The sequence below is a fragment of the Impatiens glandulifera genome, unplaced genomic scaffold (assembly GCF_907164915.1).
Source record: "Impatiens glandulifera unplaced genomic scaffold, dImpGla2.1, whole genome shotgun sequence".
Lineage (NCBI taxonomy): Eukaryota > Viridiplantae > Streptophyta > Magnoliopsida > Ericales > Balsaminaceae > Impatiens > Impatiens glandulifera.
The window spans coordinates 210,087-282,175 of record NW_025919139.1 but is presented as its reverse complement, the minus strand read 5'-3'; the positions used below and the strand labels follow the sequence as shown (position 1 = coordinate 282,175).

Genomic DNA, 72,089 nt, shown 5'->3' with positions numbered 1-72,089 from the left:
TGCATGAGATCGTCAACCGGTCGATCCTCAACCAGACCCCCAATCAAAACTACTCCAGAAAATCCTTCGACGTGATGACCTATATCGTCAGATCAACCCCAATCAATTGGGCATCGGTCATCTTTAATAACCTGAAGACTATGGTCGAGACGAAGAAACGGTTCGGCTATGCTCCTCATTTGATCCGGGTCGTTCGAGCCTTTGTTCCAAACCTTGGACTGGGTACACCGGTGAATCCTTCAAATGTCCTCACCAAGGAAGCGGTGGAAGACAAAATCTATAGGATGTCTTAGGTTCTAAGTCAGTTAATTTTTTATTTTAACCTTGTGTGTGTACTTCAAACCGATCTTCATATCGGTTCTATATCATATTTTAATCAAATATCGGTTTAAATTCTCCACCGGTTAAAATGTTTACCGCTTCATTTATTATCGGTTAAATGGTTTACCGCTTTAATCACTTCCCGCCAAAAAGGACTGCCGCCCAAAGTTTGTCGCCAACTCGTTTTGGTGGGAAAACTTGGCGCCTTTTCTTGATGTGACGGCTCGCGTCGGTATACATTCCAGGCCACTGCCTATAAATAATCTCATTCGTCTTCTTATTTTCCTCTTCCGCGAATCTGCTTTCTCTCTCTAGCAATTACTTTATCTTCCAAACTTTCAATCTTTCCAACTCCAATCTCTCTAATCGAAATGGGTCGTGATTCTGCACTCTTCAACCACATTTTCTAAGTAGACTTCGAAGAAATTCGAACCAACGGTTCGATGGAGGCTAAACAAGTGCTGGAACTCATAACTGCCTCGGGGCTGGAGCATTTTCTAAATGGACCGTTCGTCATGTATCAAGACGCGGTCACGGAGTTCTTCCAAACTGTCGTACTCAATGAAGAAATCATATCCGCAACGGTTGGTGTAAAACAGTTTCAGGTTACCAAGGAGTCAATTGTTGAAGCTCTATGCCTACCGACAGAAGGGTGTGACTTCACCGAGGACATGGACGCCGATGAACTTCTTGCGGTTCGCTGTGCTGTATCGGACTCTAACCAACCGTTAGTGGTGTCCGGTAAGAAAACAGACCTGAAACTATCTCAAAGTCGGTCCAAGGAAGTGGAGGAAATTACGACAGCCTAACAAGTTCGAAGATTGAGATGGTGGCCGGTATAATTAGAGATATTCAAATCAACTGGGTCGAGGTCATCTTCTCCAACCTCTATGAGATGGTGGATCCGACCTCAAAACGGTCTCAAGGATATGTCGTTCCGCTCTGCAAGCTGATGTGCCACTTCAATATCGAAACTGGCCCAGGTGTCCTTATCCCTCACAGCAAAATAATAAAATCTACCCACTTCTTGAGAACAGCGGTTCGACCGAGCAGAGCGAAGGCCTCAACCGCTAAACAACCATCCACTCAATCTAAGAAATCACAGCCTAGGAAGAAGAAGGCTCCGACAGAACAATCCGGAAGCAAAGCGGTTCCCCATACATCTGGATCGGCCAACATTCAAGCCGACATTCCGAATCCGGAGGACTCCGCATCCAGCTCTAGTCGCACCAACACCAACGATACCGAGCAAAATCGGTCAAACAAGGGAAAAGGGAATGTCGTCGATGAGGAAAATCCGGCCACAAATCTTAATGATGAATCCGGTTCAGTCAGACAACCGGAGGCACACGAAACCGCAGACAACGAAATTCAACAATTAGGAGAGGGACTTGTCTCCCAAATAATAGAGCATCTCTTCAAGAAGGCTCATGCTGTGAGCAATGTTTACTATCAGTGGGCTCTTCAACGAGAGGAAGTCGGTTATGCCGACATGTTACCAGAGTGTCCCGCTCATCAGAAATGGGAAAAACTAGTGGTAATGGAGAGGACGGTGTTCAAATTTACAAAGACAAAGAGCGTTGTCACCACTCTTAGAAGAGGAATGATGGTTGAAACGCACGCCCGGTTAAAAGAACTCACCGGCCACATCCTTCACCTTCATGAACAGAATGTTCCTTTAGAGGACAAAAATCAGCTTGATGTGATAGTGCTGTAAATGTTAAAGGCTAAGGAACAAGAGTTAACCGATGAGATGACGCGGTTGGAATCGGAAGCCGGTCATCAAGAAGCCTCGCATTTTTCAAGATCTCATCCTGAAGATGATGACGGATCCAAATCCAATGGAGGTCCTAATCTAGAAGAGGCCGAGAATGCCCCTCCTCCACCGGAATCCACGGTCAACAGAATTGAAACCGAAACGGGTAATCCACTCACCGATCGGCCCGGGTCTCAAAAACTGATAAATCGCCGGCGCCTGTATTGACCGAGGACCACGTCAAGGGATACATTGAGGAATTTTGTCGAGATGCCATCATCCCGTGGCAGACTAAAATGAAAGAAATGGCGAAGAAATCACACCGGTTGGTTTAGTCTACCGGTGAAATGCTCAACTCTACGATCTAACGGCTTACAGCCGTTGAAGAGAATTACGCCATAACCGACCAACTAATCAGCTCAACGACACACAGAACTACAACTCTTGAGGACGGTCTTGCTCAAACCGACCAGCGGCTCGGTTCAACGGATCAAAGGTTGGCATTTCTTGAAGAGGGTCATTATCAATCCGGTATCCAGGCCGGTTCGATACTCCAAAGAATGGTAGCGCTTGAAGAAAAGCATGCCCAGACCGAAGTCGCGCTACAAGCGATATCCGAACAGCTCGCGGAAACGGTTGCGGCCAAGCTAGCGGCCGACGAGGCACTTGAGAAAGCGAATGAGATCGTGTCTTAAAAGATCCAAGAAGCTGAGAACGAGAACATGCGGCAACTGAAGGAAAGGGAACAGGCGGATGCGAGTCTGGCCCAACATGTTCAGGTAGTAGAAAATGCTACACCGAAACAAGCGATACGAGCAAATGAGGACGCGGCTCGGCTAATCCAACAACAGTTGATAGAGGAGGAAATAGAAGAAAGAAATAAACTTACTAGTCCGGCTGCTCCCTCAACCAGACCGGTTACCAAGAAGAGAAAGGCCACCAAGAAGACAGCGGCTAAACGGACTCAACAGATATTGGATGTCATTGCTGAACCGACCAATGCTCGTCCAATCAACCCGGTTTCACCAGAAGTTGTAGATGTTGAGGTCGAGGCTATACCGCTAATAAAGAGAGCTTGGTGCGCTAATGTACTTCCACTCAGATCGGTCCCTTCACAAGCACAGGCTTAACCAACCACTAGCACCTCGGGCGGTCAAGCATCTTCCTCCGGACTTGGCGACGATCCGTGCAATCCGGGAAAAGGGATAATGGATCAATATCTCAAGAGATATATGCCAAAAGACGACAAGAATAGGAAATAGACTTTCAATTATCTGTTCTTTATGTCAACTTTATTATATTTCCTATTTTTATATATATAAAGTATTTTTGGAAACCGGCCTACATTTTATTCCTTACATGGTTTTGAATATTTTAAATAAAATAATCAAAAAAGGAGAAATTGATAAGATAAATTTTTTCTTTAAAGACAAAAACTTTCTCAAAATTTTTATAAAATTTTTCAAAACCTTTTTGGAAAATCCGGCCAAACAAACTTTTAAAACAACCGGCTTACTTCTTACTTCTTACATGATTTTGAATATTTTAAATAAAATAATCAAAAAGGAAGAAATTGTTAGATTAATTAGACCGGTTAAAATAAGAACTTAATAAAAACAAATTTCCTGTGTAGGAACGGTCAAAAATCTGACCAGTTAAGAATCTAACCGATCAAGTAATCAAACCGGTTAGAAGAAGAAGCATAAGATGTATCCAAAACCGGAAGTTATCCGATTAACCTAAAGCTATGAATAACCGGTAGAAACTCTAAACCGTAATGCAGTATCCAACCGAAAAAACGACGAAGAGACTACTTAAAGAAAGAAGCCAAAATTATCAAACTAAGTACAATCTACAAATTGGTGCAAACAAATACTTTGAGTATCTGCGGAAGATGATATTGAAGGATCAGACTATGACATTGCCATATCCATACAAGTCTGATGATACTCTGAAGGCTGCAGAAGATTGTCTAAAGAAACAGTTACCATTTTGGTACAAGTCAAAGGTGCAAATCTCCAGATGCAGGTAACTGGCCAACCGGCAGTTGCCATATTAAGTAAAGGACAAATGAAGTCGGTCTGCTCCATACCTTGGAAGCTTAAACCGCAATTAATGCAATGATGAACATCAGATTCAAGGATTACCCTGAAGGTATCCGTTGAAGAAATGTGACCGTTGGTACATTTCACCTATAAAAGAAGGAGCTGAAGAGGAGTAAATGCAGTCACGATAATTCAGAGCTAACAACCCAATTTACAAGTTGTGTTTATCTCTATATAACGTTAAAATCTTAAGTGTGCATTTGAAGTGTGATTACAATTTCTGTGAGAATTGTAAGAGTGTTTATCGAGTAGTAAATAAGTCTCGATTGTGTAGTGTGGTTGAGTATTCCTTAGTGAATATCCTTCTCGCGGTTTGAGAAGAAGGGGTGACGTAGGAGTTTTATCTCTGAACATCCATAAAAACTTGTGTCTTGTTCTTTACTTTCTGACGGTTCTACTTTCTAACCGACTCGTACTGTCCTAACCGACTTACATCACTCTAACTGATTCACTAAACCTCAAACCAACCTCCTAATTTCCAAACCGATATTCTCCAAATCATATCTCTATGCATCCTATGTGTGTGTTGCTTCAACCTGAAAAAACCACTTCCGCACTTGAACTCGGTTCAAGGGTTTGTGACAGTTTGTGCAGTATTGAAACACGGTGTTAATCTCTAACCGGACTAGCGCCAACCGTTGAGTGTTGTCAGAAAGAGTAAACCGGCCAGACCCCGGTCCGCCGTCCGCGATCTAGATCCTAACAGTTTGTTTCAACTTAAAGCAACACACACAGATTGGACAACAATAAAGATGTATGAGGTAGAGAAGGAACACAATACGAGATTTATGGATGTTCGGAGATAAAGCTCCTACGTCAACCCTTCTTCTCAAACGTTTAGAATAATATTCACTAAGAATATTCAACACACTTTACAATACGTCGAATAACCGATGCTTATTTATTGTTCGTTATCGATTTACAACACTCACTTCTTACACAGAATGAATGAGATTGTAATACACTTAACACTTTGGACAATATGTAAACATGATAGTTTGAAGCTTATTAGATTCGGTTGTATCTTGCTATATATTGTTGTTCTTTGTATGTTGTATATTAGTTGTTATGAGTCTTGTTCTTCAAGCTTCTTAAATAGTGAGATATGACAACGGTCATATTTCTCATTCAACGGATACTTGCATGGTAGCCTTTTGATCCTTGATTCTGATTGGTTGGCCAAGAAGGTACAACATGGCATTTATTGCGTTTGATGCTTCTTAAGTAGCATATCAGTAGGCAGGTTTGTCTTCTATTGATTTGATCATTTGGAGCGGTTTGACAAATATTTGCTCCTTTGGACTGATGTTGGACTTATACCGAAATAAGTATCTGATCAGTTTTAACAGTCTTCTGCTTTCCAAGGTCTATCATCAGACTTGTATCAAAATGGCAATGATACAGTATGTATATTTAAAAGTTTCCTTCTGCATATTCCCAAAGTATTCTGAATTGCACCAAAATGGAAACTTCCATCCGTTCCCAGTTTAAATCTGTCTTAGCACAAAACTGGTTCCATATCTTGAATCTAATCGGTCAACATACCGGTCGTTTATGGATTCTCTAAATAGAATCTTACAATTATACCGGTTGCACCATCTTTTCAATATTGCTCGACCGGTCACACTGAGGAAGAATATGAACCGATTTCTCTTCGAGGTATGGATGATAGGTTTACTGATTATACAGCTGAGCGGTAATACCAATTTTCACTACCGAGCCGATCCTCTACTTGCTTTTTATAAAGATTGCCTAATAGAGAGCTTGATCAAACGATCCTGGTTTGCGCCGCCTTCTTAATGTCAATCGACTGGGCTAGAGTGATGCAGCTTATTTGAAGATATGACCGATCCCTACATTCTCCTGCATAAATGGTGGATTTGGTTATGTTCTTTAGATAGTTAATTACTTATAATTAACTATCTATTTTATCTAACATATTTTAATAATATTTTTTTCTTTCAAATAATTCTTTTGATGTTCTTATTATCTTCGGAAATTATATTCTCTAAGTTTTGTTTTCAATTGTTGATTTATCCTAGAAGTCAATGCCCATATTTGTATTGGTTTTAATCTAATAATATGTGGTTATTTATTGGTTATTTAGTCAACACACTGTCATTCTTTTGTTAGGATGAGTTTTTCAAGTGTTGTTTCACCCCAGCATTCTATGCCCGTGGGATTTTATCTTATTCACTGGTTTCTTTTATGCAACACACTTCCATTCCATCGTTGGATGCATCTCGAGACTCACGAGTAACTTCAGAGTTCATTTGGTTGTTGTTTCACCCCAGCATTCAATGCCCATGGGATTCTATCTCTTCTCTAATTTATAAGTCAACACACTGTCATCTTATAACTGGATGGAGTTCATGAGAATTTGAAGCCTAAAAAATACATCATCAACATTTCAACATCTCGTCTTTAACCTTAAGTTGTTCAACAATTTTCCATCTTGAGTTTTAGGAGGGATGTTAAACTTTACATATATCATTCTAATACAATATTCTCGTTTTATTCTAACACCAAAGATGTGGTGGCATCAAACCGTTTTGAGAATGGTGGTCCCTTCCAATTTTTAGATTTTATGAAATAATCCTCTAACGACATGAATGGCTTGTTCGTTTATGTTGAAGAAGAAAGATGATGGAGGTGAGCCCGCATGATCCCTCCCTTCTCTTTTCATCCATCCTTCTTCAACCCTTATTAAATGCCAACATCAATAATTACATATTGTTGTCCTTGGGTGGGGCCTTCCAATCCCTTAGGTCTCATTTAATTGTAGTTTTCTGCTTGGTTGACTATGTCAAAGACCTGGTTCACTAGGTGCTTTAATATTTTTTTTAAGTTCTTGAAAAATAAATAAACCAAATATTATTACCAAAATATATATTTTTAAATCTATTTATTTGGTTTGTTTATTTAATTTTTTCATTTATTTATCTCTTTTATATTTTATTTAAATAGTTCGTAAATTAATAATTTTATAATTCGGTTCATACGACACCGTTTTCTAAATTAATTATTTATTTTAATCTTGTTCAATGAGCCCGTATAGAAATTTAGAAAATAATTTCAATGACTTGGGATTATTTAAAATTATAAATCGAGCATAAAAAATGAGTATCTACATTGGTATATATGGGTGCACATTTTAATGAAGTACATGTGTTTGAGTAGAAAATGTGATGATGGTACATGTAGGGTGTTGGTGCAAATTTGAGGGTGTTATTTGAGAAAAATATAAAGACTTAAATTTCTAGTTTTGTTGGTTTATATTTGACAAAACTTTTAACATATTAATAAAGAGAGAAATGTTAACGGTCAATTTTATAATTTTTTATTATATTTTATTAGCTTATAATATATATATATATAATAGTATAAATAAAATTAACAATCACAAGTGGGCTAATAATTAAAGTGACATCTTTTACACTCAAAATTAGAGTTTGAATCTTTGTAAATTCAAATTTGAGTTAATTATATGTTTGAGGGGATAGTATAATGGTTGTATATGTGTGTGCAAATTTGAATGAATTGTATGTGTTTGAGTAGATAATGTGATGATGGTATGTGTGGGTAAAAATTTGAATAAATTATTTGTGTTTGAGAGTTATGATTATAATACATGTAGGTGTAAATTTGAATTAATTATATGTGTTTGAGAGAATAGTGTGATGGTCGTATATGTAAGGTGTGGGTGCAAATTTGATGTGTTTATTTGAGAAATTAAAAAAATTTAAATTAGTACTGATGTTGGTTCACATTTTGATTGAACGTTTTTAATAAAGAAAAAAATGTTGTCTATTAATTTTATGAAAAAATCAAAATTTTGATATTTTATTAGTTTACAAAATATATATGCATACATAGAATTATAAATAAAATTTAACAATCACTAGTCTAATATTTAGAGTGATCATCTACTATATTCGAGACTAGACTTCGAATTATTGCATGTAAATTTGAATAAATTATATGTTTAAAGAGGCAGTGTGATAGTGGTATATTAATTATATGTGTTTGAGAGAATAGTGTGATGGTCGTATATGTAAGGTGTGGGTGCAAATTTGATGTGTTATTTGAGAAATTAAAAAAATTTAAATTAGTACTAATGTTGGTTCAGATTTTGAGTGAACGTTTTTAATAAAGAGAAAAATGTTATCTATTAATTTTATAAAAAAAATCAAAATTTTGATATTTTATTAGTTTACAAAATATATATGCATATATAGAATTATAAATAAAATTTAACAATCACTAGTCTATTATTTAGAGTGATCATCTACTATATTCGAGACTAGAGTTCGAATTATTGCATGCAAATTTGAATGAATTATATGTTTAACGAGACAGTGTGATAGTGGTATATTTGTGTACAGATTTGAATGAAATTTATGTATTATGAGATAGTGGATGGTGGTATATGCGTATATAAATTTGAATAAATTATATGTAATTAAAGGAATAATGTGGTAGTGAATATGTGGGTGCAAATTTGAATGAATTATATATATATATATATATATATATATATATATATATATATATATATATATATATATATTTAAGGGATAGTGTGATGGATACAGGTAGGGTGTGAGCGCAAATTTTAGGGTGTTTGAGAAATTATAAAGTTTTACATTATTAGTGATGTTTATGCAAATTTGAGTGAACTTGTAACAAATATTATCTATAATTTTATAAAAACAAATTTTAAATTTTGATATTTCATTAGCTTGCAAATTTTAAAGAATTATATGTGTTTGAGTAGATATTGCAATGGTGGTATATGTGGATGCAAATTTGAAGTGTGATAGGGGTATATATGTGAGTCAACATTTGAATGAATTATATGTGTTTAAGAGGATAGTGTGACAAAGGTATATGTAGTGTGTGTGCAAATTTCAGAGTGTTGGTGTTCATTTTAAATCACACACGTTTTGTATGAATTAAATCAAGTGTTCTATTATTGTTTCAACGTTTGAAAATGATGATCTCGCCAATTTTGCTTCAACACAAATTTCACATTTGTTTTTCTTATTTATTTCGAATGTAAGTGTAGTCTTCAGTTTTATTAATCGATGCATCGAATCATAATTAAAATGGAAGACTTTAACAAATAAATATAAAATTTATTCTTTTCATTCATACTTGACTTAATTGCCATTACATGAAGCTTAAAAATCCCACCATTAGCATAAGGACCTACAAACCATGCTTACTTAAAAGAGAACTGAATATCAATTTTTTTCCGATCTCTAGAATATACAACATATTAGTCAAAGTTAAATACTTATTTGAAGACAACCTTAACACCACTTTTCTTTCACCTTGTATGTCGGAGGTGGCATAATTTCCCATGAACACCTTTTCACCATTCATCACTTCTTTGAGTCTTGAAAATACTTTTTTGTTGGAGAAAACATGTATTGTAGCTCATGTGTCAATCCACCATTCTCGTGGATTAGACCCCACTATGTTAACCTCATATCTCATCGCACATAGATCCATGTCCAGCAATCCTTAAGTTAAGTTAGTCTCTCGAACGCTTTTTGGCTTCTTGCAATCGGAAGATCTATGGCCCATGCCATTATAATTCAAACACTTTCCCATAAACTTCTTAGAAATTTCACTTTTAGGATTAAGATTCCTGTTTTTGACAATAGAATAGTGTTTCTTGTTGTCTTTACCGTGTTCCACTATATTAACTTTAGTCACATGTTGACTAAAGTACTTCTTTGAGGCAATTTTATTTCCCTCTTTAATGTGTTGATGGATCACCAATTCTTATATGTTCATATCCTTTCGCTTGTGCTTAAGGTAGTTCTTGAAATCGTCCAAGACGGTGACAACTTCCCAATAATAGTTGCCACTTGGAATGTTTCTCCCAAATTCATTCCCTCAGCATTAATTTCATGCAAAATAAATTGGATCTCTTAAACTTGTTTAATGACCGGTCATGAATCTACCATTTTGTAGTCCAAAAATTGACCAGCCATAAACTTTTTTGTACCCACATCTTCAGTTTTATATTTATGTTCAAGAGATTGGCATAGTTCTTTGAGCATATTCTTTTCACTATATACATTGTACAATGAATCTTACTTTTAGAATCTTACCATGTCATTGAGTGCAGTAATCAAATCTTCTCGAGTGAACTCCTCAAAGGTAAAGTCGAATACTTCTTCCTCATTTGTCATAAGACATCTGATTCCTTCATCATCACTGTCTGAGTCGCTATGTGCCCACTAGCTTCCACCATCATCAGCTTATAATGCCTTTTGGATCTCCTTGCCTTGACTATTTGACTGGTGATCTTCCCTTTGATTATGTTCGGTTGGCTTTCGGTCGTCCCTTTTTGGCTTTTGACATTCCGACCTGTAGTGACCCAAGGCATCACAATTAAAACAACGAACATTAACTTTTTTACCGTTAGAGTAGTTGTAGTTATATGAGTTAGTGGGTTGGTTCTTCTTCATGAACTTTCTGAACTTCCTAGAAAGCATAGCCATCGCATCATCGCTGAACTGTTCAACCGATTTGACAGGTATAGGAGCTGCTGGTTCCACTGAGTTTACTAAAGCTCTTGTAGTTGTTGATGCTGAGGCTTCATTTTCATTTCTTGAGTTCATCTCAAACTCATAAGCTTTCAGATCCTTAAATACATCATGCAACTTCATCTTATGAAGACCTCTTGATTCCCTTATCACCATGGTTTTGACATCCCAGGCGCTAGGAAGCGATCTTAGAACTTTGACAATTGTTTCTTTGTTGTCGTATTTTTTTCCAAGAAGCGAGAGTTCATTCACAACACTTGTGAAACGGTCACCAAATTCCTTTATCGTTTCTTCAAAGCGCATCTTGATGTTTTCAAAATTTTGAGTAGCCACTATGATCTTGTTTTCCTTGGTTCATTCATTTCCTTCATGAAGCTGGATGAATATCTCCCATAATTCTTTTGCAGTAGTGCATCCTATGATTTTTGCGAACGTATTATTGTCCAGTGTCTTGTGGATGGCATCTCTACCAAGACTGTCTAGGTTGTTCCGTCTTCTATCCTCAGCTGTCTATTCACTCCTTTCTTTGTCAATCGTTATTGAACCATCAGAGACAACAAACATCATTTCATCATCTATAGTGGTAATGTGAACTTGCATGCGTAGCTTCTAGTGAATGAAGTCTTCGCTTTCAAGGAGTGGGGCCTTGCTGATGTTAAACATGCTTACGTCTAGTTGCTTGAGTATAAAGACTAGCTGCTCTGATATCACTTGTTAGGATCGGGATCGCCGAAGGAGACTGTGGTCTCGCTAGGGTGAACGCTTACATACACGCCGATTAATACTAACCCTATTAGAGATTAATATCGGTCTTTATTCTATGCAAGTTGTCACAAACTCTTGAACCGAGTTTTAAACGTGGAAATGTTTGTTTCAACTTGAAGCAACACAAACACGGTTTAGATAGTAATAAGAAGACACAAAGTGGAAGAGAAACACAACACATGGTTTATGGATGTTCGGAGATAAAGCTCCTACGTCACCTCTTCTTCTCAAACTTTGATAAGAATATTCACTCATAATATTCAAAACAGTTTACAGTGTTTACGTCGAACACCTAAGGCTTATTTACTGATCGTTTTCGACTTCTTACTAAGCTCACTCTGTTGAACATAAATAGAATCTGTCAACTTACAACACTCACCCGTCACACATAATAGATGAACTTGTAATACACGTGAAATTCTAACACACACTGATTTGAAAGCTTGAACAAAAATTATTGCGAAGGTGGTTCGAAAGTTCTGGCAAAGTAGTCAGTTCAGAAGGTGTTCAAAGGTTTAGATAGGTAGTTCATCCGGTAGAGCATTCATCTATTAAATAGAAAATATGACAACAGTCATATTCTTCTTCTTCAACAGATATATTTCCTTGATAGTACTTCGTTCCTTGAATCTAATTGGTTGAGGATCGTTGAGGTACAACTTTGGGATATCCTCTAATCTTGTTTGATAATAAGTCAACATGACATTAATTGGATTAATGTTTTCCAAGTAGAAAATCATCATGCGGATTAGTCTTCTAATGATTTGGCTATTTGGAATAGAGTGACAAATATCTGCTCCAAGTAGACTGTATTAGACTTATACCAATCTGGTAATCTGATCTTCTTTAGCAGGCTTCTACTTCCTAAAAGGTTTCATCAGACTTGTATTAAAATGACAATAATACAGTCTGATCATGTGAAGGCTCCCTTCTGTAATTACCAAAATTGTTCTATATTCCACTAAAAGGGAAACTGCCGGCTGCTCACAGTGTAAAATTATCTTAGCATAAAACCGGTTTTGCTTATTAAATCTCACCAGTCAAACTATCGATCATATTACAGAATTCTCCCTTTGTAAATAATCGGTCAGGTTACCATTGCATGGATACTACCGGTTCTGCTTCTTGGGAAAAGTCAAACAAATTACCGATTCTGTGTCATGTGTAAGAACCGAAGATTTTACCGAAAAACTACCGGAGAGACTACCAGTTGCGCGTCTTTATAAAGCCAAAGATATTACCGATCATACTACTGGTCGGTTTACCGATTCTACTTCTTGACACATAACTGATAAGTTTACCGACCATGTTGTTGAGCGATAAAGCTATTTTCTACTACCAAACCGATTCGCTACTGGTTCCGATTCTTTGACATATTACCGAATATTTTACCGAACTACTTGCTGAGCGGTAAAGCCGATTTCATTACCGAAAATAAAACTGATCAGATAATATCGATTTACGTCGTCTTTATAACACCAGTCAATCAGGCTTAGCGGTAAAACCGATTTGCAATGTCGTATCGAACATATAACCGGTTGCTCCTCTTTGGCAAATAACCGAACATAATGTTGATTTGTATAACCGAAAGAGTAAAGAACCGAAGGGGTAAGCTACTTGTTGTGTTTTTACCGATTTCTGTATTTCCGATTTTGATAGAGACCGAACTTCTTGGCATTTCCGGTTTATTTTTATCCTACACAAATGATGAATTTGGTTGAGTTTGTTGGGTCAAATTATTTCGACTAAGTGTTGAAATAATTTAACCACTGATATTTTGATGATAAAATAACTTATGTGTTTTGATACAGGTGTATTGAGACAATATGTTATAAGACTTGGATCTAATGAGGGTCATTAGACCGATTTTGATTTTCATTCGCATAAAATTACACGCACAGTCTAACTCATCGGAGTTAGATGTGTAGTCTAATAGATGTGTAATTAGACGGACGGTCTAATAGTTACACGGAATTAGACGCAAGTCTAATGGAATTAGACGTACAGTCTAACTCGTCGGAGTTAGACGTGTAGTCTAATAGATGTAAAAAATTAGACGCAAGTCTAATGAATACACGGAATTAGACGTGAGTCTAATGGAATTAGACGTAAGTCTAATATATTCGGAATTAGACGTACAGTCTAACTCATCGGAGTTAGACGTGTAGTCTAACATATTTGTAATTAGACGGGGAGTCTAATTGATGCGGAATTAGACGTGTGGTCTAATTAGTGAAAGTTAGACGTGAGTCTAACTCCTTTAGACAAGTCTAAGGTAGAACCGGAATTAGACGTGCAGTCTAACTTAGTGGAGTTAGACGTGTCGGTCTAATGGTTATTGAATAATTAGACGTGTGGTCTAATTAGTGAAAGTTAGACGTGCGTCTAACTCCTTCAGACAAGTCTGAGGTAGAACCGGAATTAGACGTGTAGTCTGACTCAGTGGAGTTAGATGTGTCGGTCTAATGGTTATTGAATCATTGGACGTGTGGTCTAATTAGTGAAAGTTAGACGTGAGTCTAACTCCTTCAGACAAGTCTAAGGTAGAACCGGAATTAGACGTGCAGTCTAACTCAGTAGAGTTAGACGTGCCAGTCTAATGGTTATTGAATAATTAGACGTGTGGTCTAATTAGTGAAAGTTATATGTGCGTCTAACTCCTTCAGACAAGTCTGAGGTAGAACCGGAATTAGACGTGCCAGTCTAACTCAGTGGAGTTAAACGTGCCAGTCTAATGGTTATTGTAATTAGACGCGAGTTTAATTCTAATAGACCAGGCGGTCTAATAGTCGTTTTTCTGTTAGAAGGAGATGATCTATTTCATTAGACTGATTTTCACAATCCGTCTAACTGAAATACGTCTAATGCTCAGTTTAAGCAGTACGCTTGAATCTAGCATTTCTCCTACCCACGTGCTATAGATGTACCCTACTTCTGCTCTACTTTCTTGTGAAGATTAGTACAGCAGCTATATGCATCCAATCAAGGAATGCCACGTAAGAGAATTCTCCTCACATTACCCGTTTTGCAGGTACATCCCTGATGGAATATTCGGCGCACTACCAGTAATGTATGGCCACGATCCTTGTGCTCAGAACCTGTTGTGTACAATGGAGGTTTTCCAATGGAAGAGTGCCACGTATCATTCTTGAAGATTCGACCGTTAGTTCATGCTCAGTATTTAATCAATCCTAAGGACAACGGACAATCTGCCTTACGAACAAGCGAATACGAACGAACAAGCAATCTGATTTTGCAGAGAGAGAAACTACTCAATCATCTTGCTTACTGAACTTTTTCTGTGAAGCTTCTTTCTGATTGTACTATGTGTGAATCGAGAGAGAGAGCTAGAATCAAAGTACCTTTAGCTGAGTGATATTCTTTATCTTGTAATTGAATAGAAAGTATTTTGTTCAATAGTGAGCTAAGTGTGTGTGTATACTGTATTTGATTCTTATCATCTTATAGTGAATCCTTCCGGTGGTTGGAAGATGGGTGACGTAGGAGAGTTTCTCCGAACATCCATAAACAAACTATTGTGTTCTTCATTTTTGTCATCTTCTCATATTTCATCTTGTGCTTCAAACCCAAGTAAACAATTCCGCCTTGAATCCGTTTCAAGAGTTTACACAAGTTTGCGTAGAATAGAAAGCGAATAAAATCCCTAACAGGATTTCTTTCAAACTGTTTTTCATAAGACTTCATCCTTAGCCAGACCCCCGTCTCTATCGATAAAGCCGATCCTATCAATTGGTATCAGAGCCCTGTTTCTATTCTCAAGCCTTTCCTGAAATATTTCGAACATACCCAAAGATGCCAGTGCTACAACTATTCTAACCTTCTCTCATGAAAACTACATTTTTTGGTAGAAAAGAGTTCGTGCTCATCTCTCTTCTTTTCATGATGACATGTGGAGCGTTGTCATAGAAGGCCCTATCAAGATTGATAAGGAGAAGGCCGACTGGACCGCTGATGAAAAGAGGCAGAACAACCTCAACAACATGGCTTTTGATGTTCTGTACAGATCTCTCGATGACAGTATGTTCAACTATATCATCGAATGTGACACTGCCAAAGAGGTCTGGGACAGACTCACTCAACTGTGTGAGGGCAACGAGCAAACCAAGGAAAACAAGATTATGGTTGCTACTCAACAGTTCGACAACTTCAAAATGCGTCATGGTGAAACAATGAACGATTTCGACACCAGATTCAGCAAGATCGTCTCATCTTTGTCCATCCTAGGCAAGACTTATAGCAACCGGGAGCTTGCTATCAAGTTCATGCGTGTTCTTCCAAGAGAATGGGACATAAAGACTATGGCTATGAGAGAATCCAAAGATATGAACAAAATCTCTCTCTTTGATCTCTTCGCTGATCTCAAGGCCTATGAGTTCGAGCTGAACTGTAGGATGGAAGAAGATCAACCCTCGTCTGTTATTATTGCTAAAGCGCCGGTGACTTCTGAAGAGCCACCAACCGCTCCGGACATGAAGATGGCAGCTCAGCAGCTGAGCAGCGATGCCATGTCTCTCTTTGTGAAGAAGTTTGGCGACTTCATAAAGAAGATCAACTCTAACTCAAACTCTTCAAATTCTAATAATAATAGAAAATCTAAAGCTAATGTTACTTGTTTTAACTGTGGTATTAAAGGTCATTGTGCATCGGAATGCCGGAAGCCAAAGCGTGAAGATGCCAAGGATGATAGAAAAGAGCTGAAGGCTCTTATGGCTGGTGACGGAAAGAACAAAGGAAGCAGCCGTGGCTCGTACTTCTCTTCCAGTGAAAGTGATGAAGAAGACGTGGCCCGCTTCATGGCCAGAGAAGATGAAGAAGGAACTCATGAGACTTAGGTATTTTATTTCTCTTCCGAAAGGTTTTCAAGGGAACAACTTGTAGCTGCACTAGATGACATGGTCATCGAGTACAGAAAGCTAGCAGAATCTCTAAATGAAACTAAATCTTCATCAGATTTAAATGAACCAAATCTTTCTAAAGAGGAAGAGTCACATGTTTTTGAAAAGAAGATTGAAGAGATCTCATCTGAGAATGAGATGCTCAAGGAACAAATTCAAACTCTTTCATCTAAAAACAAAAGGCTTAACTATGTTGTCTGTGCATGGACAAGGTCTGGTGATGCTGTCAAATATCATAACAGCATGTTGAAACCTGCTGGATCTAGATCCGGATTGGGATTTGATAGTAATGATCCAAACATGTCCTGCAAAAAGTCAAAGCCAAATGACAAACTTAAGCCAATAAGTTTTGTCAAAGGAAGCATGACTGACATTGAATCTGATCCTATTCATGAAGAAGTTGCTTTCAAAAATGAAATAGATTATGTTCCACCAACTGTTAGCTGGCTCAAGAATAAGTTAGAAAAAGCTAATAAGTCTGGTAATTTAAAACCTGACTTTAAGTCAAGGAGTTTTAAAAGAAAATCTTCTTCAAAAGTCAAAGCATCAGTGGCTAGCAAGAAGTCATCTGCTAAGTCAAAATCTTATGCATTAATTACAACACAAAATGGAAAATCCATCAGAATAACTCAAATATGGATTCCTAAGGGACTAATTGATCGAGGACCCAATTGAGTGTGGGTACCAAGATTTGTAAATAGTTTATTTTGTAGGTGATGCAGGAGGATACAAGGAAGGAAGCTAGAAGAGTACTCCTCTGAGTACACAGCTTGGAAGATCAACAATGGCACTTGCCATTTTAGAAGAATAAATGTTTTTATTTGTTAAAAATGATTTTGGTCTTTAGACCACAAAAATTGTTTATAAAACTCTAATGTTCATATTCATTATGAGAAGAAAAATTTCTTTGCAATTAAAGATATTCTCTGGACGAATATCCTTAATCGGTCTAACTAGACAAGGGTGTCTAAAAGAAACAGTATGTACTTAGACGTATTTTTGCTCACAATCCATACATCTAAGTCTATATGTTGAAGTGTTATACCTACGCTATTAGACGGACACGTCTAATAGACGTTAGACATTTTTACGTCTTGAGTAAAAGGATGCTCACGTCTAATAAACACATGTCTAACACGTGGTGTTTATGCAGAATTAGACGTACACGTCTAATAAATATTAGACGGATTTATTATAAACACAGAATTAGATGTATGTGTCTAATACACTCATCCGTCTAATAGACGCTGTGTTATATGGATTTATGATGTAAGAAAAACGTCTAACTACGTGCCGATTAGACTAATCAAGGACAGTTGTCCCACGTTGAGAGCTATCTGTTTTTCCCGCTCAAAATATCAAACAGTCATCTCTTAATAACATGAAGACACGTGTCTATCAAGTTAGAGAAAATGACTGATATACCCTCATTTTTTAATGATGATTTCTTGAAAAGGACGTCTAACATTTATTAATGGGCCATACCCTTAGAATAGACGGTTATTCTGTATTTCTCTCTTTCATCTATATAAGGACATTTCTGCATGATTTTGAAAAACTTCCAATCTCTCGAAATCCCTAAGAACCCTAGTTTTCTTGCATTTCCCTCACTAAATCTCTTTGAAATATCGTGTCGATTCACATTCTCTCAAAAATGGTGAAGAAAATCACTCTCGGTCACTGTACTTTGCAGGTGGACTTTCCATCGGTGTACTCTTTTGATCAACCGGAGGGGGTGAAGATGTTCCAAACCCTAGAATATTCTGGGTTAATGAAGTATCTTGGAGGACCGTTCATCTTCTATGAAGACGAAGTTCGCGAGTTCTTCAAGACGGCAGTTATGGTGGATGATTCCATCGTAGCAACCGTCAACGGAACGGAGATTTCTTTCGACGAAGCAGTCTATGCGGAGTTCTTTAAACTTCTAACGGAGGGTCATCTATTCGACTTGGTGCTCTCTTCAGAAATCATGGAGGAAATGAAGACAACTTTCTCTGCAGACGGTTCAAAGATCCATGTGAATGGATACAAGAAGGTATTCAAATCACAATTCATTCTTCTAAATGACGTGGTGGCAAAGGCGCTGCAAGGGAAGGCTGGTTCCTTCCATCTCTATAGTCAAGACCGTTTTGACTATATGTGTGCCATTTCGAAAGGGATCCAGGTAAACTGGGCTCATACCCTTTTTCAGAATCTGTGTTACTCTATCAGCCAAACGAACAAGGAGAGTATAACGTATGCGGCTCAACTGAGTCACTTGTTGAAGCATTTGGGGGTTCCCGTTGGTGAACCTACGCAGATCAACTCTCCAAGAGTATTTACTACTCTTACGGTGGCTAGCACTCTAACGAGGTTGAAGAATAACCTTGAGTCTGCATCTGGTGCTTCCAGCTTCCAGACCAGTGGAAAGCCTTCCACTCGATCAAATCCCTTTACTTCTGTTTTTTCAACATGGGCAAAGAGAACCAAAACTGTGAACGAATCGGAGGCCAATTCCTCTAGTAAGAAAAGTCATAATTAGAAGGACTCAGAATCTGTTGATTCAAGGTTGAAGCAAGGTCCAGGCGTACTTGCTGCAACTCCAATGACATCGTTATCCACACCCTCAACCTATTTGAGGAAACCTTCGAGGTCTTGTGCCTCAAAGGAGAAGAAGACAAAGGCGCCCCGCGCGTCTAAATCTACTAAGGTAAAGTCTTCTAAATCTTTGGCTGTTGTGCCAAAATTTGATGTTCCCGAAGTGGAACAAGCTGAATCTGTATTCTCTCCTTTGAGAGAATCTGCTGAAGGGCCTGCTGTTGAGTCAGCCGGTCCAAATGATGAAACTGTTGACAGGGTTGAGTCTCTTGTTACTCAATCTGATCATGTAGCCAGCGATGCCAAAGAGTCTTCACAACCAGAACAAGGTGCTGCTCTTACCCTTGTTGTTGGTGAACCCAATATTCCTGCTCCCAAAGATTCCCTGGTGGTCGGGAAAATTGTTTGTAAAGACCTTCCTGTTGAGCCCTGTATGAAACCTCCATCTGCATTCGAACTGTTGCGGTCCAGAAAAGGAATAAGAGGAATTGTTATTGGTGAACCTAGACCAGCTCCAAAACCCGTAGAGGTTGTTGGAAAAGGAAAATCTATTGCAACTCAAGCTCCTGATAAGGTATCTGAAGCAAGAGGCATCGTTGACCTTATCTTGGATCAAGTTAAAGCTCTCGCTGCTGAGAAATTGGAAATCTATGAGTCCTGGTCCATGGAGAGGCTGTCCTCCAAGTACAACGACTCTCTATCTAACGCTGCCATAGCGAAATAATGGAAGAAGAGGGTGGCAAACGAAAAGAAAGTCTTGAAATGGGCAAGAACTTCAGATGTGGGTGAAGCTCTGAATAAAAGAGAACTGGTGGAAGCTTGTATTCTTGGAAAAGCTCTCTTTCCAATTTATGAAGCCAGGAAAGCTAACTTCAACCCTGATGCAAAATGAGCTGATGTTGAAGCAAAAGTATTGAAAAAGTTGAATTATATCCTGGAAAGCTTTGTCAATACTGCTTCTAGACACATTCATGGCGCCGATTGCTCTGGCGCAGAACCTCTCAACGAAAAAGAAGCTATGGACATTCAAGATGCTGATAATGATGAGCTAGATGCTGCTCTACTGATTGAATTCTGGAATCTTTCTGCCGAAGAGAGACGCATTCTAGATCATCCTGTCCAAGGACTTCCGAATGAAGAAGAAGGAGATGTGAATGTTCAAGAGCATGAACAAGCTATTGAGATAAATAATGAAGAAGTTATCATAGAAGATGTGACTGAGGAGGCTTTGAAAGCTCATATTGAAGAAAACGTGTTAATAACCTCTGTTGCGAGAACAGAGGTTGTTCAAGAAAAATTGGCCGAGGACACTCAGCCAGAAACTGCAAGAACTGAGGGAGAACCCTCAAAAGAGAAAGTCGATGAAGAAGAAAGTTCCTCATCTGAGGAGGAACAGGAACAACAACCAACGTTTGTGAAGCCCCGCTTATTTCCCGATGGCGTTGTGGGAAGTGTTCACGAAAACATCAACATTCCCCGTCACTACTCTGGAAATCTGCTTGAAAGATTTGAGAGGGCAGAAAAAGAAATTGAAGAAAAAGAACTAGAGAAAGCTGCTAAGAATGCTGAAATAAATCAGTCGGAGCAATCCTTGTAGGTTCATACAAACTTTGAGCCTATTCAAAGTATGGCAGCAGAGTCTGAAGAAGTGTCGTCTCACGAAGAGTCATCTGCTGGAGGAAATAAAGTGTTAAGATATATGAGGTCTATGCTCTCCTCAATTAAGAAGACTATGTGTCAGACAATGAATTTAAGGGAAGAGGAAAGAGTGAATTTTGGCAATATCCTCAAGATCCTCTCTAAACTGGATAAAACTTTGAAGAAGAACACTTGCGAATGTAAACTTTTCAAAGTTTGAAAAGGATCTCTTCAACCGTCAAAGTGAATTATTTGATATTGAAAGGAATATCAACGATGAACGCCACAATAAAACTATGGAGGAATTATGTCTGGTGAAGAATCAAATGGTAGAAATGCAGGGTTGCATGAGAAGGAACGACAATGAACGTCAGGAATTTGCTGACTCCATTGCTAGGAAGTTTCAAGCAAAGGAGGATGCAATGGCCAATGCTGAAGGGGCTCAACCTAGACCAATTCAAGGTGAGTCAAGCAGAAGAAATGATGGCGTGTCAACCGGAACAAGATCCAGGCGAGCTCCAAGTACTGATGACAATCCTAGGCAAACCAAGAGAGGTGGTGGTCGAAGCGGTGCTGAGCGTGGAGGAAGAAGTGGTGGTGGCCGGAGTAGGCTATCAAATGTTGATCAAGGTGAACGTGCCAGTGTTGCTGAGCGTGGAGGAAGATCAAGTGCATGCGGTCGTGGTGGTCGCGGCTATCCTCATTTCATGAACATGCTTCCCGGGCAAGAGATGAGTCCAACCGATCCTCGAGTTAAAAGGGAAGAACAATAATCTCTCTTCTTTTACTCTACTTAACTTTATTGAACATGGTTTCTTGATGGTTTCTCGAATACTAGTTTTTGGATGAATGATGTAAGTGCACAAGGTGTTTGTTTATTTATTTGATGAATGCATGTTTTGATATAGGTATGCATGTCTGCAATTTCTTCATCAAAAAGGGGGAAATTGTTGGGTCAAATTATTTCGACTAAGTGTTGAAATAATTTAACCACTGATATTTTGATGATGAAATAACTTATGTGTTTTGATACAGGTGTATTGAGACAATATGTTATAAGACTTGGATCTAATGAGGGTCATTAGACCAATTTTGATTTTCATTCGCATAAAATTAGATGCACAGTCTAACTCATCGGAGTTAGATGTGTAGTCTAATAGATGTGTAATTAGACGGACGGTCTAATAGTTACACGGAATTAGACGCAAGTCTAATAGAATTAGACGTACAGTCTAACTCATCGGAGTTAGACGTGTAGTCTAATAGATGTAAAGAATTAGACGCAAGTCTAATGAATACACGGAATTAGACCTAAGTCTAATAGAATTAGACGTACAGTCTAACTCATCGGAGTTAGACGTGTAGTCTAATAGATGTAAAGAATTAGATGCAAGTCTAATGAATACGCGGAATTAGACGTGAATCTAATGGAATTAGACGTAATTCTAATATATTCGGAATGAGACGTACAGTCTAACTCATCGGAGTTAGACGTGTAGTCTAACTCCTTCAGACAAGTCTGAGGTAGAACCGGAATTAGACGTGCAGTCTAACTCATTGGAGTTAGACGTGCCGATCTAATGGTTATTAAATAATTAGACGTGTGGTCTAATTAGTGAAAATTAGATGTGCGTCTAAGACCTTCAAACAAGTATGAGGTAAAACCAAAATTAGACGTGCAGTCTAACTCAGTGGAGTTAGACGTGCCGGTCTAATGGTTATTGAATAATTAGACGTGTGGTCTAATTAGTGAAAGTTAGACGTGCGTCTAACTCCTTTAGACAAGTCTGAGGTAGAACCGGAATTAGACGTGTAGTCTAACTCAGTAGAGTTAGACGTGCCGGTCTAATGGTTATTTAATAATTAGACGTGTGGTCTAATTAGTGAAAGTTAGACGTGCGTCTAACTCCTTCAGACAAGTCTGAGGTAGAACCGGAATTAGACGTGCCAGTCTAACTCAGTGGAGTTAGACGTGCCAGTCTAATGGTTATTGTAATTAGACGCGAGTCTAATTCTATTAGACTAGGCGGTCTAATAGACGTTTTTCTGTTAGAAGGAGATGACCTATTTAATTAGACAGATTTTCACAATCCGTCTAACTGAAATACGTCTAATGCTCAGTTTAAGTAGTACGCTTGAATCTAGCATTTCTCCTACCCAAGTGCTATAGCTGTACCCTACTTTTGTTCCACTTTCTTGTAAAGATTAGTATAACAACTATATGCATCCAATCAAGGAATGCCACGTAAGAGAATTTTCCTCACATTACCCGTTTTGTAGGTACATCCCTGATGGAATATTCGGCGCACTACCAGTAATGTACGGCCACGATCCTTGTGCTCAGAACCTGCTGTGTACAATGGAGGCTTTCCAATGGAAGAGTTCCACGTATCATTCTTGAAGATTCGACCGTTAGCTCCTGCTCAGTATTTAATCAATCCTAAGGACAACGGACAATCTGCCTTACGATCAAGCGAATACGAACGAACAAGCAATCTGATTTTGCAGAGAGAGAAACAACTCAATCATCTTGCTTACTGAACTTATTCTGTGAAGCTTCTTTTTGATTGTACTGTGTGTGAATCGAGAGAGAGAGCTAGAATCAAAGCACCTTTAGCTGAGTGATATTCTTCATCTTATAATTGAACAGAAAGTGTTATGTTCAATAGTGAGCTAAGTGTGTGTGTAAACTGTATTTGATTCTTATCATCTTATAGTGAATCCTTCCGGTGGTTGGAAGAAGGGGTGACGTAGGAGAGTTTCTCCGAACATCCATAAACAAACTGTTGTGTTCTTCATTTCTGTCGTCTTCTCATATTTCATCTTGTGCTTCAAACCCAAGTAAACAATTCCGCCTTGAATCCGTTTCAAGTGTTTACACAAGTTTGCGTAGAATAGAAAGCGAATTAAATCCCTAACAGGATTTCTTTCAAACTGTTTTTCATAAGCCTTCATCCTTAGCCAGACCCCCGTCTCTATCGATAAAGCCGTTCCTATTAGAGTTCTTCAAATAATTAATTATTTACTAATTAATTATCTAATTTATCTAACACTTACAAACCATTCAATACATAATTTCTACACAATAAATCTGAATGGTGCAAATCATTAACGGTCGAAGTCGCTTGCACATCAACTTTTAGATGCACGTTTGTGTCCAATGATGAAGTCACTTTTGGCTCATCAATCTTAGAAGTGTGAGGATCCTCCGTGAGGAATCGTACGAGACTCAAGGTCGTGAGATAGAAGAAAATTTGTTGTTGACATCTTTTAAAGTTTAAGCCATATAACTTTACTGATTTATCCAAATGGTTAACGGGAATAGGCATCCTCATGTTGGAAATAGGTGTTTCCGTAGTCATTTTTGAAACAAAACCAAAAATGTGCAAAAATCCGAGATAAGTAATATAACGATTGTTTTAAGATTGTTGGAAATCTTATGTCGTAACAATTACACATACCTAGTATATGAATACATCAAAATGATAATAAAATATATACAATAGATTGTTAAATAAAATAAAGAGAAATCTTCGTGTTTCCTTTATGGCCTATGAAAATCACAATTCCCTTAAAACAATTTCACCGACTCCCATTTGTATTTTAAAGTTTCGTTGGTGGCTACTTCCCAGTGTACAACGAAACTTGCAATGATTTAGCGCAGAAAACTCACTACAACAACGAATTAGACAAAAATATATGAATCACAATATTCGGGTTTCAAGAGAATTAGTAGAGTCAAGAACTCAAAGAACGCTCACAAAGAACACTCACACAGATTAAGAAGAACTTTTTAAATTCTAGAGTGAGAAATAATAAGATGATGTGTTGAAAGGAATACAAGGTGAAGGGATATATACAGTTGAAAATTAAACCCTAAAACTATTAATCAATTCTTTAATCCAACAACCACTAATCCATCATCCATCCATCCAATAGTTATCCCGCTTGTTTTTTCATTATCAATGCAAATTATATCCATTATAAGAATTTTGTAGTTACAATAACAATTAACAACATTTGTTAATTACGTCATTCAAAACATTAATGTTAATTGTAACAATTAAAAAATTCATTTTCATCTTGATTAAATTTTACCTTAATTCACATTGAATTTGGTGTGAATTTCATTTGGATTAATTTTTACCTTAATTCATATTTGAATTTGGTGTGAATTTCATTTGGATTAATTTCACCTTAATTCCAATTTGAATTTGGTGCATTTCATTTGAATTAAATTTTACTATTAATTCACATTTGAATTTGGTGTGAATTTCATTTAGATTAAATTTCACCACTAATTCACATTTGATTTTTTTGTAAATTTCATTTGCCCAAATATCATTTCTATTTAAATAATGAAATTCGTTTAATTCCAACAAACTTGACATTGACCGAATCATGGCATGAATGTATTTTTGTAGTAATATATATTGTTCCAAATCTTATTGAAAGAATTCATTTAGGGTTGCCATTAAACTCCCAACTATCAACAAACTATTGTATATTATTAAGAACAACATTGTTTATTACAAAGATGGAATATGGATATCGTGTATCGATTCCTTACGATAAGAGTTATTGATTGAGGCTCATATAGTTCCATACTCCATTCATCTAGGGAGTACCAAGATGTTTAAGGATCTCCATATGTTGTACTGGTGACCAAGAATTAAGAAGGATATTATTAAATTTATTGGCGAGTATATAGTAACAAGTGAAGATTTAACACCAAAATCATTCTGGACTTTTGTGTTCGCTACCCATACCCGCATAGAAATGGGAGGATATTACTATGGATTTTGTAGTTGGTTATCCTTGACACATCGAAAGAATAATGTTGTTTGGGTCATTGTGGATCGACTAACTAAAACCGTTCATTTTCTACTATGTGAACAACATTTTCAATGATATAATATGCTGAACTCTATATTCAGGATATTGTGAGATGACATGGCATACCAACAAGGATTGTGTCAAATAGATGCCCCTATTTAATATAACATTTTTGGGAAAGCGTATATCACTAATTGAGCACAAAATTATCATTTAGCATTACATCTCATCCGCATACTAATGGACAGTCAGAGCATGTGATACAGATTCTTGAAGATCTTCTTAGAGCATGAATGATTGATTCATTAGGATGGATACATTCAAGCCTTATATAGAAGAAAATGTTGAATGCCATTAAAATGGGATGAGGTAGGCGAGCGAGTTATCATTGGGCCAGAATTGGTGACAAAGATGATGGATATTGTTGCAAAAATAAAAGAAAGATTATAAACAACTTAGAGTAGACCGAAATATTATGCTGATAAAATACGTCGAGAGCTAGAGTTCGAAAGAAGTGACCACATGTTCCTCAAAGTGTCAGCATGGAAAGGTATAATGCGATCTGACAAGAAAGGCAAGTTGATCCTTTGATATATTAGACTTTCGAGATCTTATAAAAAATTGGAGATAGAGCTTATAAAGTGGTATTACCATTAAATTTCTCTATAGTCCACAATGTCTTTCATGTATTAATGCTACTGAAGTATACACCACAAACCCGACTCATATTTTTTTTATCATGAACTAGTTGAGTTAACACCAAATCTATCAAATAAAGAGACATTTGTTCAAATGCTAGACAAACCCGAAAGTTGAGGAATAAGGAGATCAAGATGGTTAAAGTCTTGTATCGTAATGAATCAAATGAAGAAGCGACATGGGAAATCGAACAAGACATGTACAAGAATCATCTAGAACTCTTTGGTACATCAAATTTCGAGGACCAATCCACTAATTGGCAGGTATGATTGTAAGGCCTTTATATTTATATATATATATATATATATATATATATATATATATATATATATATATATATATATATATATTCCCTTAGGAAAACCTAAATCATATTATAAGTTTCTATGCTAGGTCAGTACATTTCATTATTATTATTTATTTATTTTCTTCTCTTCCACTTGTTTTCATTTAGTTATTTAGTTAACCTAATGGGATGCATTTAATTTAAAGTCATGTATTAAATACATATTGAGCAAAAAAAAATATTTTTAATAAAGGTGGGTAACATCCTTATACTTTTTCTAATGGATATGTAATTGCATGTCTTGTTAGCCACTTGAGCTATATAGTTTATATATGACACTAAACAAGATTTTAAACTGCCACCACGCTAAGACAATAATCGATCTCCTAGCCCATCTTCACATTTAATACTAAACATTGGTTCATTAATTCTTCATTCCATATTCCTTACCTCAAACAACCAAAAGCATCTATATTTTCAAAGTAAGAAGGTCAATCATATATCATCAATTAGGAGCATACTAAGACAAATATTTTAAAAATCCTATTTTTAAACCAACAAAAGCTATATATTTTCATGCATGTTTATTTCAAATATTATGTTATGTTATTTCTTTAAATCGCGAGTTTCATTATTTAGTTACTTGAGATTTCTGTAAATCCTCTTATAAACTATTTACACAAAAAAGTTATGGGTACTATATTATATACAAAACTATGAGTATAATATGTAGTCATGGTGATAAATAACGGTTACAAATAGAATTGACGGATGAAGAGGGCATATGACATTTAGAGTTTAGATTAGATAGTTTGACATTTAGAGTTTAGATTAGATAGTTTGATCCCAAAATATGTGCTTGATTATGTTATTCGATTAAGCTTTTAGAGTTAAGCTTCAGAAATATTTATCCAATGAATTAGGTGTCCAAACAGGTTGTGGACTTTAGGTTGAACTCCGAAAAGTGTCCAACCAAATATATGATCAAAACGTTCCTAGGATTTAGGGATAAGCTCCGAAGAGTTATTGATCATTATATGCTCAACATTATTACTATACCATCACCACGAGATCATAATTTTATTATATAAAAATAAATTTTTATCTTTTATTTTTTTTAAAGTCAAGCATCATCTTTGTGCATAATTTCACTCTATACTATTATAACAAATAGTTTTGAGAATAAATATTTACTTGCTGAGTTATTTAGTTACTCAAAAGTATGACTACAATAAAAATCAGGTTAATGCCAAACAATGAGATGGCAGTATAGGAAGACATGAGTGTAGAAAATGGACTAAATGGTATTTTGAAAATGTTTTTGGGATGACAAAATATGTTTTTGGGTTTGTATAAATTATATGTGTCCTACTTTAAATTAAATTAAATTAAATCATAAATTTTATACTAGTTTAAATATTTTTAAGTATGGATCTAAGTTTACGTTCCCCAGACTCGAAATGTGAGATCGAGGAATGTCATGGTATATATAGGTGAAAATTTGAATGAATTGTGTGTTTGAAGGGAAAGTGTGATAGTGCATATGTGGATGTACATTTAAATGCATTATATGTGTTTGAGAGGATAATGTGATGGTGATATATATGTAGGATGTGCGTAGAAATTTGAATTAATTATATATGTTTGAAGGGATAATGTGATGGTGCTATGTGTAGGTGAAAATTTGAATGAGTTATGTGTTTGAAGTGATACTGTAATGTGTATATATGAGTGCACATTTAAATGAATTATATGTGTTTGAGGGGATAGTGTGATGGTGGTATATGTATGATGTGGGTAAAAATTTGAATTAATTATGTGTTTGAAGGGATAATGTGATGGTGGTGTATGTGGTGAAAATTTGAATAAATTATGAGTTTGAAGGGATAGAGTGATAGTGTATATGTGGAAGCATATTTGAATGAATTATATATGTTTGAGGGAAAATATGATGGTGGTATATGTAGAGTGAATTTTATGATGTTATTTGAGAAATTATAAAGACTTAAATTGGTAGTGATGTTGTAGAAAGTTTGAGTGAATTATATGTGAGGAATTTATTTTTAATTGTTATATATATATTAATGTGAATTTAATACGAAAGGAATAAATACTATAAAAGTGAAAAATAATTTTAGCATATTAATAAAGAACTCAATATTATTTGTTAATTTTATAAAAAAAAAATCAAAATTTGAATATTTTATTAGAAAAAAACATGGATTGAATTGAAAAATCATGTTATCCGAATTTGAACTGTTTTTAAGTTGATCTAAAGAAAATATAAAGTATGGCAAACTATTTTAGAGAAGTGGAGGAATTATTAATAAGTAGTTGGTCACAAAAAAAGGTAAAATTGTAGTTGTTAAAAAAATAACTAGGTGAATTTTGATTGTAAACATATTTTACACCCCTAGATTTCATAATTTTAGTTTCTAAAATAATTAAAATCGGTATTATTTAAAAAAAAACTAAATATATAGATAAACAATTAAATAAACTAGATTGAAAATAATATTTAAAATTTATCTTAAATGTTATTGTTAAATTATAAAATTTATCTTAATTGTTATTGTTACATATATTATAAAAATTATCTTGATTTTATTTTCTACCTTATAATATTTAAAAAGAATCTGGTTAAGATTTGAGAAAAAAAAAAAGCAGCAATGATGACATAAACGATACATATCCTTTCGCTAAAGAATTTTACCTAATGGGCCTATAGAAACTCCTTTAAGCTGTTGTTGTTATAAATAGGACATTAGGTCAAAAGAAAAAGGACACGGAAAGGACAAACAAAAAACACAGAAAAAGAAGGTGGAGAGAGAAACAATCGATTAGAAGGAGAGACTGTTTTGGGCGATTGAAGATTATGAACTAGGTTAACAATTTTTACCTTTTATGAGCTTTGTTCAAATGCTCGTAAGTAGTTCTAGAAACTACTTTTAAGATATCTTAGTCGGAACCGCAGTAAATCTTGAGTTTATTTGTAACTCAGTATTGGTATGAAATTGTAAGTCCTTTATTTTTATTTTCTCTAAATTTTAGTCATTAACTATCGGTTAACTTTTGAATGGTCATTAATATTTTTTTTTATCTCATTTTATCAGTGGTTGTAAACCCTAAACATTAAAAATTTACACACAATTTATAAAATCAAAACTCCAAGTGAAAACCTAATTAAAAAAAATAATTAGATTAATTATTGTGATAATTAAAATCTAGTTAACTAAGAAAGATTGCCAAAATAAAAAATAAAATTAATTGAGATAAATGTTGTACTAATTTATCTTAAAATAATTTTAGAAAAAATAAATGGATTAAAATAAATAATTTAGGACGAGTACCCATTTCATCCCTAACAATTATTTATTTAACCATAAAATATGTCCGAACTAAGGAGTCCTAATTATTCTCAATACAAAAAATAAAGGAGAGAAGATATTAGGCAACCTGCATATTTGCAGGCCCGATCTCACATAAATAAATAACATTCTTAGCCCGATCTCACATAAATAAATAACATTCTTAGTACCTTTCTCAAGAGAAAGATAAATTTTTTTGAGAAAGTAAGAAAACATTGATCTCATCCTAAAGCTGATGTGACGGATTTTAGGAAACAAGTAGGGGCAAAGCTAAGAACATCACTTCCATTCGACTAATATTTTCCAATATAAAACCAAAGATTTCACAACGACCACAATTCAAGAGATATCGGTCATAAGCTCTTTTTCTTTTGTATGCAATTATCATGAGAGTAACCCTCGATAGAAAGTTTTTGAAGGAAAAAACTTGAATAAACCTCATAAAAGCGAGGCCCAAAATTGAGAAAGAACACATCTTCGTTACATTTGTTAAAAAAGAGAGGTTTGAAACTTGATGCTTTGGGAAGGAAAAAACCCAAAAAAAATAAAATTCCATAAAGAGAACCGGAATAAACCCGAAAATCTCTAAAAAAAATTGAAAAATATTTTTGTGTTGGCTGAGGTATTGAAATCACAATTAGTGCTCACTTAGACTCTAGTCATGATTGTTACGGTAAGAGTATAATGTACCGATTCTACCAGATATACCTCGGAAAATAAAAAAAAAATGACTCAAGTGTTTGAGGTATTGAAATCACCATCTATTACTCACTCAGACTATAGTCTTGATTTCTACGGCAAGGGCAAGGATGTATCGATTTTACCAGATATATCTGCGAGTCAACAAAAGAAAAAATAGAAGAATGACAAATGAAAACCCAAAGAAGAAAGTTGATAGACCTCTATAAAAGATGTTTTTACGATGAGTTGGACTTTCAAGAAATGTGGTTCAGGGCCGAGCAACCAAAATAAGTTGCACACTTTTATCAAAACATCGAAGTTTTGACTATCTTCTTCGAGGGTTATAATTATGGATAATCGTTTATACAAGAGATCGAATTTAGAGCTGATATCTCCAAAGTAGGGTGAAAAGAAATCACATTCCTTGATGAAAGAAAAATCATCCAAAAAAAGATGGAATAGATGTTAAAAGCTTAGACCCGAATACGTCATGATTCATTTAGAAGGATAAGGTCTATTCCAATCTCATAAATAAAAGTGAAACAAGGATATGAACTGGGGGAACAAAAAATGCTTCTTTATCCAAAAACATGAGTCATATGTCCATAAATGAAGCTTGTAACCGCTAACTAAAAAATTTCAACTAGTTTTGAAGGGAACTTTGAAAAAGAAAGGGAAACAATGATTCTGTTGAAATATTCTTTTAATAGGCATGGAGACAAGACTAATACTGCAAAAAATTTTTTTTATCAAATCAAGTCTCCTAAACTCTATATGTCGATAGGTACATGCTATCGTTCATACACAATCTCGTTTAAACCCTAATTGTAGTTAGGTATCTAAACCATATCTATCGATAAGTGCGAGAAATCATTCGTACAAGATTCCACTATAAACCATAATTATAGTTAGGTATATATAAACCCTATCTATTGATAGGTGTGAGAAATCGTTCGTACACGATTCCTCTATAAAACCTAATAATAGTTATGTATCCTAAACCCTATCTGTTGATAGGTTCACTAATTGTTCATATACGATTTCGTTTGAAAACCCCATCTATCGATAAGTTGAGACATAATTTGTATTTGGTTCTATTAGAAACTCTATCTTGATAGGTGCGCTATCTTGATAGGTGCGCTATCTATTGATATGTGCATTAATCATTCGTACACGATTTTGTCTAAACACCGTACATGTCTATAGGTCGAGACAATATTAGTATATGCTTCCGTAAGAAATACTATTTGTTGATAAGTGTGTTAATCGTTTGTACATGATTTCGTTTGAAAACCCTATATGTCGATAGGTCGAGACTTCATTTATATATGGTTCCGTTAAAAAAACTTTATTTGTTTATAGGTGCGCTAATCGTTCGTACACGTTTCCATTAAAAACCCTATTTATTCATAGGTTGAGATATCGTTTATATACGATTCCGTTAAAACCCTATCTCTCGATAGGTATCCCTCTCTCAACATCACTAAGGCCAAATATCTCAAAAATAAAACCCTATCTGTAAATAGGTCGAGACATCGTTTATATATGATTATGATAAAACCCTTTCTTTTAATAGGTACCTAACCCTTGTTTATCAACAAGAACAATAATCATTTGTACATGATCTTAGCAAAACCCTCTTGTCCAAAAAACTATCCAAACTCCATCTCCCGAATAGGTAATCCAAACTCTATCATTTGAATAGGTATGTCTCCAAAACCCTATCTCTCAATAGGTACTCCAATGAGAAAACCTATTTTTTTCAATATGTACTTCCTTCAAATTTACGAACATGAAATTATATCTATTGATAGAATCACAATCATTTATACATGATCGTTTTCAATCTCACTTGTGACATGCACGACAAGATTATTAGCTCATACGATAAGTCTTTCTATGGATAGTACCATGATAATATGTATATGATCATTCAATGCATTACTTGTTAGTAGTAAGCCCTATAAGTGTTGTTTTTGATTAGGTATATGTGCGGAAATTTTAGATCTAATCTAAAATACCTAATCATTGATATAAAAGCATAACTGATAGAATAAACATACAGCTTGAAATGGTATACCTTTGATGCGTGAATTTGACAGATCTGGTTGATTGGATCAGGATCAGAGCCCCACTTGTTGCTCCTCTATTTGGTCCACACGAGTTCCAATAGATCCGGTTACCGTCGATTGCTAGATCGTAGGATAACCAAAGGAAACAATCTGATTGCTTGCTTTCAGAATCAAGAGCACCCTTTGTTCTAAAGAACTTCTCTCCAGCTATAGAAAAAGGGGGATGGGGAAGTTTTTGTGTGTCTCATTGATTATCGAATAATCATCCTTTTAAATGCCCTTCTCACCTAGGAAAATTTATTTCCCTTTTAATTGTCATGTAAGAAACTTTCCACCTTCCTTTTTGATAAACCGTAACATATTTATGACAATAAAATATGTTATAATTTTATCTTTCATAAATATATCCTCAATATATATATTTATTTCTTTCTTGCTTAAACGTCTTTAACAATATCTAATATATTGTTTATCCACAAAGTTACTCTTTTATTTCAAAATAAAAGGAATAATATATATTACTAATATCTAATATATTAGTAATATAATCATTCTCATTTCATCTATTGGTAAACCCTATATGTGTGACCTCGTATGACCCAATTATAATAGCTGTAGGTATTACCCTATTAATCATAGTTGGCTTCTAGCAAAGCACTACGACTCCTAAATAATTGGATTAAATTAATTTTCTTAATTGTCCTATTCACATTTAGTCATTGCACATTGAATTAAAGGACATAATTCCTTCAATAAGTAAGCTTGTTAGCTCTCACCAGGACTTATCTATTGATAGTCTCATGATCATACACATATGACCACCTTAGTGTTACTTGTTAGTAACCTACATGAACGTTATTAAAGCTTTCATGTTCCCTTCATATCTCATGCCATTAAACCTTATTCATTTATACATGACTAAATATTGAATAATTTGTTGATATTCATATTAGATAGGAATTGATGTTTCAATACCTATGATTATCTTTATCCCATAAATTATACAAATACTATGTTAATATCTGAAAAATAGGATTCCCAAAAATTATCCTTGTTAGGATAATCATCAAAGAAAGCTCCATAAAGAAACGCTTGGAAGCACATTGATGAACTGCTATATAAAGCATCATCGTGTCACTCCAATATCAGCACGCCATATTTTATCTTTTTAATCCCCTTATTATAAATTGGACAAGATATTTAGTGTTAGATATCATACTCTAATTAGCATTTTCAAAATCAGTTTATTATATCCAAACTTGATTCGAGAGGGCACTCTGTAAACACTACAAATCTACACACCCGATTTATAAAATTAAAATAATTATCTTGATTTATTTTTGAATAATTAAAATAAAAATAATTAACCCAAAGAACAAAAACTAATTAAAACAATTAGTTACATTAATTATTGCGATGATTAAAAATTAGTTAATTAAAAAAGATGACCAAAATAAAAAATAAAACTATTTAAGATAAATGTTGTACTCATTTTATCTTAAAATAATTTTAGAAAAAATCAAAAGATTAAAATAAATAATTTGGGATGAAACGAGGTACCCATTTCATCAACCCCAAATTATTTATTAAACCCTAAAATATAAACACAAAAAAAATTGGAAAAATATTTGGCATATTTGTTTTAATATTTTGTGTATTTAAAAGAAATAAAGATTAAATCCAAAAGAGTGAAAGAAAAATTAGTTTCAAACAAAACCCTTAAGGTTTTAAAATAAAAATAAAATTGTAATCGGGTGTAGCCAAAATGCCAGAGGAAAACTACAACTGTGACCATTCCCATTGGATCAGCGCTGAATTTTCATCCAACGCTCTAGACGCGCCCGTGTTTCCAGTTGTAACCAAAGGAACATGCGCATGCGCCTCACTAGATCGGATAACGCATGTTAGCCGATACGTAGAAGGAACACCAAAAGTCCAATGGTGCTTGACGGACCGCTGACGGAATGCCCCACTATCGCCAAACGCACTTGAAACAATGTCGTTTGGACGCCACCGTCTTCTTTGTCGCGAAACTGGAAGGGATAAGGATGAAGTCCACCATTTCGGATGATTCAAAATCGGAAATGATCACCCTACCAAAATGATCATTTCTCCTACATCAATAGGGATGATTCATCCCTATTCCGCAAGTGGAATGAAGAACAACCAAAACGCCATTAATGGCTTTTGCTGAAGCCTTCACCTACTCAGGAAGGCTATAAATAGCCTCCCCAAATAAATCCAAAGCCAAGAGATCAACTCTCAAGCTTCAAATTAGAAAAATCAGAAATCGGCCATTAAGACTTCAAACTTTCATATTTTTAAATTTTTTGCATAAGACCTTAAAGCTTGGATCTAAGAATCCTCAAAACTTACCTAAGGTCTAAGGAGTATTCTTCAATCCTTTGTATGTTTCCAATCACTATTTAATTCATACTTCTAGTTTGAATTTGAAATTTTCACATTTCAGTTTTCTTAAGTGCTTATAATGTCTGGTTGTTGGATTTTTTGATTGGAAATCGATCATAGGATCATTTCTAATCTTTTTGTGAAAGCTATAACCGATCAATAATTCGATCCTCCATCAAAATTGAAAAACCTGCAATTTTGATATTCTTGAGAACCGACAAGTCTAGTCCAAGACCTAGAATTTTGATAGGACCGACAAGTCCGACCGATGTTCTTTAGCTAGGATCGAGGGATACGACCGGTGTTCTCCACATGAACCGAGAGGTCTGAACGAAGATTTTTACATTCAGGACCAAGAGGTCTAACCCAAGACCGAGAGGTCTAACCTAGGACCGAGGAATCTCAACCCCCAACCGAGAATTCCCGAACCTATGACCGAGAGAGTTAGTCCCTAGCTAACCCAAGACCGAGGGTTTTTACACCGATTGAGGATTTCACCCAAGGACCAAAAGCACTTAGCACCTCGACCGAGGGACTTCTGCACCCCTACTAAAGATCCTGAGCCCTAACCGAGAAGCTCCTCGACCTAGATCAAGGGTTTTTCGACCCCGACCAATAAAAAAAACCCAAGACCTAGGACATTAGTCCCCAGGCCTATTTATTTCTCATTTTTATAATCCAAAATTATATTTGTAATTTTGGGACCTCCAACTTTTTTTCTAAAAATCCCGAAAAAATAGAAAATGCTTTAAAAATATTTTTGGGATTTTTCCAAAAAAAAATATATTTGCACATCTTGTAAGGCTTGTTTAGGATTTATGTTTAATCCTAATGTCTTTAAATGACTGAGATTCTTTAAGATTTTTTCATCCCTAAGTTATAATCAACAATATGTACCATCATTTAAATAATTATTTTTACAATTATTTAAATAACGCACAAACCTTATGCATGCTTAGGACCAGAAGAATAATATATTAAAACAAAACATTATACAATCGATTTTGAAAAATCCAAATTTATAAGTAGAGACCGATTTTAAAACGGATACAGAAGATAAAGAGTGATAGCCCTTTCCCGAGTATCACTAAACTACAAACTAAAAGAAACTTTGGCCAATATATTTGTACATGTATACCACTTTTTATTGATTTTACAAAAATCAATTGACGACTCTATTTTCAAATAAATAATCTTCTTCAAATTAATTATTTTTAATTAATTTAAATAACGAATTTGTAAAAAATCAAATTGTCTTCCGATTAAACTCAAATACCCGGAATATTCAAAATTTTTTAAAAAATAATTATTTTCATAATTAATTTTAAAAGCTATTAGGAATTATCAAAATCTTTTAAAATAATGTTTTATTTTAAAAAGATTCTTGACATAAAAACCGAGGTTGAAATTCTTGAATCTCGAGTTTTTCGGCAGAACTAAAACATAAAAGATTTTTCGGGGGTTACAATAGCTTATAGATTTGATTGGTTTAATTGATTGTGAAATATAAACATGCTTGATTTATTGTTTTCTAAAATTTGTGCTATAGGAGATATGTCCTTGAGCATCGGCTCTAGGATGGCGAGCTCAAGGAAACTAGTGACAAATTATGGATTGGCCTAAGATCAATCCCATGTTGATCCCCGTTGATTAAAACATGGTTATTGAGTTTTTTCTCCTTATTTCAGTTTTTTTTGTTAGAGTTTGTTTGCTTCAATTGTTTTTGGCTAGTATATTTTAAATCGAAATAAGATAGGAAGGGAGATTTATGTTAAAGAGAATTTGCTTTTGGGTATAGCCATTGAATTCTTGTGTTTTTAGGCCACTTTTTTTAATTCTTGATGAGTGCCCTAGGGATGTAAATGAGTCGAGCCGAGCCGAGCCGAACAGTATCATGTTCGAGCTTGGCTCGTCTAGTATATATTCGGGCTCGAGCTCATTTCGAGCTTTTACAATCGAGCTCAAGCTCGGCTCGTATGAATTTATTTGAGCTCACGAGTCGCTCGTGCTCGACTCGTTTAAAGCTCGTTTAGAAAGCTCGCTTAAAGCTCGTTTAGAAAGCTCGTTAAGAGCTCGTTTATAAATTGAACAATGAAATGAATGCAACATTAAAATTATGATTATAAATATACTTTTCAAATGATAAGAGTAACAAATTAGTGGAAGTAAACCTTCAAAATTATGACACTAGCCAATAACATAATTACATAAAGAATTTTGCTTTAGTTTTAGAATACTTCTAAAAAGTCCATAACACAAAAATATTATCAAAATATTTTGCTATCATCCAATACGATAGAGCATTTTTCTTTAGTTGCAGTATACTTCAAAAAAGGCAAAAACACTGCATATTATCAAAAGCATTTTGCTCTCCTCCAGCAACATCTCACCATTATAGATTGCTATCACAAAATCAACATACCTACATCATATATAACACATTAGTTCTAGTTAACAAAACAAAAGACTAAAAAAATAGAAAGAATAAGTATAAAATCAACAAAACAAGGGTGTCTACTTTTTTAGTTTAAGCATATAAAACAAATCATTGAGGTTTAATGCAAAAACAATTTCAGATGGAGACTTAAACCTAGAAAAACCTCTCAAGTTTGGGTGTTGCAGGTGGCCCGGATGAGCCTCTCACCAGTCACCAGTCACCACCTCTTTGTTGTCTAGCCTTAGGCTGAAACTCCCTGCATCTGAAACACTTCAAAACCTCACTAGCTAACCCTAACAAATATACTAATTAAGAAATAAAACCTAAAATAATATTTAAAGTTTTTGTTTTTCACAAAACCTAACTGGTTTTATAAAATATGAAATCTCACCTCTAAGATGATTCGTAACCACTGATTTCCACTTTCCACTAATTCTTAGACGAGAGAACTTGGCGAAAGAGAGAAAGAAAAGAGCGTTGAAATCTTGGTGTGCTGCAACCTTATAGACCGACGACCTTGGCTAGACGGTAGAGAGAGAGATGAGAGACTTGGCTAGACGGAAGAGAGAGATATGAGAGACTAGAGACTAGAGACTGACTATCGAGATCCTTCTACAGAGTTCTAAAGAGTTCTTTTGCAGAAATTTTTTTTTAAAAAAATATCTATTTATTAACCCTAAGTTTAATTATAGCTTTATAGGTTATTATTATATTAATATAAATATAATCATGTAATAATATTAATTATTATAATGTATATTTATATATTACTATTTTTTTTAATAATGTACAAATTATATTTAAACAATATTATAATCGAACGTGTTCGTGAGCCTATAAACGAACTTGTTCGCGAGCTTATAAGCGAGCCTATAAACGAACATGTTCGTGAGCTTACGAGATGAATATCGAGAAGTTCAAGTTCGGCTCGTTTAAATTTTCGAGCTTTTAAACGAGCTTGAGTTCGGCTCGTTAAGACTAACGAACGAGCTCGAACGAGCTTTTTGTCGAGCCGAGATTTGAATAGCTCGCGAGCAGCTCGGTTCATTTACATCCCTAGAGTGCCCGTTAAGATCAATGTCGATTGAATGAGGACCCACAAGTGGTGTCGAAACATTCCTCGTGTTATAGGGATTTATGTTGTTTAGGGTTTAGGGTTTGCGTCATAGCTGAAGAATCGTAGATAGAGTTCGACGAGAATCGCCCAATAGTGCGTTGATTGTCGTCTTTAGGTCTCCTAAAGAAGAATCTGTTCGAACCAACACAATGTGGAGATCTGATGGTCACTTCATCCCCTAATTTGTTTTGAAATTTTATCTTCTCTTCTTATTTTGTGTAATTAATTTTTCTAACTAAATTTTAAAAATTCAAAAAATATAGAACACTCAAAATAATATCTTCAAAAAAATCAAAATAATATTTTTTCTTATCATATTTGATTACAATTGAAATCGCTTTAAATGGAAGTGGAAAGCATGACTGTGGGGTGTCATTTTAATTATTCTTAATTAAAAAAACATTTTTATTTATGACCTGTTTAATTCATTACTTTATCTTTTTCTTACATTTTTTTATTACTTGCGTTTCAAAAATCCAAAATAAAATAAAATTTGTGTTTAATCATTTTAAAATAAAATCCAATTATTTGGAAAATTAATTTTAAATTTTGGAAACTTTTCATGTTTATCTAGTCAAGTACTCCTTTGAGCGTTATTTTTGCATCAGATAATTCCCTCATTCCTCTACATTTTAGAATATGACTCATGACGTAGACACACGTGCATTAAGAACATAATGATATAAAATCATATACATGTTTATGTCTTGATTTACCTTTAGAAGTATGTCCTATGATTGAATGATAAATAAGGTGTAATTTTATTTTTTTAAATGGTGAAAAGTTTAAAATAGAGACCGTTTTGTGACGAACACGTGAGACATATCGTCGAGTCTCTTTCTCACGTGTATTGAAGCACCGAACTTAAAACTGAACCTCTTTTAAAACAAAAGTGTTATTCAACGCAACTTTCTTTTCCTAATTTTAAATCATAAGTCAAATATAGTCAAATCAATATTTTTTAAACACACTAATTTTCGCACCAACCATTTCGGTTACTCATTTCACTCGAAATTCGAGAAAAGTTAAGTTATGAGACGCGACTATCGAGTAAACAAAACCTTCTTTTAAAAAATGATCGATTTTTAACATTACAACGTGATTTAAACCATAAATAAACAATATATGTATTTATCCATTCCAGCCTTATTTTTTGGGGGAGAAAACGATTTAGCGTTATTTCATTAAAAATTCTGAAAAATGGGAAAACCCACGAGTTTAAGAGATCAATATAAACCGGCCTAAATATGCATTTTGATAAATGTTTATAATATATATATATATATATATATATTATAAAATAGATGTTATTTGAATTATTATGATATTTTTTATATTTAATATTAAAATTTTATATTAAATTAAAATTTTTTAAAATGATAAATTAATAATTTAATGGTTAAAAAAATAAATATAAGATAGTTGAGTTTTAAATAAAAAATTAAACAAAATTAATTCAAACAAATATTCTTAATCTTGTAAAATCAAAGTACAGCTTTCATTTCAATGGGAAATTATTTCATATAAATAAATAAATAAGTATATCACATAATTATTTTAAATAGTTTAATTTATATCACATAATATAATATTATAAATAGTGTAAAACTCTTGAAAAATATTGTCATTGTTGCACAATCATTACCTGTTTTTTATTTTGTATGGCTACCTCTTTATTTAATTTTGGTGATGTTATTTTAATTTTTTTTTTTTGAATATTAAAAAATTGTAATTCTGTGACCTTGATGACTCATTTATGATGAAATTTTATATATTTTTGGGTCCACGCTTAAAGCCCAATTCTTCTTCAACTTTAACCTAATTTTTGAGAATGATTTTCTTAACAAGATAGCCGTAGCTCGCCGTCAAACAATTACTAAGGCTTCATATCCATCATAAATACTCTCTTCCTAATCTCCATTGAACCAGACGCTCAGGTTAATCTCTCTTCTTATCTTTTCTCATACTCGCAAGCACTGATAGATGATATTTCATCTTTACGTTATCAATATATGTTTCTGATCTATTTGCTACGTACTTTCTGATTCTTTATCTGAAAACTTATTTTCGTCCATCTTTTTCTTCGTTTATTTCATTTTCGTCAATTTCTTTGATTAAACAGATGATGAAATGAATAAATCTTAGGACACCTTCTGACACAGTCGCCAAACTGTGCATGAGAAATGATTTTTAGTTTCTGATGTTTTCATCTTGTATAATTTACATTCAATTTTATCACAATTAAGTTAAACCATCGACTGCTAGTTGAAGAACATGATGAAAGAAACGATTGTGACAGTGATGAGATTCATCATTCTGTGATCAAGAAAGTTTCTGAACTAATTGCTACGTTCTTTCTGATTCTTTCACTTTTAATATCATTGATTAAACAGATGATGAAACGAACAAATCTTAGGACACCTTCTGACACAGCGCCAAACTGTGTATGAGAAATGATTTTCGTTTCTGATGTTCTTTATTATCCTTTAATTTATATTCAAGATTTCTCTTTTATGCTAATTTTTATTTTCATCAATACCTATTAACTAAATGATCTATTTTCATAATCTTCTTGTTAAACATAATCTTCAAGTTTTGGAATTCTTCAAATGGTTGGTTTAGGTTTCAAGTTTGTACACTTGATTTCCTGATCGAATTAGATAGATTAGATAGATAAATACGAAGATTCAAGTGATATTTTTCTGGGTTTTAATTATTGGTTTGGTATGTTTTATAATTATATGAATAATTATAAATACAATATCGGTTGAAGATTGAAACGGAGGTTTAATTTATTCTTTTGGCCTATATTAATTAGGGTTTTGTTTATTCTTAAATTAGAAACAAGGATTATCAACTTATTTTTTTTTATTATAGGGTTAATTTGATTTCAAATTTTCAACTATAACTAGACTGACTGGTTTAATTTTCAATTTTAAAGCTGATTTATTTTTTTATGATAATTTTTTTTTTATAAGTTAAGGTTTAAGTTAGAGATTAAGAGTTAATTTTGCTGCAAATATGAAATTAGGTATTCAAATCATTTAGGATATCAAACTTATCAAATCATTTAGGACGAGTACCCACACTTATTTGGAAGTTAAGTTTGGAGGACCAAACTTCTTTTAAGGAGGTAAGATTGTAATATCCAAATTTAAAAAATAAAAGACTTCATATTTTAATGATAGTGGCTTAACATGTAGGTGACACCTGTTTTGTTTTAAAGGAAATAAATGAATCAAGGCATGAATGACACTTGGACTATTTTATGAGAGAGAGATAATGGGCAGATGGGTTAAGATATTAGGTAAATGACAAATGTCATTATCTAATAACCTTTCAATGCATGTATTCTTAAACATGAAGATCATTTGTATTTTTACTCTTTAGCTACAAAGAGAGAGAATCAGGGTTTGTAGATTTGAGTTTGGTTGAAGAGAATAAAGAGAACTAAGAGCTTAATATGATAAGTGATGGGAAAGGGTGATTATGCCAGATAATTAAACATAATTTTAAATGTTTATTTATCTCTCATATTTATTATGGCCCTCCACTTAAACTCAAAACGCTCCAGATGGAATCGAACCTATGACCTTTTGGTCTCTTAGACCGACTCTTATCACTAGGCATAAATTTTTTTTAAAAAAAAAAATCGTTAAATATATATTTTTGTTATTTTGTTTTCATTAATTAAGATTAGATTAGTTGTTTTATATAATTAGTTTAGTTGTTTGTTTTAATTTAATTAGATTAAGTTAGATTGATTTAATTAAATTTTTATTTTTGATTCTTTAGATTATGATTAAATATTATTATTTCTATTAAAAAAGGAATAATCATTTTGTTTTCACTTTTATTATTATTATTAATTAGTTATGTCAATTAATAGATTGATTTTTTAATCAATCATTTTTTTCTGTAGGATCAAGTAGTGAGTTGAAAAGGGAGTGTGAAGACTTGGTTATTTTTCAATTAAAAAAAATCAAAATGACAAGTAGAGATAGGTACATTTTTAAATATTTGTACATGTTTAAATGTAAATCTTTTTCCAAACCGTGAGAGTGTAAATGGCATTAAGCTTCCCTTATGAAATCACTATAAATACACACCCTTTTGCACTTGCATCAATGTCAGATTTTTATTTTTATTAGTGCCCCTAGGCTGCCAAAATCCCACCCCCTTTAGACACTAAGCTGCACTTTTGAAAACCTACCAAAGCAACCCAATAAATTAATTGGTCACAAGAGTTGTTTGTAATTGAAGGTTTTTCCTTTCCTGAAATCAAGAATAGCCCCTTTGTAAGTTATTGTTTTCCTTCTATTTTGCATTTGTCTTTATCTATTCAATAAAAGTGTGCCTTTCTCTTTTCTATTATATAATGTAATTGAATGCATGCAGATAGGATTAGGTTTTAGTTTTATGCATTTTTGTTATGTAAATATGTAGAATAAACTAGCATGTAAATCAATAAAATAATAACAATAAAAGAAATAGGAAACAAAGATTTGATCAAACTCTTATTTGAAACAAAATCGGCTCATTATTTAGCCTTTTCAAGAAACCTAAAATAATAAAAAAAATATATAATCTCTTCTTTGATTTTATATTTGATTTGGTTAGATCTAAGATTTTAATTTATATAAATATTCGTTTACATGCTTTAAAGCTTTGTGGAAATTTGTATGAAATTTGGGATTCATTTGGATCACAAAAACTGTAGTTAGTTAGGATCTAGGTCGAAAAATTAGGAGTAGTGGACGCACCTCTGACTAAGAAACAGGCACCCTAGAGCGCATTGGAAGAGTCCTTGACCGAGAAATAGGCACCCTAGAGCACACGGAAGAGCCTCCGACCGAAACACAACACCTTAGACACTAGTAAAAATAGGTCTTTTACCGAAAGTATAATCGCTCGGTAAAAGCCCTATATCTGTCGGTAAAAGCCTTTCCCCGACAACTCATCAGACTGTCGGCATTTGTCAGCATTGTTCTTGTCGGTAAAGGTGCTGAGACCTAAGCCGACAACTTTCATATTTTTCGGCATATCCTTTCCTAAAGATATGATTAGATCTATCGACATTAATTTTAAAAATAACATTTCAACATTGATCGTATTTCTTCTAATTAGGCTGACAACAACATGGATATATAAAAACCCAATAGGCTATTTAATCTTTAATTAGGTAAATAACGAAAGATTTATTGAAATTTTTCGGAAATGCTTTACTACCACTACCGAAAGATCTAGAGAGATCTTTTGGCTTTGCTTTACTACCACTACCGAAAGATCTAGAGAGATCTTTCGGCTTTGCTCTACTGCCTTTACCGAAAGATTTAGTTAGATCTTTCGGCTTTGCTTTACTGCCTCTACCAAAAGGTCTAGGGAGATCTTTCGGCTTTGCTTTACTGCCTTTACCGACAGATATATGCATATCTTTCAGTATTTTCTCTTTAAAGGTTTTTAATTTTGTTTGTTTTTTACATAACCTTAACCTATTAATTATCAGTCAAACAAAAGAAATACAATAATAAAAAAAATCATTACATTTTCCAAAATTCTAAATCAATACGTATTACAAACACGTTTACTAATCCAAAAAATAATCCAACATGTACTTGTTCAAACACGATAAACTAATCTAAAAACTACATAATAAGCGTACTAACTCAGCGGTGGTGGTTGACTATGTAACCTTGCTAATATTTCTACAAATTGTTATTGCGTTCTCTCGTTATTAACTTGAACTAGCTCTTCGAGTTCATTGACTCGCGCCCAGAGCTATTCGTTCTCCTCTCTTAACGACGACCCTCCACGTTGAGAATTGCCGCTCCTTTACCGATCACCGTGAAAGTGTGATGGCCAGACGCTTGACCCCATACCTATCACCGTCTCGTGTCATTGGGGCCCGAAGACTCTCTCAGTCACCTCAAAATCGGAGATATCGGGTGTGTCACTAATTACTTGTTCCATCTTCGTCTGCATATTTTAAATTTAAGTATATAAACTATAGTTCTATTAAATTTTTAATTAAACTTTAACTTACGATTTTCTCTTGTAACAGTTGGTCCGGCGTTGGGGTCGAGTTGTCATTGGTGACTCTGGGGTTTGAGTCTTTCTGAACCTCTCTATAATAGTCGGTGGACGTCCGAGTTCATCCTCGTGTTCAAATAAATTGTTCATCAGTATTAATTATATAGTTACATTATTTATAGTAAGTTTAATTGTATAGAATAATGTACATATCAGTTCTTGTTCCACTTGTGAAAATGGTTTACTACCCGTATGGTGGGAAAACCTCAATTGTCTTCAGTTTCCAATATTGATTGGGCTTTTTTTCTACATTTAAAATAAAATTATAGTTAGAATTGTCGTTGGTACATATATAATTTTATTATGAAATTGTACGTACCTTGAAATTTTCCGTGAAATATTGGTTTTTATAGTGGAACTCCCAATCTGTGGGATCATAGCATGGTGGGGGATGCGCAAGTACAACTGCCTCATCTCCGTTATGAATCCGCACGTAATCTCGAATCAAATCGGAGCGCCACTAGTCCCATATTTGTTTGGCGTCTACTATCCCGATCTATCTGTACGTGTCTAGAGGGATATTTGTGCTCTCGAATGGATCCTGAAGAATAAAAAACAACAAATGTTAAACTTCAATTGATAGTTAATTCAATACAAATTCAATTTCTCACAGTCATGGCACGCTATAGTAAATCTAGTTGATCGGTATTCAAGGCCTTCTATTTTAGTTGGCGATGTGAGATGAGTGCGGGATCCCGCACCATCGACCTCACATGTCTAGACCACATACGCCTAACATCACCATCTGGCCTCCCATGTATATCTCCGAATCTAAGTGGAACCCTCAATCCCTGGGGCCTTCTCGAAAGCTCGATATTTTTGTTACGACCTTGTCTCAGCATAGAGGAAGAACCCGTTGTAGCAAATTTATAATATATGGTCAAAATGAATATAAACAATAAATATTAATTAGTGAAAAATTTACTAGTACCAACAGTGTTCAGAGTGGACTGGTCACGTTCATCAGCACGCTCATCCTCACGCTCATTCAGAGTGAACGTTGATGTTGGCCGATTGAGGAGCTTTTCTACACACATGATTGATGACCGACCAAGGACCGAGACCGAAGAACGATGATCGAGGATTGAAGACTGATGATCGATGATCAAAGACCTTGGACCGAGTATTTAAGATCGATGACCGAGGATCGAGACCAAGACCGAGGACCGATGTATTCCTACACCATAGGAACGATGTTTTCATGCACCGTAGGACCAAGAATCCACACATGCCACAAAAGTCTGAGACCAACATCTTCTGCGTCCGATGAGAAAAGGACACGCTGGGGGACCGAGGACCAATGATGTTGCTACACCTGGGACCACTCTAGCTGACCTAGGATCGATGATAATGTTAACCGAACATCGACGCTGGTTGCACCTGGGGACCGAAGACCGATGCTGCTACACACTATTTGACTAGGGATGCACTCTAGGACCGATAGAAGAGACTTGCACCAGCATCTAACCGAGTTAGGTCCGACTTTTGACTGAGGGCTAATTTTTCGATCTTAGAGGCTTAGCTGCCACCATTTTTTTATTTTTTATATTTCTACACTTTAGACTTAGGTTTATTTTTTTTGACATTTTTTTAGATAATTTTGTGCCTTATTTGATCCTAGATTAGAATAAAATTTTAAAATCTAACCCTATAAAAAATTGAATCTAGCCCTAACTTAGACTAATAATTTTTCTTTTATGAGTTCTTTTGGACTCCAATTTTTTTTATAAAAACTAAAAATAAAAATAAATTAATAGAGCCTCTATAATATTTGCTAGTTCACTTTAATAAAAAATTTAAAAATCAATGTAGACTTAAGCCAATTAAATGTTGATCAATAATTTTCTTAGTCGTAATTCTTTAGGAAAACTTATTTGTGGATTATTTGTCTAGGCTTTTATGATTTTTCTTTTTCTATGTCCTTCATTTTATTTTCTTACATTCAAACCTTTAAGATGTTAAAAATGGAAAAATCTAAATTGTAAAGCGTAAGAAATTTTAAAAACGACAAAAATTAACTAGTAGAGATTTAGAGGCGTTGTGAGACATAGCGTCTAAAAAACATTTCCCGCACATAACCAAACGCCGAACTCAATCTCTTAATTTCCTTTTTCTATAAATTAGGTGGGGAATCTTTAGTCGTGAGGAAATTAAATATTGAATTTTTTTTAAAATAGGCCTATGACATACTTCCCATTAAAAAACTTTCAATTTCTCAAGAATCGACGGAACGACAATTATGTTGTTGTCTACAAAACCTTCTTTTATAAACTTAATCAAACCTTAAAATTAATTTCCCTCAAATTTTCAAAATCAACTTTTAAAGAGCGTCGCATATTTTTTTCCAACTCACCGATCAAAATATTTAAAAATTGATCACAGTTTTCTAGCGACTCTATTGGGGACATTTGACAATGAGCTCAAAAAGTAAATTTTGGCCAAGTATTTAAATTTTTTTACGCTTTAATTCATACTAAATGATAACTTTACTTGACTATTTGTATGAGACTTGGATATTTAATGTGGAGGCGTGTAAGTATGATAGGATCGGCTTTATCGATAGAGACGGGGGTCTGGCTATGGATGAAGGCTTATGAAAAACGGTTTGAAAGAAATCCTGTTAGGGATTTAATTCACTTTCTATTCTACGCAAACACTTCTAAACACTTGAAACAGATTCAAGGAGGAATTGATTACTTGTGTTTGAAGCTCAAGATGAAAGATGAAAAGATGACAGAAATGAAAGAACACAGCAGTTTGTTTATGAATGTTCGGAGAAACTCTCCTACGTCACCCCTTCTTACAACCACCGGAAGGATTCACTATAATATGATTGGAATCAAATAAAGTTTGCACACACTTAGCTCACTATTGAACAGAACACACTCTGTTCAATTTACAAGATGAAGAATATCACTCAACTAAAGGTGTTTTTGATTCTAGCTCTCTCTTGATTCACACAGTACAATCAGGAAAGCAACTTCACAGTATAAGGCTTGATTTCTCTCTCTGGAATAGAAAGCATAATTATTGATTGACTCTTTGTAAAAAATAGCAGTTCGTGAGGCAGATTGTCCGTTTTCCTTGAGATTTGTTAAATACTGGGCAGGGGCTAATGGTCGAATCTTTTAGAATGATACGTGACCATCTTCCATTGGAAAGCCTCCATTGTACTCAACAGGATCTGAGCACAAGGATCGTGGCCATACACCACTAGTAGTGCGCCGAATATTCCATTAGAGATGTACCTTAAAAAAAGTAATATGAGGAAAATTCTCTTACGTGGCATTCATTGGTTGGTTGCGTACAGCTGTTGTACTGATCTTCACTAGAAAGTGGAGTAGGAGTAGGGTACATCTATAACACGTGGGTAGGCGGGTGATAGCTTCAAGCATACTGCTTAAGTTTAGCATTAGACGTATTTCAGTTAGACGGATTGTGAAAACCAGTCTAATGAAATTTAAATATCCCCGTTTAATAACAGAGTCCATTAGACCGCCTAGTCTAATAGAATTAGACTTACGTTTAATTACAGTTAATTCAGACTAATCTGAAGGAGTTAGACTTACGTCTAACTTTCACTAATTAGACTACATGTCTAATTATCCAATAACCATTAGACTACACGTCTAACTCCACTGAGTTAGACCGCACGTCTAATTCCGGTTCTACCTAAGACTAATCTGAAAGAGTTAGACTCACGTCTAACTTTCACTAATTAGACTACACGTCTAATTATTCACTAACCATTAGACTGCACGTCTAACTCCACTGAGTTAGACTACACATCTAATTCTGGTTCTACCTCAGACTAATCTGAAGGAATTAGACTCACGTCTAACTTTCACAATCCATCAGACTGCACGTCTAACTCCACTGAGTTAGACTGCACGTCTAATTCCGGTTCTACCTCAGACTAATCTGAAAGAGTTAGACTCACCTCTAACTTTTACTAATTAGACTACACGTCTAATTATTCACTAACCATTAGACTGCACGTCTAACTCCACTGAGTTAGACTGCACATCTAATTCCGGTTCTACCTCAGACTAATCTGAAGGAATCAGACTCACGGCTAACTTTCACAATCCATCAGACTGCATGTCTAACTCCACTGAGTTAGACTGCACGTCTAATTCCGAGATTTATTAGACTGCACGTCTAACTCCACTGATTTAGACTGCACGTCTAATTCCGAGATGTATTAGACTGCACGTCTAACTCCACTGAGTTAGGCTGCATGTCTAATTCCACTAAGTTAGACTACACGTCTAACTCCACTAAGTTAGACTGCACGTCTAATTCTGAGATCTATTAGACTGCACGTCTAACTCCACTGAGTTAGACTACACATCTAATTCTATGCATTCATTAGACTGCACGTCTAACTCCACTATTTTAGACTGCACGTCTAATTCAGTTTATTCATTAGACTGCACGTCTAACTCCGCTGAGTTAGACTGCACGTCTATTTCTTTGCATCTAATGCCAAAATCGGTCTAATGACCCTCATTAGAGACAAGTATTATGAAATATGATTTCGATACACCTACATGAAAACGCATAATTCATTTCATCATCAAAATTCCAATGGTTAAATTATTTCAACGCTTAGTCAAAATAATTTGACCCAACAATTTCCCCCTTTTTTATGAAGAAATTGAAAACCTGCATATATATACCAAAATATGCATTCATCATAAAAATAAAACAAAACCTTGTTTGCATGCAAATAAGACATTCAAAATATCAAAATCAGATAAATCATTAATGAGTGTTTTAAGAAGAAACACACAAAACGTTGTTCAGAGTAACCATGATAATTTCATAACAAAAATATCATCAAAAGACCCAAAAAAAACTTCATCTTAAATGGAAATAATTTCCTTTCTAATCTTCTTCTTCTTCTTAATCTTTACTCTGGAAATGATAGAAATCAACCTAAGAGATCTCTAAGACTGCGGTTAGAGGAGGGTTAGAGACATCTCTTTTCCTTTTCTTTGACTTGAGCGTCTTCACCCTTTGAACGTAATCGACAACCTTCTGGTTGTTCAGGATTTTAGAAGGAATGTGAAAGCTCTTACCGGGTTCATCCAGAAGGAAACAAAGAAGAGAGCTAAGAGGACCATCAAAACCAAAAATAGTCTTCCGAGCAACAACCATTCTGACAAGATTTTCGAAGAGGAAGCTTGTCTAGTTGACAAGAACACCCCCGGTGATAGCCACCATTATCTGAAAGACCTTCGTACAATACTTGTAAGAAGACTCTTTGTAGAGAAGAGATTTTGAGATGATGTCGCTTAGAAGAGCAAACGCATCCTTCAGGAGGTTTTTCTTTCCATGAATGTCCACTTGAGGAGAATTAGAAAAGACTTTCATCATTATAATCATTATATCAGAAGGAGTTGTTGAGAACTCATCAATACCTATGTTTGGAAGCTGGAAGAACATACCGAATGACTCTTCGGTGATGCAGATCATCTGGCCCATCACGATCCCAGCAACGACTTTATCCTGATAGAAGCTCAATGTTTCGAAAAATTCACGGACCAACTGTTCGTGATAGAGATGATGAGGGGTGAGGAATTTTCTCAACTCGGAGGCTTTCAGAGATTCAAACATTTTGAGCATGCCCGGAGATTCCAGACTAGATACATATTTAAAATCCACTTAAATCGATTTTGGACGGAAGAAAGACATTTCGATTTGATGAACATATGTTTAGACGATTCGAATTCTAGGAAGAGAGAGATAGATTTCGAAAGAACTCCTATCTTTTAGAGTGAATTGTCCAATAAATACCAATGTCTAACATGTAGGAATTTTCTAATGATTACTCCTGCCGTCTAGAACCCAAAAGTCTGTTCCCAGTAAACATATCATTTAATGTTATCATAAAAATGAACAGTTTGTACTAAATGTGCAAGCAAAAGTTGTCAGAAATATTAGTCATTCCTTATGTATTGAGAGACATGTGTCTTCAATTCTTTTGAGGAATGACTGATTTGATTTTTGGCGGGAAAATGAATTTGAGCAGAAACATAATCAAATGACAGTTGTCCTAATAGCCAAAGATGAAGGATCTAATTACACCAGTAGTTAGACGTTTATTTTCCTTTTCACATTTTCAACTTCCTTTTGATAATCAGTCTATTAGACGTATACGTCTAATTATGCAATAACATCACGTGCAACACGCGTGTCTAGTTAGACGTGAGCATCCTCTTGCTCATGATGTAAAAAGGTCTAACGTCTATTAGACGTATCCGTCTAACCATGTAGGTTAATATAACAAAAATCATTGATTCCAAAGAAGATTAAACTGCTAAAGTAGACGTACGTCTAATTAGCTGTGTTTCTCAAACCCTTAATCCTTAGGACGTATTAAGACCTCTGTCTTTTATGTCTGTTCAGTTACGTTTTGAACAATACGTTCCCCCTCAATTTATGCACTTAATTACATCAATCAAGATCAACAAGACCTAACATGTTTCTAAAGTGAGAAAACTTAGTTTCCGGTAGGGGTTTCGTGAAAATATCTGCAGTTTGTTGATCGGTAGAAACATGTTTCAAGACGAATCTGCTTCTGATTGACGTATTCTAGGATAAAGTGATGCCTGATTTCAATATGCTTTGTCCGAGAATGCAGAACTGGATTGTAGGTGATTGCGATAGCACTCGTGTTATCGCAGAAAATTGGAGATTCATCAGCCTCAATCCCATAATCCATGAGCTATTGTTGAATCCACAGAACTTGAGAGCAACAACTGCCAGCTGCAAGATACTCTACTTCAGCTGTAGACGTGGCGACTGACGTCTGTTTCTTGTTGAACCATGAGATTAGACGATCACCAAGGAACTGGAAAGTTCTACTTGTGCTTTTTCTATCAATTTTTCACCCTGCATAATCTGCATCTGAGAAACTAGTTAAATTGAAACTGGAATCCTTCGGATACCACAGTCCCATATTTTGAGTTCCCTTTAAGTATTTAAGAATACGTTTAGCAGCAGCAAAGTGAGAGAGTTTAGGATCAGCCTGAAATCTGCCACAAACACCAACAACAAATTGAATGTCTGGCCTGCTAGCAGTTACATACAGCAAGGATCTGATGAGTCTTCTATAAGTTGTTACATCGACACTTTGGCCACCTTCATCTTTATCCAATTTACTAGAATATCTCATTGGAGTAGCTGCTGCAGAACAGTTTTCTAAACCAAACTTCTTTAGCAGTTCTTTGGTGTATTTGGCCTGCTTGATAAGGGTTCCATTTTCTAACTGACGAACTTGAAGTCCAAGAAAGAATGTTAATTCTCTCATCATGCTCATTTCAAATCTGTCCTGCATCATCTTAGCAAACTTCTCACACAATTTGGGGTTAGTTGAACCAAAAATAATGTCATCAACATATATTTGAACAAGTAGAATGTGAGAATCTTTAGTGAATCTAAACAAGGTTTTATCTACTGTTCCAACAACAAAGTCATGATCAAACAAGAATTCAGTTAATGTGTCGTACCAAGCTCTAGGAGCTTGTTTCAGACCATATAATGCTTTGTCAAGCTTATAAACATGATTAGGTAATACATGATCTATAAATCTGGAGGTTGTTCAACATATACTTCTTCACTTAATTTTCCATTTAAAAAGGCACTTTTCACATCCATTTGAAAAACCTTAAAGTTCTTAAATGATGCATATGCTAGGAAGATTCTAATTGCCTCTAGTCTTGCAACCGGTGCAAAAGACTCATCAAAATCAATGTCTTCCTCTTGTCTGTATCCTTGAGCAACTAAACGAGCTTTGTTTCTAATGAATAAGCCATCTTCACTAAACTTGTTTCTAAAAACCCATCTTGTTCCTATAACTGACTTGTCAATTGGTCTAGGAGTAAGATACCACACTTTATTTCTCACGAATTGGTTTAACTCCTCCTGCATAGCATTGATCCAATCTGGATCAATTATAACTTCACCGATTTTCTTGGGTTCAATTTGAGAAATAAATGCAGAGTTTGTCATTTCATCCATCAGTTGACGTCTTGTCCTTCGAAGAGAGAAAGGATTTCCGATGATCAGTTCTGGTGGATGATTTCTGTTCCATCTGAAGTTGGATCCAAGGGGATTGGTCATCTGCTCCGTGACGTCTAAACTCTCAACTTCTTGTTGAAAAGGAGTTTGTATGTCTGGTTGAACTTCAACCGGATCAGCCACTGGATCAGACAGAGCCATCCGCTTATCCAAAGTTTCTTCTCCACTTACAGACTCAAGACTGGTTGTTTTTAGTCTGTCAGCAAGATCAATGGATTCATTGGATTTGCTCTCAACAAGCTCATCAAAAACTACATGGAGGGATTCTTCAACAGTCTGTTCTTTTATTGTATACTTTGTAAGCCTTGCTTACTGATGAGTATCCCAACATGAATCCTTCATCTGCTTTAACATCAAAAGCGGTCAAAAAACTTTTCCATTGTTATGGATGAAACATTTACATCCAAATATTTTAAAATAAGAAACTGTGGGAATTCTCCCATAGTACAGTTCATAGGGGGTTTTATCAAAACGCTTGTTGATTATTGACCGGTTTGTGTATAGTAGGCAGTACTAATGGCTTCCGCCCAGAACCTCTGAAGTACATCTAATTCAGCAAGCATAGATCTCGCTGCTTCCTTCAGAGTTCTCACTCTTCTCTCAGCAATGCAATTTTGCTGTGGAGTTCTGGCACTAGACAACTCGTGTCTGATTCTAGTCTCTTCAAGATAAGATGATAGGTATATGTTAGTGAACTCAGTTCCCTAATCACTTCTAATGCACGTAATATTTAAAGATTTATAATTCTGAATTCCTTTAAATATTTTGATCATGTTTTCAGCAGTTTTATCTTTTGATGGTAAAAATGCAACCCCTGTGAATCGAGAGAAATCATCAATAACAATTTGGGCAAATCTCATTCCTCCTATACTCTTTACAGGAATTGGACCAAACCAGATCCATATAAAAAAGTTCTAGGATACGACTGGATTATGATTTCCCTTTACTTTTGAACGATGATCTACCCTGTTTGCCTAACTGGCAAGCAGTGCATATCTTGTCCTTTGAAAACTCAAGTTTGGGCAAACCGATAACTAAATTGTTTGAACAGATGTTGTTGATGGTCTTAAAATTTAAATGGTTCAACCGTTTATGCCATAACCATTTCTAGTAATTCTTGGCAATCATGCACATAGGATCAGAAGACTCTTTTTGCCAATTCATTTTGTATGAGTTTCTTACTCTACTACCAGTCAATAAAATGTTTCCATCTTGGTCTTTAACTAGACATGCATGAGTTTGAAAATCTACTGACAAACCATTATCACATAATTCACTAATGGTGATCAAATTATAACACAGATTGTCAATAAGCGCACGTCATTAATGGTTAGATTACCATGGATAATCTTACCCTTACTCATGGTCTTACCCTTATTGTTGTTACCTAACGTGATCTTAGGTCCAGAGCAGTCTGATATATCAATGAGAAGCCGTCAGTTTCCTGTTATATGCCTTGAACATCCGCTATCATGATACCATACAGATTCCTCCAGTCCTTCGTTTATTTGTACTTACATAAATAAATATTTACAATCTTTTGGTACCCACTTTTAATTGGGTCATCGGTTAATCAGTCCCTTAGGAATCCATATTTGAGTTATTCTGATGGATTTCCCATTTTGTGCTGTGATTAATGCGTATGTTTTTGACTTAGCAGACGACTTTCTGCTAGCCACTGACCCTTTAGCTTTTGAAGAAGACTTTCTTTTAAAACTCCTTGACTTAGAGACAGGTTTTAAATTGTCAGACTTATTAGCTGCTTCTAGCTTATTCTTAAGTCAGCTAACAGTCGGCGGAACATAAATTATTTCATTTTTGAAAGCAGCTTCTTCATGAATAGGATCAGATTCAATGTCAGTAATACTTCCTTTGACAAAGCTTATAGGCTTAAACTTATCAGTTGGAGAATTTGACTCTTTGCAAGACCGATTAGGGTCATTGCTGTCAAATCCCAATCTGGATCTGGATCCAGCAGGTTTCAACATGCTGATCTGATATTTGACAACATCTTCTGATCTTGTCCATGCATTGACTACATAGTTTAATCTCTTGTTTTCAGATGAAAGAATTTGAATCTGTTCTTTGAGCATCTCATTCTCAGATGAGATCTATGTTAAGTTTTCATCAAAAACGTTTGATTCAGATTCTTTGTTGGAGGAAAGAACAGTTGATTCATATTTAACTTTCATTTTATAAAAGGAGTCAGTTAACTTCTTGTACTCAATAGCCATTTCATTGAGTTCATTAGTTAATTCCTCGTTTGTAAATTCTGGTGCAGAGATATTATTTACCTTGGATTGGTCATCTGCCATCAGACATGTGACAACTTTATTCTCTTCTTCTGCAGGAGATTCCTCTATATCACTATCAGCCCATCTGGATTTGTTTTTACTGCACATGAACGCTCTCTGGTTCTTCTTTGCTTGAGTACTTCTACCGTAGATCTGATTAATCTTATCCCATATCTCTTTAGCAGAGGAACATGACTTGATTTCATAGAACACATTCATGTTGATCGACTGGTAGAAAATATTCTTAGCAACATTATCCAGGTTATTGATCATCTTATCTTCAGTAGTCCACTCACTTCTTGGCTTCGAAATCTTTATGGGACCGTCAGTAATGACGCTCCACATATCACAGTCAAGAGCAGCCAAGTGAGCTTGCATTCTCATCATCCAATATTTGTAGTAGTCCCTTGACAGAATAGGAATTTCATTGATGATAGACATGCTTTAGGTTCTTGATGCTTGAGAATAGAAATAAGGCTCTGATACCAATTGATAGGATCGACTTTATCGATAGAGACATGGGTCTGGCTTTGGATGAAGGCTTATGAAAAGCAGTTTGAAAGAAATTCTGTTAGGGATTTAATTCACTTTCTATTCTACGCAAACACTTGTAAACACTTGAAACAGATTCAAAGAAGAATTGTTTACTTGTGTTTGAAGCTCAAGATGAAAGATGAAAAGATGACAGGAATGAAAGAACACAACAGTTTGTTTATGGATGTTCGGAGAAACACTCCTACGTCACCCCTTCATCCAACCACCAGAAGGATTCACTATAATATGATTAGAATCAAATACAGTTTGCACACATTTAGCTCACTATTGAACAGAACACACTCTGTTCAATTTACAAGATGAAGAATATCACTCAGCTAAAGGAGTTTATGATTCTAGCTCTCTCTTGATTCACCCACAGTACAATCAGGAAAGCAGCTTCACAGTATAATGCATGATTTCTCTCTCTGGAATAGAAAGCATAATTATTGATTGACTCTTTGTAAAAAATAGCAGTTCGTGAGGCAGATTGTCCGTTTTCCTTGAGATTTGTTAAATACTGGGCAGGGGCTAACGGTCGAATCTTTTAGAATGATACGTGACCCTCTTCCATTGGAAAGCCTCCATTGTACTCAACAGGATCTGAGCACAAGGATCGTGGCCATACACCACTAGTAGTGCGCCGAATATTCCATTAGAGATGTACCTTAAAAAAAGTAATATGAGGAAAATTCTCTTACGTGGCATTCGTTGGTTGGTTGCGTACAACTGTTGTACTGATCTTCACTAGAAAGTGGAGAAGGAGTAGGGTACAGCTATAGCACGTGGGTAGGCGGGTGCTAACTTCAAGCATACTACTTAAGTTTAGCATTAGACGTATTTCAGTTAGACGGATTGTGAAAACCAGTCTAATGAAATTTAAACATCCCCGTCTAATAACAGAGTCCATTAGACCGCATGGTCTAATAAAATTATAGTTACGTCTAATTACAGTTACTTCAAACTAATTTGAAGGAGTTAGACTTACGTCTAACTTTCACTAATTAGACTACACGTCTAATTATCCAATAACCATTAGACTGCACATGTAACTCCACTGAGTTAGACTGCACGTCTAATTCCGGTTCTACCTCAGACTAATCTGAAGGAGTTAGACTCACGTCTAACTTTCACTAATTAGACTACACGTCTAATTATTCACTAACCATTAGACTTCACGTCTAACTCCACTAAGTTAGACTGCACGTCTAATTACAGTTCTACCTCAGACTAATCTGAAGGAGTTAGACTCACGTCTAACTTTCACAATCCATTAGACTACACGTCTAACTCCACTAAGTTAGACTGCACGTCTAATTCCATGATCTATTAGACTGCACGTCTAACTCCACTGAGTTAGACTGCACGTCTAATTCCGAGATCTATTAGACTGCACGTCTAACTCCACTAAGTTAGACTGCACGTCTAATTCCGAGATCTATTAGACTGTACGTCTAACTCCACTAAATTAGACTGCACGTCTAATTCCGAGATCTATTAGACTACACGTCTAACTCCACCGAGTTAGACTGCACGTCTAATTCGAGATCTATTAGACTGCATGTCTAACTCCACTGAGTTAGACTGCATGTCTAATTCCGAGATCTATTAGACTGCACGTCTAACTCCATTGAGTTAGACTGCACGTCTAATTCTATGCATTCATTAGACTGCACTTCTAACTCAACTGAGTTAGACTACACGTCTAATTCTGTGCATTCATTAGACTGCACGTCTAACTCCGTTGAGTTAGACTGCACGTCTAATTATGTGCATTCATTAGACTGAATGTCTAACTCCACTAAGTTAGACTGCACATCTAATTCTTTGCATCTAATGCCAAAATCGGTGTAATGACCCTCATTAGAGCCAAGTATTATGAAATATGATTTCGATACACCTACATCAAAACGCATAATTCATTTCATCATCAAAATTCCAATGGTTAAATTATTTCAACGCTTAGTCAAAATAATTTGACCCAACAAAGTATACATTGTTGGTTGAAGCTTACACATCTATATTTTATGTGCTAGGATAGTCAATGTGGATGACACCCTCAACCCATGCCTTGATGGATTTTTTTTGTTTGATTTGTGAGTTGAGAACAACCTTGGACAAACACTCTCTTCTTTTCAAATATCCTCTACTCTTAAAAATGAGGAATTTTGAAATAGCGGTGATGTGAAACGTCCAAATTGAGGATCCCTACTTACATCAACGGTTTAAGGACTTTCCTTGTTGGCGGACAAGCTCTTCTCTTAAGCCACATTAACTTTAGATAAAAAATCTAAAAATCCAATTCTACCAAGTCGTTGTCTCGTCTCGTCCTGTCGAGCAATAAAGTCACATCACAAAGCGTTTTACAATACTCATCTATCTATATGATAAATACGTGTATGTATGTAGTTATATTAGGCGCTCATGCATTTAAAAATTCTAGAGAGGAGAAAAAGTCAAGAATGACTAAGTCCAACTTTGGAAAATTCTAAAAAATCTTAAAAGAGAATAATCATGAAAATCTAGAAATCAAAAGAGAAAAGTCTAATCTAAATAGTTCTTGTCTTTGTGTGTTTATTACCAAGATTATAGGCATAAATATGATCAAGAAAGACATGTGAGACGCATGGATAATCAAGAAAGACGTAAAGACTTCAAGATTTGAAGACTTAAACTAGATTTATTTATTCTTCAAATGTAAATCTCTTTACGAAGATACATGAGCGATATTGTAACAAAAGGATGAAGGGTGCACGTTTGCGATTGTGAGTTTGCGTTTTATCCATAAACATAGGAAACTCAATAAATTTAATTCCTTGGTTACTCGCATCATTTCTAAGATTTGTTTTCTCTATTTCATTCCTTGTCTTTTCTTGCATTCAAACCTTTGAGATGTTAAAAATGGAAAAATCTAAATTGTAAAGTATAGTTTTTTTTAAATGGCCAAATTAACTAGTAGAGACCTTAGAGGCGTTGTGGGACATAGCGTCAATAAACTCTTTCTCACACGTAATCAAACGCCGAACTCAATTTCTTAATTTCTTAACTTTTTTTAAATTAGGCGGCGACTCTCTAGTCGTGAAGAAAATAAAAATTGAAATTTTTTAAAATAGGCCTATGACATACTTTCAATTAGAAAACTCTCAATCTCTTTCAAATTATACAGGACAATAAGTTATAGAGTTGTCTACAAAGCCTCCTAGATTTTCTTATAAATTCGTCGATCAAAATTTTTTAAAATCGTTCACAATAGAGATTCGAACAAAATTTGACACTTTTATTCATTTTTGAGTTAGTTTTGAGGTTTATATATAGTTTTGAAATTTGGCCCGGTCATCAACCCGGTGAAGGGAATAGGTCACTAGGTTACTAGTTCAATCGGTGGGTCAACTGGTTCAACCAATGTGTTGGGTCAAATTATTTTGAGTAAAATAATTAAGAGAATAAGTTAATTCTATGTCAACTTTATTTTGATGATATGTGATTAAAACTTAAGTGTGATTAAAATATATATATATATATATATATATATATATATATATATATATATATATATATATATATATATATAATGATGCTTAATTTTTAAAGTGTCCGGATTGTCGGGTCGAGAGATGTGGTTAATTTGGATATATATGTGAGAGTAAATGGATACTTGGGTCGGATTGTGGGTTGACCCGCCATAAACAATTTTACTGTAATATTTTTTTCACGATTTTTTTATATTATTACTCGTGCAAATGCACAGAATATATCCTAGTTTAAATAAGAATAAAGTTAAGTTGTCTAATTGTTTTTGTATAGGTGTATCAGACTTGGCTAACATAGATGTGTTACGTAGTTAGACATTGAGGTCTAACTCCATTAGACGTGGTAGTCTAATGGGTAAAGTAGTTAGACGTTGGCGTCTAACTCCTTCAGACAAGTCTGAAGTGATAGGTAGTTTGACGTTGTAGTTTAATTGAGGTCTAACTCCATTAGACGTGGTAGTCTAATGGATAACGTAGTTATACGTTGACGTCTAACTCCTTCAGACAAGTCTAAAGTGATACGTAGTTAGACGTTGCAGTCTAACAGATACGTAGTTAGACTTTGAGGTCTAACTCCATTAGATATGGTAGTCTAATGGGTAATGTAGTTAGACGTTGGCGTCTAACTCCTTCAGACAAGTCTAAAGTGATACGTAGTTAGACGTTGTAGTCTAACAGAAACATAGTTAGACGTTGAGGTCTAACTCCATTAGACGTGGTAGTCTAATGGGTAACATAGTTATACGTTGGCGTATAAATTCTTCAGACAAGTCTGAAGTGATACGTAGTTAGAGGTTGCAGTCTAACAGATACGTAGTTAGACGTTGAGGTTTAACTCCATTAGACGTGGTAGTCTAATAGATAACGTAGTTAGACATTGGCATCAAACTCCTTCAGACAAGTTTGAAGTGATACGTAGTTAGACATTGAGGTCTAACTCCATTAGAAGTTGAGGGCTAACTCTATTAGACATGGTACTTTAATGGGAAACGTAGTTAGATGTTGGCGTCTAACTCCTTCAGACAAGTCTAAAGGGATGAGTAGTTAAACGTTGAAGTATAACTCCATTAGACTTGTCGGTCTAATGGAACACGCTATTAGATATTAACGTCTAACTCCCTTAGACTAGGCAGTCTAATGGAGCACGTTTAATTCCTCGCTTCAGTAACCGTTTGAAATTAGCATATGTTTACCCACGATCAACTAGCTGTCTACTACTCTACTCCACTCACTCCTGTGCATTCTAACAAGCCAGCTAATTGCATCAAATGAATGAATGTCACGTACGCAAATGTCCTTCAAATGGTTTGTCTAGTACAAGACAATATTAGAGAGGATATTCGGCACACTACAAGTTCGGTACGGCCACAATCCAATTGCTTAGAGTTTGTTGTACTCTTGTCCTATGGGTGGCCTTCTAATGGACGCTTGCCACGTGTTCATGAAGAAGATTTGACCGTTGGTGTCCTTCTACTACAAATAGATGCTTAAGGACAACAAACGAATCTCTCTCGATCTACAGATTATCAAACTTACAAGCTTACTCTTGTACTTACTGATTTCTATCATCTTTCACGTTCAAGAGAGAAAGAATTAAAACATTGTTTAGATGTGAGAATATTATTCATAATATTGTAAGTTGAACAGAGGTTGTTCTGTTCAACAAAGTGTTAGTTAGTTTAGTAAACTATATTTGATTCAAAGAGTTTAGTGAAATCCTTCCGGTTGTGGAAGAATGGTTGATGTACAAGGGTTTTCTCCGAACATCCATAAACAACTACCTATATTCTTTACTTTATGTTTTTCATCTTTCATTGGTTCCAAGATTTAAATCCGACGAACACTCCCGCCCTTGAAACCGTTTCAATAGTTCGAATGATTTGTGAAGAATAAAAACAGATTTTAACTTCTAGCAGAGTTAAAATCGAATCATTTGTCCTAAGTTGTTATCAATAGCCAGACCCCAATCTCTATTAATTACACGGATCCTATCAATTGGTATCCGAGCCTCGTTTTCTATTCTCAAGCAACAAGAACCTGAATCATGTCTGTCATCAACCAAATCTAAGTGCTCTAAAAAGAAAACTACGATTATTGGTTGATGAGAATGCAAGCTCATTTGGATGCCCTTGATTATGATATGTGAAATGTTATCACTAATGGTCCTATAAAGATTGAGAAGCCAAGATGCAGCTAGACGACAGAAGATAAGATGATGAACAACCTGAATAATGTTGCCAAAGATGTCTTGTTCAAGTCGATCAACATGAATATATTTAGTGAGATCAAGTCTTGCTCCTTACTAAAGAAATATGGGGGAAGCTAATTCAAATATATGGATGTAATGTTCAAACAAAGAAGAACCAAACAGAGCAGAAGATTCTTATAAGTGTTGAACATAAGTCCAAGTGGGCCGATAGCGACTCAGAGGACTCAAAAGATTTTACTAAAGGTATTCGACTTCTCCTCAAAAGATTTTACTAAAGATGAGTTAACTATTGAACTCAATGTCATGGTCATTGAGTACAAAAAGTTATCATACTCTTTTAATGAAATGAACTCAAAATATGAAGCCAACGACTCTTCATCTTAAGTTTCTAAACCAAAACTTTCTGAAAACAAAATAGTTGAGCTCTCATCTGAGAATGAGACGCTCAAAGAAAAGGTTCAAATTCTATTTTCTGAAAACAAACGTTTGACATATGTGGTCAGTTACTGGACAAAGTCTAGAGACGCTATCAGATAACAAATTTATATGTTGAGGCCTACCGGATGCAAATCCGGTTTAGGATTTGACAGTAATGACTCAGACATGTCCTATAAGAAGTTAAACTCAGCAACTAACAAGTTTAAGCTTATAAACTTTGTCAAGGAGAGCTTAACTGATAATGGAACTGATCTAAGCTGTGAGGACCTAACATTAAAGGATGAAATGATTCACATTCCGTCGACTGTTAGCTGGTTGAAACCTAGGAAGAAAGCAACCAGCAAGTCTGGAAAACTAAAACCTGACAAGAGGTCAAGGAGTTTTAAACAAAACTCATCCTCTAAGATTAAGGGAATATCTGCTAGCAGGAAGACGTCTGCTAAGCCTAAATTATACGCACTTATCACTACACAAAAAGGGAAGTCCATCAGAATAACTCGAATATGGATTCCTAAGGGACTAATTGATCGAGGATCCAAGTGAATGTGGGTACCAAAAGATTGTAAATATGTTTTTGTGTAGGTTGACTGTCGGGAGGATTCAGTTTGGTATCTAGACAGTGGATGTTCCAGACACATGACTGAAGATAGATGACTTCTAACTGAAATAACTGAATGCTCAGGTCCTAAGATCACTTTTGGGGATAACCTCAAGGGTAAGACCATGGGTAAGGGTAAGATTATCCATGGTAATTTAACCATAAACAACATGCTACTTGTTGAAAACTTGTGTTATAACCTGATAAGCATTAGTCAATTATGTGATAATGAATTTTCTGTTGATTTTCAAACTCAGGCATGTTTGGTTAAGGATAAAAATGGTAACGTTCGGTAGATATAATGAATTTTCTATTGATTTTCAAACTCATACATGTTTGGTTAAGGATAAACATGGTAACGTTCTGTTGAACGAAAATAGGGTAGGAAATTCTTACAAAATGAACTGGAAAAATGAGATATCTAATCCCTTATGCATGATTACCAAAACTAATCAAAATTGGCTATGGCGTAAGAGATTAAATCATCTTAATTTTAAAACCATTAACAACATTTTTTCACATAATTTTGTTTTTAGTTTACCTAATTTGATGTTTTTGAAGACCAGGGTTTGTCCTGCTTGCTAGTTAGGCAAATAGAGCAAATCATCTTTTAAAAGTAAAGGGAAATCTCAGTCAAACCGATGTTTTGAAATTTTACATATGCATTTGTTTGGTCAAATTCCTGTAAAGAGCTTGGGAGGAATGAGACTGACCCTAGTCATTATTGATGATTTTTCACGATTTACATGGTTTATATTTTTGCAATCTAAGGATCAAACGGCTGAGAATTTATTTAAGATCCATAGAAGACTTCAGAATCAAAAATCTTTAAGTATTATTCAAATTAGAAGTGATCGGGGAACCGAATTCACCAACAGACGCTTAACTTCCTATCTCGTGAAATCTGGTATTAGACATGAGTTGTCTAGTGCTAGAATTCCACAACAAAATGATATTGTTGAGAGAAGAGTCAGGACACTTAAGGAAACAGCGAGATCGATGATTGTTGACTCAGGTGTTCCTCAGAAGTTCAGGGAAGAAGCCATAAACACAACATGCTATACACAAAATTGGTCAATAATTAACAAACGCTTTGATAAAACACCTTATGAACTGTTTTATGGAAGAATTCATGTAGTCTCCTACTTTCGAGTATTCGGGTGTTAGTGTTTTATCATAACAATGAGAAAGAATATTTGACCGCTTTTGATGTTAAAGAAGATGCTGGAATCATGCTAGGTTATACTCCTCAATTAGTAAGGCCTTTAGAGTGTACAATAATCGAACACAAACTCTAAAGAAATCCTTCTATGTTGTTTGTGATGAATCTGTTGAAAACAATTCTATTGATCTCATCTACCTTGCTAACATATTAGAAGTGGAAAGTCTTGAATCTGATAGTGAAGATGAAGCTCCTGTCTAAAGGACTTTTCCGTCAGATCAAGTGGCTGATCCGGATGAGAATCAACCAGACGTCCAAACTCCAGCTCAACAGGTTGTTGACAGTTCGGACATCGCAGAACCAACTAATCCGACGTCTAATCCTTTTGGAACAAACTTCAGATGGAACAGAAATCATCCACCAGAATTGATAATTGGTAATCCTAATTCTCCTCGTAGGACAAGATGTTAATTGTTGGATGAAATGGCTAAATCTGCCTTTATTTCTCAAATTGAGCCTAAGAAAATTGGTGAAGCTATGATTGATCCAGATTAAATCAATGACATGCAAGAGGAGTTAAACCAATTTGTGAGAAATAAAGTGTGGCATTTAACTCCAATGTCGACTAATTAATTAGTCATTAGAACTAGATGGGTGTTTCGAAACAAGCTTAGTGAAGATGACTTAGTTGTAAGAAACAAAGCTCGATTGGTTGTTCAAGGATATAGATAGGATGAAAAAATTGACTGTGAGGAGTCATTTGCACCTGTGGTTAGACTTGAGGCAATCAGAATTTTCCTAGCTTATGCTTCTTGTAAGAACTTCAAGGTTTTTCAAATGGATGTGAAAAGTGCATTTCTAAATGGTAAATTAAATGAAGATGTTTATGTTGAAAAATCTCTTGGTTTTCTAGATCATACTCTACCAAATCATGTTTTTATACTTAAAAAGGCTTTATATGGTTTGAATCAGACTCTAAGAGCTTGGTATGATATTTTGACTAAATTTATGTTTGATCATGATTTCATTATTGGCTCAGTTGATAAAACATTGTACATATTTGTTAAAGACTCTCATATTTTGTTTGTTCAAGTCTATGTTAATGATATTATATTTGGGTCAACTAACCCCAAATTATGTGAGAAATTTGTCAAGTTGATGCCGGACATATTTGAGATGAGTATGATGAGAGAATTAACCTTCTTCCTCGGCCTTCAAGTTCGTCAACTTGAAACCGGAACCCTCGACAACCAAGTCAAATACACCAAGGAGTTGTTAAAGAAGTTTGGAATGGAGAGTTGCTCGGCTGCAACCAATCCAATGAGTTATTCTAGCAAGCTAGACAAAGATGAAGATGGACAAAGTGTAGACAACACTGCCTATAGAGGACTAATTGGCTCTTTACTCTATCTTACTATCAGGCCAGACATTCAATTTGATGTTAGTGTTTGTGCAAGATTCCAGGCTAATCCTAAACTATCTCACTTTATTGCTACTAAGCGTATTTTGAAATATTTAAAGAGGACTCCAAATGTGGGACTGTGGTATCCGAAGGATTCCAGTTTCAATCTAAAGAGTTTATCAGATGCAGATTATGCATGTTGCAAGATTGATCGAAAAAATACCAGTGGAACTTTCCAATTTCTTGGTGATTGTTTAATCTCTTGATTCAGCAAGAAGTAGACGTCGGTTGATACGTCTACAGTTGAAGCCGAATATCTTGCATCAAGAAGTTGTTGTTCTCAGCTCTTATGGATTCAACGACAACTAATGGACTATTGAATTGAAGTAGAAGAATCTCCGATTTTCTATGACAAAACAAGTGCAATTTTTATAATCTACAATCCAGTTCTGTATTCTCGGACAAAGCATATCAAAATAAGACATCATTTCATCTAAGAGCATGTCAGTCAGAAGCATATTCGCCTTGAATATGTCCCTACAAATTAAGAAGTGGTAGACGTGTTCACGAAGCCATTACCCGAGACTAAGTTTTCTTACTTTAGAAATATTTTAGAGCTTGTTGATCTTGACTGATTTATTTGAACTAATTATGCACAATGAGGGGGAACATGCTATTTAAGTATAACTGGACAGACTTGTGTAGACGGAGGTCTCAATCTGTCTAATAGATTAGTAGTCTAAGGGATGAACCTACTTAGACGTATACTAACTTAAGCCGTCTGTGTTTCTAGGTTGGAATTTCTTGGTTTAAAACCTACGCGGTTAGATGTCGAGGTGTAATAGACGTTTAGACGTTTAAAAGACTAGCATAGTTACATGCTAACGTCTAACCAGACACACGTGCAACACATGGTGTTTATGTGTAATTAGATGCCTGAAGTACAATAGACTCTTGGTTGTCTGAAATACAAGCGTGATTAGACATCAACGTCTAATAGACGCCTATCCAATTTAGATGCATCGAATGTGGATAGTAAGTTAAACGTTTAACTACGTACGTCATTAGACCTTTCATCTTCAGACAAATGGCACAGCTGTCCACTGCTACATTTACTGTCTATGTACTATTCCTGCCAAAAATCGAATAGTCATCTCTTCAATAACTTAAAGACATGTGTCTCTCAATGTTAAAAGAATGACTAAAATCTCTGATGTCCTTTCACTACACGTATTTCATTAATGACAGACTTAGATGATTATAGCTTTAAATGTTGCTTATCTTAAATGATGTTCTCTTGGTAACATGTTTCTAAATTTTTGACGGTTCATATAATCATTACGTTTAATGATCATACGTCAGTCTTCATCTATAAAAGAACGGCCATATTCAAAAGGATTGAACATATATCTTTGCATTCTCTCTCAAAAATTCTTGTGTGCCTCTGAATAGGTTAGATTCCCTAGTTCTCTTTCAACATAAAAAAATGGGTTCTTTTGCGCCTTCTACTCTTTAGATAGACTTTGATTCCGTGTCTATCGCAATCATTCCAGAAATTGTTACGATGTTCGACTCTTTAAAAGCTTTGAGCCTTGAAAAATTTCTCAGGGCCCCCGTCATTATCTACAAATCGGAGGTTCGTTAGTTCTTTAAATATGGAGGCTTATACAACAACAGGCTTGTCGTAGCCAAGATTTTTGATGATATCGCTTCCTTCACTGAAGACTCCTTCGTTCGTTTATTCAACCTTCCTACAGAGGGGCTATCTGAGTTCCCGACATCCTCCGAAGAAGTCTTATCTGAAATGAGCCTTGCCTTTTCCAACACTTATCGTGATGGTATTCTAGTTCCTGTTGAAACTCATGGGCTGAAGTCCGCTCTGAAGGTTGATTTTTTCCTACTCAACGATATAATTTCCAAGTCCCTCTTAGCAAAGGTATTTTCCAACACTTACTCGAAGTACGTCTTCGAGATAATATTTTCTATCACTAAGGGGACAACAATCAACTGGTCTAGAAACATTTTCAGGAACTTGATGGCTATAATCTCTCCTGAAAAGGAGGTCTCCTGGGTATGCTGCCCAACTCAACATGTTGCTTCCTACTCTTCTCTCTCATATCTGGGGATAGGGGTCCTAATCAAATCATCTAGAGTCTTGACCTACCAAAAGGTTCTTGACTACGATCTTAGAGTTCAAAGGATTAAGCGCAAGAACAAAAATCGGGAGATCCTTCTGGCCAAAAGAGTTCAGTAGGAATCTAACGCTCCCGATGATGTCAAAAACCTGGAAAGTAAAAGAAGTGGCCTTAGGACCAAGGGGAACTAAGGATAAAAAGGGATAAGAAAAGACCCAATCTTTTTGTTTTTGGGAAATTTTCGTCTATGTTATTGTTCTCCTCTAGATAACTTATACGTGTTACGTAGTTAGACGTTGAGGTCTAACTCCATTAGACGTGGTAGTCTAATGGGTAACGTAGAAAAATCCATCAAATTGTTTATACAATAATCTTATGATAGTCAAAGTAGATATATAATTCAAAATATTGTTTTGCAATTACAATATGATTATTGTCTCTATTAGGGATAACACAATTAAAATAAACACAAACTCTTAAATCATAAATTAACACAATTAAAATAAATATCAACTACTAATTATTCACAAAATGCTCACACCATTCATCAAAATTTCACCAACATCATCAGTCACTTCATTGCCTTCAGTAGGGACATCACTATTGTTCCCTTTATCATCTTCTCCGGTATCTAATTCATCCAAGTTTACAATCTCAAAATTTGCATCTACAATAAAAAAAAATTACAAAATGAAATTTTAGTAACTTATATTATTTATAAACTAATAAGTAATATAAGAAAAATAATTAATGTTGAGAGGCATCAATGTTACATTCTACTAGTTCTTTTCTGAATGTCTCCAATTCATCCATAGTTAAAATTGGAGGCTCATCTTCCAAAATCCAATTTTGAGTTGAACTAAACTCCTCCAAATCAATTGATTCATAATTTCGAACTCTTCATTTCTAGCAACAATATATAAAAAAATATATCAAGTATAATCATTAAAAAATTATATAATCAAAATGTAAAAATTAATTTGATATAAGAGACACAGTGTACCGTTCTGTAGTCTCAAGTTGTAATGCACATAAACCTGTTGGGTTAACCCAGGCTACCAAATTTCCGGTTCAACCCGTGGGTTGTTCGGGTTTAACTAGGTTGATTTTTTCATCAATCTAGCCTGGTTTGACGATCGTTTAACTGGATTTTTCGGTCTTACCGATGTGCCGGACCAGATTTCAAAACTATGGGTTTATATTTTTTTATTTAATTAAAAAATATCCCAAATTTATATATCTAGCGAACTAGCACTACACTATTACTTTTTGATTTAATGATAACATACAATTTGTTCACATTTGTTTTAAGTTAACAAAATTTGATTTAATTCATAAGAAAAAGATAATTAACAAATATATATTTCTTAATGTGGGTTGAGCGTGTATATATTCATTTTTACTCTTCATTTTTTATAATTTATATATTTAATAAATTCCAAATTTAATATTCTTTAAAATTCATATACGGAGTTTATTGTAGGAATTATTAGATAAATAATTGTTATTGGAGATATTGTTGGTCTAGTGTACACCGAATATAATTAATTCCAGAATATAAAATAAATGATAAGATACTAAATATGTAAGATTTAAATAATTTAATTTATTATTAATATAGATTACTTTTCTTAAGCAAATAGTTATACTTTTTATATGATAGGACTCTAGTAGGACCACCAAAAGAATCCACCAAGGCCCAAATGTGAGCCCAGACCCGAGCCTAGGCGAACCAGGAAGGCCAAAGTGTCCAAGGTAATCTCCTTCCAAAGCCCAGACTATTCTTCAATTTCTTGGTGGCTTGCAAGCTATTATTCACCGAAGCCAACGACCAAAACGCATGAACTACTTTGATTTCGTAAAACATCGACATTTCCATCGATATTTGAACAAATTACGCTATGTAAAATGCTGGGTCACCACATTGATGTGAGAATCCAAAAAATACATCAATTTTTCAAAAAATGATATCATAGAGTCTCCATTTAATTTATAAGGACTGGTGGTCATTTAGAGCTAAAATCAACAATTTGAGCACTAAGCTTGGAATTAACTACTGAAAAATTTACCGTAGTTTATTTATTTCCTAGACTAGCTACTATAGCAAAGACACACTTCCAAATTCACTAGAACTCTTAATTCAAATTTTCTAAGTAAATCACCAAGTTTTTCTTTTTAATACTTAGATCTAAGTTAGATTTTCTCCCAAGAAATCCCACAAGCACAGTAAGGATTCTCATTCTTTTGTAAGCCCAATTTAATAAATTAGCATAATGACATTTTTTAATTTGTATGTTTGTAATGTTTTGATTTCTGAAATTGGTTGCTAGTTTGATTGTATATATGATTTAAAAACTTTATGTTCGGATTTCACCAATTCAATCCCAATAAAAACGCTCAATTTGCAAAAACTAATTTAATTTAATTTAATCGTGTTCTTAGGCCCTTGTTCGAGGACAAGGGCTCGAGCACAAATATGTTGTATACGATATAAATGGGGGTACTTGATCCCCTAAAATACAATTTAGAATGACTTTATAATTTTATAATGTGTAAAATTTATATGTTTTTCTTTTATTTTTCGTGATGATTGATGTTATGAATGTTGATTTAATGTTGCATTATTATTATATGATTAATTAACATTATTGTGTAGTTATATTGATTTAGGACGTTTTTTTTGGTGCTTGATATTCTTGGTGTTTTTGACCAAGAACACATGGCCATAAAAAGGGACTAGTGGCTAAGATTTCAAGCTGTATTATTTTAATTTCGGTGAAAAACTCGATTTTAGAATTTTATCTCGGTTTGCATGTCAGAATTTTTTTCTTTTAAAATAATGTATAAAACATTATTTAAAAAAAATATTTAAATGATCCCTGACAGCTTTTATAATTAATTAAAAAAATAATTAACTTGGGGTTCCATTTTAAATAATTTGGGGATTTGTGATAATCAATTTATAATTTGATTTTTAGAATTCAGTTGTATAAATTAATTAAACATAAATACTTTAAAAGATTATTTGTTTTGAAATAGAGTCGTCAATTGATTTTTTAAAATCAATAAAATTGACATACGTTTACAAACGTATTTTTTAGAGTTTCTTTTAGTTCGTAATTTGGTGATATTCAGGAAAGGGCTTTCTCGCTTCATCCACTATACCTGTTTAAAAAATGGTCTTTACTTATAAAGTTGACTTTTGATAACCGGTTGTATCACTTTTAAGTTTTAATCGATTATTCTTCCGCTCCTAATCATGCTTCTAGGTTTAAGTGTCATTTAAAATATTAAAACAAAAATATTTAAATGTTGGTAAATGTTGTTGATGATAACTAGGGAGGAGTATACCTAAAAAACATTAGTTATTTTAAGGGTGTTAGTATTTAGAAATAAGCACAAAATAGGCCTTAGTGAAAATATTTTTTTGTAAAAATATCCCAAAAATATTATTAAGTCATTTTCTAAATCACTTTGGATTTTTAGAAAATGGTTTGGGGTTCCAATATTATAAAAATAATTTTAGGTATTGTAAAAGTGAAACCAAATAGGCTTTAAGTCCGGCGTCCTAAACCTTGAGTTTGTTTTTGTCGGTCGGGGTCTAAAAACCCTCAGTCTAGGACGATGAGCCTATTTGTCGAGGCTCGGGATCTTCGGTTGGAGTGACGATGTTCCTCGGTCGAGGTGTTAAGGATTGTTGGTCCTTGGCTAAGATCGGCGGTCGGGGTGTATAAACCACCGACTTAGCTCTATTTAAGTTCATCGGTCCTAGGTCTGGGAATTCTTGGTCTAGGTTGTGATTTCTTGGTCCTAGGTTTAACCTCTCGATTAGACCTCTCAGTCCTGGGTGAAGGATGTTGGTCTAAGGTTCGAGAGTTCTCGATCCTAGGTTTGAATTTCATTTAAATATAAAAATTATTGGTCAGACCTCTCGGTCCTATCTCAAGAACATCGGTCAGACCTCTAGTTCCTAGTTCAAGAACATCGGTCGAACCTCTCGGTCATATGTTCGAATTTCTCAGTCCTAGGTCTTGGTCTTGACCAACGGTTTTCGATCGAACCTCTCGGTCCTAAAGAACACAAAAGTGCAGGTTTTGTAAATTTTATTTTAAGCTTGGATTCTTTGATCAAAGAGCTTGGGTAACTTCACAAATCTCCTAGAAACATGTTGATCATTATCTCAATGTATCAATCAACCTAAATGATGATCGAATCATTCAAAATAGTTTGTGATAAAAAAAAATTGGATTTTTGTTTTTAAAGTTGTTTTAAGAAGAAAAGAGATATCCAATAGCTTTCTTATATCTCATATACTTGATTGGTACCAAAACAAGAAAACTGGTTATTCATTTTGACCAAATCAAGAACTCAAAATTTTCAATTATATTGAATATTTTAATTTTGATCAAACATGTTCGGGATGGATCACACATGATCCAAACAGTTGTCCAACATGATTACAATCATGTTGAAAAGTTTTCTAGACTATGATCCTTAATGATTAGCCAAACACAACAAACCTATTATTTATTTTTTAAATTCAAATTTGAGTTTTTCTTTATAATACCAATTGATCGGTTTTGACTTTCCCAGAAAGCTCATAAATGATCATAAGATTGATTTTCAACCATAAAATTCAAGAACTAAACATCATACAAGCTTATAAAAAATAAAATATAAAAATTTCAACTTCAAAATGGAAGTTTGAATTAAAGGGTGATTGGAAGCTTACCAAGGATTAGAGCACACTCCTTAGACCTTAGGGGAGCCTTTGGGATGCCTAGATCCAAGATTTAGAGATTTAAATAGAAAATTTGAAAATTTGAAGCTTTGAGCTTCAATGGCGGATTATTATATTTCTTTGATTAAAGGCTTGAGATGTTATCCCTTTCCTTCAGAATGATTGAGGGAGACTATTTATAGTTGTCCGAGGTCGGTGGAAGCTTCAAGTGGATCAAATTAGCCAAAGCCATTAATGGTGTTTTGTCTGTTCTTAAGCCAACTTGACGAAATAGGGATGCATCATCCCTATTGATGTAAGAGAATTATCACCGAAGTATCAT

At 34.8% G+C, this 72,089-nt stretch overlaps 3 non-coding genes across 3 annotated transcripts; all 3 read left to right on the top strand.

Moving 5' to 3' along the window:
* Nucleotides 1-40,660: 40,660 nt before the first annotated feature.
* Nucleotides 40,661-40,754, top strand: LOC124917564. Its single transcript, XR_007097167.1, has one exon. It is a non-coding gene; the product is annotated as a small nucleolar RNA snoR31/Z110/Z27 (small nucleolar RNA).
* A 58-nt stretch (nt 40,755-40,812) lies between these two features.
* On the top strand, nt 40,813-40,914 carry LOC124917565. Its single transcript, XR_007097168.1, has one exon. It is a non-coding gene; the product is annotated as a small nucleolar RNA R32/R81/Z41 (small nucleolar RNA).
* Nucleotides 40,915-40,931: 17 nt separating this feature from the next.
* Nucleotides 40,932-41,023, top strand: LOC124917563. Its single transcript, XR_007097166.1, has one exon. It is a non-coding gene; the product is annotated as a small nucleolar RNA snoR31/Z110/Z27 (small nucleolar RNA).
* The last annotated feature ends 31,066 nt before the right edge of the window (nt 41,024-72,089 follow it).